General features: G+C 41.9%; 1 protein-coding gene across 2 annotated transcripts; it reads right to left on the bottom strand.

Annotated features, from left to right (window-relative positions):
* Window positions 1-31,208: 31,208 nt before the first annotated feature.
* Window positions 31,209-71,119, bottom strand: CMC2 (C-X9-C motif containing 2). Of its 2 annotated transcripts, XM_034788481.1 has the most exons (5): window positions 70,981-71,117; window positions 54,482-54,548; window positions 52,023-52,093; window positions 40,762-40,833; window positions 31,209-32,184 (listed from the first exon to the last, which is right to left on the bottom strand). In XM_034788481.1, the coding sequence occupies exons 2-5, from the start codon at window positions 54,516-54,518 to the stop codon at window positions 32,098-32,100; spliced, it is 267 nt and encodes an 88-aa protein (XP_034644372.1). In that variant the 5' UTR covers window positions 54,519-54,548; window positions 70,981-71,117; the 3' UTR covers window positions 31,209-32,097. The 2 variants fall into 2 exon arrangements, with proteins under 2 accessions (XP_034644372.1, XP_034644373.1); XM_034788482.1 differs by lacking the exon at window positions 54,482-54,548 and having other exon boundaries at window positions 52,023-52,159; window positions 70,981-71,119.
* Between the last annotated feature and the right edge of the window lie 970 nt (window positions 71,120-72,089).

The raw sequence follows: 72,089 nt of genomic DNA, 5'->3' as shown, positions 1-72,089 counted from the left end.
CAGGTTGGAGTGCAGGGGAGGGTAAGGGCTCTGGGGTGGGGCTGGGGATGAGTGGTTTAGGGTGCAGGAGGGGGATTCAAGCTGGGACTGAGGGGTTTGGAGGGCGGGGGGAGGATCAGGGCTGGGAGAGGGAGTTGGGGTGTGGGTGAGAGCTGTGGGCTGCGGGTGCTGGCTCTGGGGAGGGGCTGATGATGAGGGCTTGGGGTGCAGGAGGGGGCTCTGGGCTTGGGTGGGCTCAGGGCTGGGGCAAGGGGTTTGGAGCTCAGGTTGAGGCGTGGGCTTACCTCAGGCGGCTCCTGGTCAGTGGCGCAGCAAGGGGGCTAAGGCAGGCTGCCTGCCTGTCCTGGCACTGCTCTGCGCATGCCCCAGAAGCAGCCAGCAGGTCTGGGTCCTAGGTGGGCAGGGGGGGCAGGAGGCTCCACATGCCGCTCTCGCTCACAGGCACCGCCCTTCTCCCCAGCTTCCATTGCCTGATGCAGAGCTGGTGCTCGGGGCAGGGGCAGCGCGCGGATCCCTGTGCCCCCCTCCCATGCCTAGGAGCCAGACCTGCTGGCCGCTTCTGGGGTGCAATGCAGTGCCAGCCAGGACATGTAGGGCCTACCCTGCCTTAGCGCTGCAGCACCGCTGACCAGACTTTTAACAGCCCGGTGAGCAGTGCTGACCAGGTTTTCCGGTTGAAAACCAGATACCTGGTCACCCTAGCACCCACCCTACAAACTGTTCCATGCAGGCAAATCCCTCCCCTTTTGTGGGACCTCACTATCTTCTAACAACCCAAACACCCTAACAACCCATATATGTTAGAAGATATCTTCTATGGGGGCCTGAGTTTCTTTTGGGAAATATATTGCAGATGAAGCAGACTTTCTCAGGGGAGATTATAGCTCGTTACATGGGAACGTTAATTGGTAATGTAAACCCTATGGAAAACATCCACTTCATCTGCAGACACGAGATACCTGAATTATCCACAATAACCTAATTTTCCAGTTTTTAAAGAGAAGGAAAGCTATTGTACATTTAAAACATGAATTCAGCTGTGTCTTGTACATGTCTTTCAAGGCTTATTCCTGCGCACTGATGCCAATGGGAACTTTGCCATTGACTTCACTGAGTGCAGGGCTAGGCCCTGGCTGAATAAATATTGTTATGACCCCTGTCTTTCCTCCCCACCCCACCATTCTGTCATCCCTTGTTATGTAGACTGTAGACTTCTCTGAGGAGGGCCTTGCCTCTCTGTGTATGTGATCATGGAGCCAAGTACGCCTTGGGGTGCTCTGAATAAATTAATAACCATGAACAACTTGCACACATGGAAAAAAAATTACACTCACAAAATTGCAGTGGCCAAATTAGAGGCAAATTTTGCTCCTAACATCAATAAGGCTTTCTGTGTCATATGTGAGGGTAACATTTCATTTTTCTGAGCTGGAATCCCTCTCGCTGTATAAATATAGACCCAGTTTTCAACGTTTGGATGTTGCAAAGGGTACTGCCCACAGCTTGCTGGCTTCATAATTTTTTCTATCAATTAACTCAATTTTTAAACTAGTCAACAAATCTGGGTTTAAATTATTATTAAAATATCTGACTTAATCCCATGAAAACCAAGAAGTTCCAAGTTCCTAGTGCTTGTTCCATCCTTAAATCCCTCATTTGGCAGCTGCCCATGAAGAAGGCATGAGGCTTAGATACCACAAGTCCAAAGATGTCTGGGCACAAGAGGGTGTTGGTGGGAGAAGGAAATAGAATCAAGAAAGCACGACTGAACAAAGCAGTCACATGGATTATAGGACAGATCTGTTTTTTTGATAGTACAGTATTTGCAAACTGTTTCTTTCTGGCAAGAAGCACTTCTCGCTGTCTGAGTTTTCAAAGCCCTGTGATGAGTAGCATGGCAGCAATTCTCTTTGAACTCAGAATTTCCTGGTTTTTGTGGGTCTCAATTTAAGTCATATCTCTGATAACTTTTTGTGGTCAATTTATAAGAAGGGCAGGCAAAGGGAGAGAGAGACACTTAGTGGAGTGAAAATAATAATGCTTTGTACTTGTACAGTACATTTTGCACCAAGGACCTCAGAGCATTTTATAGATGGGTCATGTCCCCACTTTACAGATGGGGAAACAGACACACAAAGAAGTGAAGCATTTTGCCTTAGGTCATACTCCTAGTCGGTAGCAAGGCCAAGAGTATAATGTTTCTAGTCCCTTTTCTAAGCATTAGGCCACACTTCTTCTTGGTTAAAAAACCCAAACGCACACAGCAACACATCCACAGAGGGAGAGAATTATTTAATTGAAGTAAGTACTTGTTTTTGGAGATTACTGTCTTGCCAATGCCCTAGTGACCTGTCTGCACCCATAATGAGGGCAAACCCTTCTGTGGCTGCATGAGGTCATATTTTTCACTAAATTACCATAGTTGCTGTCATTTCCCCCACAACTCCCTCAAAATATTAGACTACCACAAGGGCATCCTTTATTTCCTCATTTTCAGTGCCATTCTTGATACGACAGAAAGAAAGGCTAACTTGACATACCTGCATTTGGGGGGTTGGGTAACAAAGATATTCAGTGTTAGGAACAGAAAATAGAGATCTTCCTGGAACTGCCAATTTTCTGGATCCTTTGAGGATTAGATCCAAGTTTACAATTTCAGCAAGCAATTATCTAAATAGAAATGCTCTAATTGCGCTAGGATTGTGTTTTCTCTGGAGTGTTATTTCTTTCACGTAGCCTGCTGTTTATTTATATCCAGCTAAATAAAAGGTGTACTGAGCTACTCAGTGATTTATGCTGAAGTAGGGATTCAGCCGCTGGTACACGTGAGATTGCAACTCTGGTGCACAAAACCCTCCAGGGCTGTTCTTATTTACTGAACCTGGACCCATTCCTCTCTTTGCCCCTCTAGATTCATAGTTTAATAGAAGACAAAACACAATTCTTCCTGGTGGATTGTCAGCAAACTGACTTGCTGCTTTTGAAACTGCTGCCAGCTTGGGAGGGAGAAGGGGACTTAGGCATCACTGAGACTGTTCAGATGATGTCAGCTTATTCTGCATATTACACGTGTCTGAAAGCAACAGGAGGGTGGAGGAGAGAGACTGCAAAGCGTGCACTGCATTGTGCCTCCACCGCTGATGACAGCTTACACTGATACAGTGGCTGTCATCTCAACACTCCTCAACAGCTTTGTGCAGTCAGTACTGCAGTCATTCTGCGATAGAGGTCAGCACTGAGGCAGACAACCAAAACACTGAAGACCAAACCCTACTCTGAAAAAAAAAAATGCCATTGAATCTTTAATTCCTAAAGAGAACAGCAGGTTTTCAAAGATGAGTCCCCTGGTATTTAGACCATCAAGTCATCTCCTTCACCTAAGAAAAGAAATCATATTACTTTACCCTATTGTTTAAAAAAACAATAACATTATATTCCAAACATCTATCCTGAAAATTGTAATGAGCTTGTGGAACGTGTGCGGGTATATGCACATACATAGTGAGGAGAGGCAGTAACCCCACCACAATTAAAACTACAACCTCTGGCTGCCAGGCAAACTGGGCTCATTGGGTCTAAAGGGTCCCCAATCTCCTTTGTCTTGAAGTATTGCAAAGGATGCGAGGGGGTGGGCAGGGCCAGCTCCAGGCACCAGCATTCCAAGCAGGTGCTTGGGGCGGCAATCTGCAAGGGGTAGCAGTCCGTGTGTTTTTGCTGCCCCAAGCAGCGCGCTGAATTGCCACCGCGGACAGCGGGGGCAGTCTGTATGCCGTTAGGGTGGCACGCGCGTTTCCATGGCAGCGGCAGCTTCTGTGTTCAGCTGCCCGCGGCGGCAATTCGGCGGCATCTGTCTTCCAGCTGAAGATAGAAACTGCCGCCGAATTGCCGCTGCCGCGGAAACGCGCATGCCGCCCTAACGGCACACGGACTGACCCCGCCGTCCGCGGTAACAATTCGGTGTGCTGCTTGGGGCGGCAAAAATAGTAGAGCCGGCCCTGGGGGTGGGGCAGGGGAAAGAATCCTCAACACCACAAGGATACAGACTGGCTCCTTAGAAAACAAAATGGGTGTCACAGGCCCAGAGATCCTCAATGGAAACCCATAACCATAAGTGGCATATGATTTTTAAAAACTGAATGTTTCAAACATCGAAGTAGCAGCAGGGGGAGACTTCCTATTATGCATCCCATGAGTAGCAGCCACTTCTTACCTTCATTTGACATTTCTAGAGGCTTATAAGTAGCAATAGAAGCACCTGTAAACCACACCTTAGATAATCTCTATGGAAACCTGCAGCTGACAGGCACAGTTTGATAAGCGGACCCCACAGGTAAGGAAAAGCAGAAGTAGAAGATATCCAGAGGAAGTGGAGACCTGGTGTAGCTAACGAACAGGGGACTGCAAACAGGGAAGTTTGAGAGGGGGAGAAGGAGATCCCCCTGCTGAACGAGCAAGGTGCAAGTACTAGTCTTGGGATAAGTGAGTTTGTTTGGCTGTTTGTGGTTTTTCTTTCTCTTTCAGGTTATTTCTGTTACAGGGTCAGTTGGGATTGTGTGTCTGGGGACTGTTTGCCTTTGTTCCCTGGATCATCCTTGATCATCTTTAATCAGCCTTTGATCACCCTCCCCTGGTGTGATTAATGAGGAGGGAGGGCTGACCTAGGAGAGAAGGCCTTAAAACCCAGAGGATAAGCAACCAATGGGAGCTAGCAAACAGGGGAGTTTGAGGGAGGGAGTCATAATATAATTGCTATGGTTAGGAAGGGCTGCATGGTCAGTGCCAGCACTGCTCCTGTCTCCTCCACCCGCGCCTGTATCCAGACAGACAATCTAACCATGGATGCCTTTACCCAGATCCTGGTGTGGACTTGCAGAGACTGTTGACTGCATTTCCCACTTACAGAAAGCCAGGCTGGGGGAATCTCTCAGGAAGCAGGTGAAAGAGCTACAGGAGGAGGTGGCTAGGCTGAGGCGCATCTGAGCCCACGAGGAATTCCTCAAGAGTATTCATATGGAGACATCCAAGGCTGAGGACGCTATCCAGCTAGAGAAGATTGCTGTCACACCACCCCGGGAGGAGGATATGTCTCTGTCACAGGGAGGACACTGGCTGCTGGTTACTTCTGGCAGCAGGCAGTGCTCCACCCCTACTTCCAACCCATCCACCATGGTGATGGAAAACCATTATGCTGCCCTGGCAATGAGCGATGAGGAATCACCCCCAAAGGTGGAGGAGGAGAAGCCATGTACCCCCAAGGCTGAGAGGATCACAGCCACCACTCCCAGGAAGAAACCTAGGGTTGTGGTGGTTGGTGCCCCTCTTCTGAGGGGGATGGAGGCACCCATCTGTCGCCCTGACATGACATCCCAAGAGGTATGCTGCCTGCCAGGGGCCCGTATCTGAGATGTTATAGAGGGATCATCAAGGGTCATCTGGCCCTCTGACTACTACCCCATGCTACTCATCCATGTGGGCACTAATGATACTGTGAGGTATGACCCTCAGCAGATCAGAAGTGACTACAGGCCTCTGGGAGTACCAGTGAAGGAGTTTGGAGCGCAGGTGGTGTTCTCTTCAGTCCTTCCAGTTAAGGGTAGGGGCCTAGGCAGAGACAGATGCATCCTGGAGGTGAATGCCTGGCTGCAAAGATGGTGTCATCAGGAGGGCTTCAGCTTCCTTGACCACAGGGTGCTGGAAGAAGGACTGTTAAGCAGAGATGGGGTCCACTTATCGAGGAAGGGGAAGAGCATATTTCGATACAGACTGACTAACCTAGTGAGGAGGGCTTTAAACTAGATTGAAGAGGGCAGGTGACCAAAGCCCACAGGTAAGTCAAAAACATGGAGACTTGAGAGAAGGGTCAAAATTTGGGGGGAGCATGGGCTATTCTAGCAGAGATAAGGGAGAGACAAGACAGAACTGGGGGAGGGGGAAATCAAATCAGTATCTTAGATGTCTGTATATTCATGTGAGAAGTTTGGGGAATCAGCAGAAAGAACTTGAAATGCTAGTAAATAAACACAACTATGACATAGTTGGCATCACAGAAACTTGGTGGGATAATACACATGACTAGAATATTGGTATAGAAGGATACAGCTTGGAAGGAGAGGCAGGGAAAAAAGAGAGAAGATGTTGCCTTATATATTTAAAATGTATACACTTGGACTGAGGTTGAGAGGGAAAAAGGAGACAGACTTGTTAAAAGTCTCTGGGTAAGAATAAAAGAGGTAAAAAACAAGGGTGATGTCATGGTAGGGGTCTACTATAGAGCACCTAACTAGGAAGAAGAGGTGGATGAGGCTTTTTTTTAAACAACTAACAAAATCATCCAAAGCACAGGACTTGGTGGTAATGAAGGACTTCAACTACCCAGACATCTTTTGGGAAATAACACAGCAGGGCACAGATTATCCAACAAGTTCTTGGGATGTATTGGAGACATTTTTTTTTATTTCAGAAGGTGGAGAAAGCTACTAGGAGAGAGGCTGTTCTAGATTTGATTTTGACAAATAGGGAGGGGCTGGTTGAGATTTTGAAAGTGGAAGGCAGATTGGGTGAAAGTGATCATGAAATGGTAGAGTTAATGATTTTAAGGAATGGTAGGAGGGAGAACAGCAAAATAAAGAAAATGGATTTCAAGAAGGCAGACTTTAGCCAACTCAGGGTAGGTAAGATCCCATGGGAAGCAAGTCTAAGGGGAAAAACAATTGAAGACAGTTGGCAGTTTTTCAAAGAGACATTATTAAGGGCACAAGAACAAACTATCCCACTGCGTAGGAAAGATGGGAAGTCTGGCAAGAGATCACTCTGGCTTAACCAGGAGATCTTCAATGACCTAAAAATCAAGAAAAGTGGAAACTAGGTCAAATTACAAAGGATGACTATAAACAAATAACACAAGTATGTTGAAACAAAATTAGGAAGGTCAAGGCACAAAACGAGATCAAACTAGCTAAAGACATAAAGGGTAACAAGAAAACATTCTACAAATACATTAGAAGCAAGAGGAAAACCAAGGACAGGATAGGCCCATTACACAATGAGGAGGGAAAAAACAACAGAAAATGTGGAAATGGCAGAGGTGCTTAATGACTTCTTTGTTTCTGTTTTCACCAAGAAGGTTGGTGGTGATTGGACTTCTAACATAGTGAATGCCAGTGAAAATCAGGTAGGATCAGAGGCTAAAATAGGAAAAGAACAAGCTAAAAATAACTTAGACAAGTTAGATGTCTTCAAGTCATCAGGGCCTGATGAAATGCATCCTAAAATACTCAAGGAGCTGACTGAGGAGATATCTGAGCCATTAGCGATTATCTTTGAAAAGTCATGGAAGACAGGAGAGACTGGAAAAGGCCAAATATAGTGCCAATCTATAAAAAGGGAAATAAGGACAACAAGGGGAATTACAGACCAGTCAGCTTAACTTCTGTACCCTGAAAGATAATGGAGCAAATAATAAAGCAATCATTCTGCACACATCTAGAAGATAATAAGGTGATAAGTAACAGTCCACATGAATTTGTCAAGAACAAATCAGGTCAAACCAACTTGATAGCTTTCTTTAACAGCCTTGTGGATGGGGGGACGCAGTACACATGGTATATCTTGACTTTAGTAAAGCTTTTGATACTGTCTCACATGAACTTCCCATAAACAAACTGGGAAATGCAGTCTAGATGGAGCTATTATAAGGTGGGTGCATAACTGGTTGGAAAACCGTTCCCAGAGAGTAGTAATCAGTGGCTCACAGTCATGCTGGAAGGGCAGAATGAGTGGGGTCCTGCAGGGATCAGTTCTGGGTCCGGTTCTGTTCACTATCTTCATCAATAATTTAGATAATGGCATAGAGAGTACACTTAATAAAGTTGTGGACAATACCAAACTGGGAGGGGTTGCTTCGGAGGATAGGATTATAATTCAAAATGATCTGGAAAAATGGTCTGAAGTAAATACGATGAAATTCAATAAGGACAAATGCAAAGTACTCCATTTAGGAAGGAACAATCAGTTGCACACATACAAAATGGGAAATGACTGCCTAGGAAGGAGGACTGCAGAAAGGGATCTGGGGGTTATAATGGACCACAAGCTAAATATGAGTCAATAGTGGAACACTGTTGCCAAAAAAAGGAACATAATTCTGGGATGTATTAGCAGGAGTGTTGTTGTAAGCAAGATACGAGAAGTAATTCTTCCACTCCACTCCGCACCGATTAGGCTTCAACTGGAGTATTGTGTCCAGTTCTGGGCGCCACATTTCAGGAAAGATGTGGACAAATGGGAGAAAGTCCAGAGAAGAGCAACAAAAATGATTAAAGGTCTGGAAAACATGACCTATGACGGAAGATCGAAAAAATTGGGTTTGTTTAGTCTGAAAAAGAGAAGACCAAGACGGGACATGATAACAGTTTTCAAGTACATAAAAGGTTTTTACAAGGAAGAGGGAGAAAAATTGTTCTTAACCTCTGAGGATAGGACAGGAAGCAATGGGTTTAAATTGCAGCAAGAGAGGCTTAGGTAGGACATTAGGAAAAACTTCCTAACTATCAGGATGATTAAGCATTAGAATAAATTGCCTAGGGAGGTTGCTCTTAAAAATCTCCAATGATAGAGATTCCACAAACACCTGTCCGAGATGGTCTAGATAATACTTAGTCCTACCATGAGTGCAGGGGACTGGATTAGATGACCTCTTGAGGTCCCTTCCATTCCTATGATTCCAGAAAAGGAATCAAGAATAAGGAGAGTAACTCTAGAGAATGCACAAAATTTAATGTCTCAGGGGGCTTATTGGCAGATACCTAAAAATCTACCTGAGCATCATTTTCATGGCTATAGGAATTCTTCACTGTTCCCCCCCCCCCCTTGTAATAGAAGGTTGTTCCTCATCATTATTGCTATACATATATAGTGTACACTGCATTTCCTTCCTTGTTGATGTATAGTAATCAGTTAAAATATCAGAAGCAATGTTTTTATTAGGTTTGCATGTGTTCGTTTTGATTATATTCCCATTTAGAAAAGACTGAAAAAGGTTAAACTGGAGTAGACACCAGAGCAGCAGCTTTTTGAATCATGTCTGGGTTCTCCTTTCAAGCTTCAAAATATATATAATACGGTAAGGAGTTTGTGCATAAGTCTGAACTTGTTTATGAATTATTTCTTATTTATATAGGTATAAAAAGGAGTGCCTATTTAAAACCCTAGGCACCTCTGGCACCAAATGCTAATTAGCTACTAACCCCAAGCTGACAAACTTGAAACCCCTCACACAAAACCGCAAGCATCTTTTGAAATGAGAAATAAGCTGTTTTAAAGTTGCCATGCAACATCACCATGAAGATTACTGGCACAGGCACCAATATCTAGTTACCTGCCTACGGAGGGGCAGTGCCCCATGCCAGTCAGGAAAGGGTTAAAGAGCTCCTTTGGGCACAATTAGCCCCATCCCAGCACACCTGTGAGACCTAGCAAGCCTGGCGATGGATGGGTGCTTAAAAGGGAGAATCCCTGCTCAGAGCAAAGTGGCACTCAGCTAGAGCTATTTACAGGCAGTACCAGGTTTACAATGACATCAGTGGTGCCACAGAGCCAGGCCCATGCTCAGAAGGGACCCCGGCCTGCTCCGCTTGCACTGCGCCCCGAGACCCAGCCAGCCCGTTCGCTCCCCCAACCACCACTTGCTCCTCTTGGTCTGCCCGCCAGCTGACTGAGGGCGCCTCTCCGCCTCCTGGCCCCACCCACTGGCTCCTCTTTGCCCCCTGGCTGGACCCCAGTGCACCTCCAGTTCCAGGCAGTCTCTGCTTCCCAGCACCTGTGGGACCCAGCCTGTCTCCTTGGAGCTGAGCCACCTGGGACTGGTGCAGAAGCCTTGCCAGTCTCAACCAGTCGGGGGGGGGGGGGCAGTGTGGGGGGCTTGGCTGGCCCCTCCAGGCAAGTGGGCATAGTGGCATGGGCCTGCCCCTGAAGGGAAGGGGCATGCTGGCAGCACAGGGCTAGGCAGGCCGCCCCTGCCATGCCATGCCCCATTGCCATTGGCTGACCCCTTGCTCCAGGGACCGATCTCTCCACGCCATGCTCCATTGCCTCTATGGAGGCCCACAAAAGGTTAATCCAGCCCTGCTTAGAAGCCTCTGCTGCCTGGACCCTATGGTGAGGTAGTGGGACTATCTTCTCCTTTTGAACCCTGGGTCCCTCAGCCTAGACCTCTCAGACCCCTACCCTTTCGCCTTGTGAGAAACACTGGGGTGAGCCAGGACTGCTTAGTAAACTGCAGGTAATTATTTTGTTTGCCTTTTTCAGTCATGCCTAGAAGCAAGGGAGCCACCTCCCTAAGACAAACAGCCAGAGGACCTCCCAACCAGTGCTATAGCAACATCTACAGCCAGGTAAGAACGTCCAGGACAAGAGAGATGCTCACCCTTTCTGCACAGGGATGCCTTACAGGTACCATCTCTGGCATTGCCTTTAATAGTGAGGAAGATTGGGGTAGGTGGATAATAAAAGATATTTTTCTTGGCCCCCATCAAGAGATGTTACCCCAGGTGAGAAAGCAAGTGGAATTTTGCATGGCTGAATTTAAAAAGTAGGTGCAGTTACTAGCTCCTTTTGCTGCACCTTGTGTGTGTTGCTGTGTTAGTGTCTTCTATAAATATCCCATTGAAACCAGTAAACTGTTTGCACCTGGTGCATTCAAACAGCTGAGCATGCAAATTCTGCCTAGGCACTGATGGAGTGTGAGGCAACAAACAAGCAGTAAAGGGTCAGTGTAACTAGACTGCACCACAACTATGAGTGATATAGAGAATAATCCTGTCCTGGCTACTGGGAAATGGACTAGGGGAGCATATAGGATTTTTGTGTCTGTAAACTTGTGTGCTGGATTATCCCCCTCCCCGCACCTTAGATCCATGTGCGGAGAATACCCTCTGTGTGTATATCTCCCTCTCGCCATGCAGAATGGGGAGATTGCTCCTTACCTCAAGTGAGCCTTCAACTGGGTTGGGGAGCTGGGTGTGGGAAAAGGAGCAAAGGAACAGTGTGTAAAATCATAGTTCCTTGGATCCAGCAGATTTTTTGCTGGAAAGTCATGACAGCCTGAGGCCATACTGCTTTCGCCATCCAGTCCCTCCCTGTTGTGAAACCCATTTGCAGAGATACTAGGGTTAACCCTGCCAGCATATCTCCACTGCAGGGGAGAAGAGAGGAAAAAAATGGGGGGGCAGGTCTTCTACATAGAGAGCCTTGGCAGATTGCCACAAGGTTTAGAGAAATCACAGAGCATCTTCCACACTAAAGTCCTTGCTCATTCTGCAGCGGGACAAGTCCCACCCCCTCAGTGGGAAGCTCTGAGAGGCAAACTTTGCAGCATTTTCTTTTCCCCATGTTTTCTTTTGTGGGTGATGCAGAATCTTAGGGCTAGATTGCCATTATCAGATACCATTCTTTACCCGGGTCTTTCTGATGACATTCTTGCTTGTTTGCCATTGGTCTTCCTCTTGATCTGTTTGGATGATGATAACCTGCTCAAAGCTGATGCTTTTTGTAGCATCTTTGACCTGGTGGTTTCTTGGTCGCCAATTCTGCAAAGAAAACCATGGCTCTGTTAACCCTCAGGGATTCAGGCATGCCATTCTCTTTGCAGGACTGGGATTGTAGCTCTTAATATACCAGCATCACCATGTTCAGAGATGGGAAAAGAAGGGACCCTTCTATAAACACCTGTGTGGATACTCTTCTCCCTGAGCCTGCCTCCCACAAAGATTGCCCTTCAGAACAGCAGGGCTCAGCCCTGAAAGCATGCACCAGAGTCTGTGGACTGCTGCTCTTGTCACTAGTCATTCGGTGTTAACTTCTTTTGTAACTCAAGTCCAGTCAAGAAAATCAGATTTAAAGATGAGAACCTAGAGAGTGCAAATTTCATTGGTCCCTCAACTCTAAATGGATTTGTGGCAACCCTACAAAATAACATTTCTTTGATCAGTTCTTCTCACGGTGAAGCAAGGATGATGGTTTATTATTACCTGGTTTGCAGCCCAAGAGGATAGGTGCCCAACTCTCTTAGATTTAAGTCAAACTCCTATTTGTGCCTTTTGAAAATCTTCCTCGAGTCCTTGCTATGTAGATAAACAACCTACACCTACTAACAAAAGCTATTTGAATAACTTTACAAGAGCTATATTATTTATTCTCCCTAAAGCATTCTTATATAGTCCTGGTCTGCATTTCTCTTGTTCTATCCAAGTGATTTCTATTTGATCCTAATAGCTGTCCAGGGTTTGTTTTTATATATTCTCCTATGTTAGTTCAATTATGTTCCTATCTCTGCCAATTTCTCTCTTTACTACATTCCTCAAGTTATCTGCATTTTGTTTCGGGTTCATTTTTTGTATAGTCAGGCTTTCATGACTCCTTTATCAACTATATCTGTGAATTTAAAGTGGTTCTACACTATCTGTATATGTGAACTCCTTCTGAGATCATCTTGATTAGCTAAAGTGAGTAATTTCATTTCAATCCTCACTATATTATTACTATCCTATTGTAAGCCTAATGCCTTTACACCAGTTTATTTCTGCAACATCCTTCAGGGTATACATCTTGAAAGATCTCACTTATACCAATATGAATCCAGAGTGACTCCACTATAATCAGAGGAATTCTTCTGAATTTACATTCCTCTCAATTCCATCTCCCTCTACTTTATGATACATAGACATACAGACCCAGTCACCATGCTTTTTGCCGCAAAGACTCAGTTAATTACGCTTTTAAGTGTTACCTCCTGAAATACTGGACTAGGCGCTACTCAGCATAAGTAAGGGTGGCAGAGTTGAGCCCTTTGTAACTTTGTAGCTATTGATTCTGGACCCAAGTTTTATCATTTTTAATGAAATGTGAAATATTATTCCTGTTTTACGTAATGGCACAGCAAGATTTTTTTTTTAAATTTCCTTATGTCAATACAAGACAGATACGTTTTAGAAACCTACAATACACTGACACTACAGATGAGCTTTCAGCTAATCTTTCTTCAACCTCCTCCAGGGGTCATCTGCAGGCAATGAAGTGTGTCTTGGTTTATTAGGGGCGGGGGGGGGGAGGTGTTTGGACTATTTATACTTCTTACACACTAAAGTACTACTCAGCATCAATAAGGATAGAATAATCAATTGCATGTCAAAAAGAGAGCTGAGTGGGGGTTAGGCTTCTCTTTCTTTCAAGCAAGATGGAACACTAGAAAGGTCTCTGTGTCCGCTTGCACCAATGTAAAATGTGTAATGAGGCCAGTGAGAACAGCTTTTCCAATGACTGACTGGCCCAGTTTCACCAGCATCAGTTTAGTCTACTTGAGGATTTAATCCACTTGAGATTGTTAGGTTTAAAATCTGATTTCCGGGTTAGAAACTTTTTTTTGCCTCAATCTGTTTAGGTTATCTCTCTGTCTCTTACCCTGTTGGCTTTTACGCTAAATGCTCCATTACGTCAAACTTCACCCAGAAAAGGAACAGTGCTCATTGAATTAATCCAGGTATTCATTCATTCCCAAAAGAATGTAAGAAGCCAGCTACATTTTCTCTCAGTCATTTGCTCTGACTTCTTCCAATCATCCCATACTAAAGAAAGAGTCAGCAAGACTCCCTGAGAAGCTGCAAAAGGTGTCTAAGTGGTTTGAAAACTCTTTGGTCAGGAACGAGGTTTTCTCTTGTGTTCATATAGGGCCTGGCACAATTACTTCTGGGGGAATTCTGTGCTAAAAAAATAAAAATTCTGAACACTATATTTTAAAATTCTGTATATTTTATTTGTCAAAATGACACCACATAATCACGCTCGTTTCAGTTATTTTTGGTAACTTCAAAATACCTGTCAGCAAGTTTGTCTGTAACAATTCAGACAAAAACTAGGATTTAGGAAAAAATTTTGACAAATAGATTCCTTACGAGACATATTAATACAGAACTTTGAGTAATATGTTTCTCTGTTGGAGTTTAAATGAATTTCCTGCATACCTCAGAAGCAATGCAAAGGCTTGGGGGAGTCAGAGCTAACAGAGGAGCTGAATTATGCTCATTTTATTGCTACAGATTATTGCCCTAGCACACTATAGTTGGCATAATGTATTTCCTCCATTGTGGCAGAATTAATCTCATCATCATTGTAACTGTTAAAAACCAGACTACCACACATGATCAAGGTCTCCAGGTCACTGGTATTATACTTGGCACCCCTACTCCAACAGCTCTATGTCAGTGGGTAGCATAACAGTATGGAACAGGGGGTTCTGGGGGGGAGAGGAAGGATTGTTAGGGAGTTGGGGAGCCTCCCCCATGCAGCCCCTGGTTGACTGCCTAGTCTCCCCTATTGTCAGGTATATCTGCCCCCTTTCCTATGTGGCCCTGCAGCCCCTGTCTCATTCAGCCCCTGTCTCAATGCTGTCACCCCACTAGCTCCTGAGCCTGCACCCCAGTTTGTCCTCCCTACTAGCCTTTCTGTGACTGTGACCCCCAGCAGCGCTGTGTCCTCTGTTCTGTCCGTCCTGTGCCGCCTCACCTGGCCCCACTGAGAGGAATGCAGCCTCTCCCCCTACCTCTCTGCTAGCTGGCTGCCCTCTCTTCTGGTGCCACTGCAGCCCCTGGTGGGAGAAAGGTGCAATTGCAGCACCTCTCCAGCAGAATCTATATTCTGCAAAGAAAAAAAATCTGCAGGAGATATGATTTCTGCATGTGCTCAGTGACATAGAATACCTTCAGGAGTACACAATGACACTCCAGTCCCGACTGGGGCTGCTGAATATTGCAGTAAGATGTATTATAAATAAAAATAGACACCCACTTTGTACTTTCATCACCTTGGTTGCTATGGCCGCTCTTTAAGTCAGGGGAGATGCGGGAAGCCATATTGTGATCTGACTTACACTTGGATTAAGCCAGATTCTATGTCATGTTCTAGGCTAAGAACCTATATAAACAAGCACTCCTTTATCCTCAGGTTTGTCTGAGCTTCCAGTTTTTGGATTAACAGCCTCCATTTATTTAATTACATTCTGATATCCAGATATGCAGTGCTGCCAACGCTTGCAAACTGATTGTGAGTCATGGGATCTTGCTCCCTGCAGGAAGAGCTCTTGCAATGACCCAAGAAGCTCCTTCATTCCTGTGATTTTTCTCCCCACCCCCACACCCTTGGGCTAGGCATACATGCAGCTCCGTATGACAGCTTTGGGTCTAAGAACCCAAAACCTGCCTTGCTACTGAGCCCTGCTTTTATGAATGTGCCTTGAGCAGAGTCAGGGTTGGGGCAGCAGAAGGCTGGGGAAAGGGGAGGCAGGGGGAAAAGTTGCTGTTGGGTCTGGGCCTCCTGCTGCACTGGGCTTCTCCTCTGCCCAGGGTCCATTGGCAGCTTTTCCTTGATCTCTGCACCACCACCTTCTACTGTCCTCGGAGGGACTTCTCTTCCTGAGACCTGGGGAGTCTGTGAAGTGGTGCTGCTGGGATCCAGGCAGAGGAGAAGCCTGAGCCAGCAGGAAGGAAGAATAACTTAAAGTTTAATTAGTTTGAGCTATTTAATTTGGACAAATAATTCTGAGATTTTTAAAAACTTCAATATCTTTGTTACCAAAATTATAAGCAGAATGACCTACAATTTTTGCAATGCTTTGTGAGTGAGATTCTTCTAGAAAAAATATCTGAGCATTATAAATACAATTGCTGCACTGAGGAATAGCCAGCCTTGCTTGGGTAAGGATTTTCCAGCCATTTGCAAGGTGGCTGATATTGTAAAGATGGTTGCAGCTCACAAATCTTTATTGGAAAACTAGTTACACAGGGAGAGTGCTTTGTGTTTTGTAGACAGTCATTGTTCATTTTCCAGCTCCATTTTATAGCCCTTGTACAGTATATTATAAAATAACAACATGACTCTTTTGTCTTATTTATGATGAAGGTGTAGGTGACTGGGCAGGAGACTGGGGGCGTAGTCAGAGCCCCACAAATTAGGGAGGAAGGTTGAGGAGGGTGATGGAGTGATGGGGAGGAAGTGGGAAACTAAGAAGGGAGAAAGTGAAGACTGTAATAGGAAACGGATGACCGCTCCCCATCTCAGGGGAAAGTGGAGTCACCCTCTGAGCAGCCAGGAAAAGACACATTTTTGCATGGCCTAAAGGTTGACTTTTCAACCTGAAACTATCAAACATACATTGGCAAATACGTAGAAGGGAATTAAAATCAAAACATACTAAAACCCATGATTTGATGGAGTGGCTTTTTTTTTAATCTCATGAATTTGGGGCTTTTATACACACACACACACACACACACACACACACACACACACACACACAAATGCAGGGCAATGGAGAATTAAGGCTCTTGGCATCTGAAGGGATTTTGTTACCATAGTTTGACAAAGGAGAAGCTAATGTGCCCTCCTGTTTTTAGCAATCCATGTTCCTGCTATGAAGCTCTCAACCAACACATCTCAATCCGTAAGTAGATGCCTTTAGTTAAAAGGTTCTCTTACTTAATCTAACAGTGGTTTAGCCACATTCTGCTCTGTATTGCACCAATCAATGTTGTTGACTTAAGCTGTCAAGTAAACTTGTACAACTTTCACTTATTTGGTGTGTTGCCTCTGAACTCAGGTTATCTGGAAAATGTCTTAAATCCATTTATTGGCCTAAATTCTCTTCCATGAAAGTGGTCCAAGGTAACAGAGCAGAATTTTGACTCATTGTGAACAACTACACTTGTTTCCTTGGGTCTTAAGACACAATAGGTAATTGCTATAAGCTTTTCTTCTTCCCTTCTCTGTTCTATTAGGTTGAACTTTGTAGGGAAGCGCTTTGTCTCAGATAAAGGATCCATTCTGGAAAGCTTACCTGACCCTTATGACTTTTTGGATTTTATCCATGTATCCAGATCAGTCATGTAATTTTGTTTATAAACTATTCCTTACTGCTTTTGAAGACTCCTATATTAAACACCACATATGCTATAATTTACATTAAAGTGTCTGCCTCGAGTTGTTGTCTGCACTTCTTGTGCACCTGCCTTCTGGTTCAGCTAGGGTTACCATATTTAAAAAATAAAAAAAAGAGGACACCCCACGGGGCCCTGGCCCCGCCCCTTTCCCCGGCCCCGCCCCTTCCCCATCCCAACTCCGCCCCTTCCCTATCCCTTCCCCAAAGTCCCCGCCCCAACCCCGCCCCCTCCCCTGAGTGCCCCGCATTCCCCCTCCTCCCTCCCAGCCACGCAAAAAGGGCTGCCCGAGCGCTACCAGCTTCACGGTTTGCCGGGCAGCCCTCAGACCCTGCACCCCCGGCCGGCGCTTCTCCAGCGCAGCTGGAGCCCGGGAAGGGAAGCACCCAGTCGGGGGCGCAGGGTCTGGGGGCTTCCCGGCAAACTGTGAAGCTGGTAGCGCTACCGGCTTCGGGCAGCCTCCATGCCTCCGGACCCTGCGCCCCCGGCCGGGGACTTCCCCTCCCGAGCTCCAGCGGCTGCTGTGCTCCCTGAACTCCTGGGCTCTGTAAGCGCCAAGCTGCCCGAGCGCTACCGGCTTCGGGCAGCCCCCATGCCTCTGGACCCTGCGCCCCTGGAGCCCGGGAGGGGAAGTGCCCGGCGGGGGGCGCCCGCTCTAAGGTAAGCCAGGGAGTATTTTTCCTGGACATGTTCGGCTTTTTGGAAATTCCCCCCGGACGGGGGTTTGATTACCAAAAAGCCGGACATGTCCGGGAAAAAACGGACGTATGGTAACCCTAGTTCAGCAGTTGGTATATCTGCACGATGATCCATGGGACAGACATTGCCTATCTAGCTATCTTTCTAAGAAGCTTCCTATTTTATACATGCAAGGTAAGTGCCTTTCATCCACATACCTGCTTTTTACAAAAGAAAAATAATCAAGAAAAAAGTGGCTAGCAACTATAACTAGGAGCTTGGAATTATATTATTTGTGGCTTTCAGATCAGCCCAATTTTGTTAAAATCTTAAGATCCAAAACAATTCTGTCTCCAGTTCATTTTATAATTGATCTTCCTTAATGGGATTAAAAGAAATGTCAGTATCCTGACTGCTAAATCTCAGATTGGATAATGTCTGCTTTAAATTCAGAAATGAAAGATCTTTGCATCCTGAAGCCACAACTTTTAATTTTATCCTGAGCTTAAATTTTTGCTTCAGCTCTATACTTCAGTGGCTCAGCTTCAATGTGAGGCACATAAGAATATTGCATCATGTTACTGAAAGTGGTAATGTTGTATTTATGCACAGTACATGCTCTGCAGGCTTTTGTCCAAGTAGTACAAATGCTACTGACTTGATCTAAATATGTTCTTTGAACTCTGCTCCTAATTTCCTGTGCAGTTGACTCACTAATAAAACAGACTTCTCTCTTTCTTACACATACTCAGACAATATATTTTACGTTAGTATAAAACCAACATTTTCAACATGAAAACCCTTTCAGTCTCATATTATAGCCTACTATACACTAGAAACATTGGGCCAAATGCATTCCTGGGGAATTTCAACTAGCAATTAATTTGACCCATTGGCTAATAAATCCAACAGTTAACCAACCTCTTTTCACAGGGAACACAGCCTTATTATTCAGTAGGTGTTCAAGACTACAGAAGCTTCCACATTCACATTCATATTACAATATGAGACGTTGGAGACAAAGTTGCTTACAATTGAGTCTTTCCACAGTGCTCAAGGAATTAAAAAAACAACAACATACAGATGGTAAATATCCAAGTGGAACATTAACTAAAAGAACCTAACATACTTTCCAACACTTCTGTTCCATTGTCTGTCATGTCCTTACATCCAGAGCTGGTCCAACACGTGTAAACAGTCAAGCAAATAAAATGTTGCAATGAAATGGGAAAGATTTTACTTTATCTAGAGCAGCAAACAAGATATTGCACGCACACATTTAGCATCACTGTTACCAGCAAACCATCTGGAGACGCATCCTCCATGCACACAAATTAAGGGTCTGATTTGTGCTGCCCTTGAACTCTGTGCCAAAACTTGTACTGACACCCTCCTCTTTCCCCTGCCTTAGTCTAGTCTTCAAGCCCAGGTGCCTTAAGATGGATGCTGATTAAGTTGTCTAAAACTGGGATATCAGAGCTTAAACCTGAATTTAGGCAAATAACAATTGCACCCAAATTTGAAAATTGAGCCTGTTGTGTTTGCAGTGTGGGGAAGGCACTAGCTTTTGTTGGTTTTGTCTACTGATGGTATTTAATCTTTGTCTTGGTCATTGTGGACCTAGCTTTGAAAACTGGTTGCCTAAAATTATGTGTTATTTAGGCACCCAGCTTTGAGAAATAGGCTGACAGTTGCTATTGTAACTATTGTTTAGTGATTTGCTACATGGGGGGCTATAAAAATAAGATAGAATGTAGTAGCAGTGCTGATGGGCTCTGAAGACATCCCACCATCTTCATCCATAGGAGGTTGCCATGATGTGGGAGAAATCCTTTGAGCATCAGGGTCTTAGTCTCACATTTTGGTTTTTGACATGTATCTGCATGTGCCAAACTCTTGTGTGATGGGATGAACGACCACAAAAATGGTAATTGAAATATTAGAAATGACACCAGAGTTGAATCCCAAATAGAGAGAATTGCCAAAGATGCAGAGAAAACTGGAGGGGAAAGGAAGAGAGAATTGTACATGGCATTTATAAAAATAACTTAAACATTCCAATATTTTACAAAATCAAGAAAAGGGAAATTGAAATTAAACATCCAAAAATGAATGGAATGCTACACAAATATTTATACAAATATTTATCAGAAAGCTGGGAAGATGTTATCAAATGGATTTGCATTAAACAAGAAAACAGCTTCAGGAAAAACAAAAGAACAGTGGCATAATTTAACAAATCTGTATTTGGGGTGTTGCCAGCTGTAGGTGCTTACAAAAGGATTTCTTAACGAATTATTTTTAAAACTAATTTTCTGGGAAAATGTAAAATGCTGGTAGTTTAGTATCTCACAGTAAATACTCCAAACATTGAGGGACATATTAATACTAGTAATTCTCCTAATTTTGTAATAAGTAATACATAAATGTAAGCTGTTTTACAAAGAAGGGTTGGAGCTCTGCCATTGAGGTTACATTTAATAAGTATTATTTATGACATTACAAAAATGTAAGGACTTGAGCGTGTGTCTTATGAGTGGAATAACTACCATCTCCTGTGTTAAATACCCACAGAGTATGGAGGCTGAGGAATTTCTTCATCCAGGGAATCATTATCACTGAGTTTAATGGCAAAAACCATCAAGCCACTCTATTGAAAGGTATCTTCCAATCCCCCTTGCAAACTATAGTGATTAGTCACTAACTAACATGCTCTTCTTTTGTATAACTAAATGTGTCTTCTCCATACTCATTCTCTGCGGCCTTTGACAGTATCAACCTGCCATTTCGCTTTCTCTGCCTAGTTTTTCTCTACACTACGTTCTGTAGATTCTCTTGGCATTTCCCAAGGAGCTGTTTGTGGCCCCCTCCTTTTTTACATTCTCTGCACTTGTCGTCCAGTTGCCCTCCTTCACTCCCAGAGTTTGTTTTTTTACCTACCAGATACCAAAACCCCTCAAATCTACTTTTCTCCCTCCCTGACCACAGCTCTGGTTCTCATTTCACCACTTTCTTAGACTAAATATGAAAATTGAACTGCTCATTTTTCCTATAAAAGCCTCTTCCAATCCTGCCTATTTCTCTAATAATTTAGCTTTCCATCATGTTGATGCAAAAAAAAAAAAAAAAAATAGGGGGCTACATTAATAATATCAACCAGTGTAGTGCATCTAAGGTATGTCTACCACCATGTGTAACTGATGGATTTTGCATGTTTATGCCTTGCTGCTATTTTTATCTTGTATCATCAATACAAACAAGTGATATTAGTAACAACAACTATATTAAAACAGAGAGAGAAAAGCATCAAGCTCACATGGGAGAGATTTTCCTTCTAAACTGCAATTCCCAAGAGAGAAGTTGGGTGAGGTAATATTGTTTATTGGACAAACTTCTGTTGGTGAAAGAGACAGGCTTTCAAACTACACAGCATGTGTCTTTCACCAACAGCAGTTGGTCCAACAAACAGTATTATCTCACCCAGCTTGTCTCTCTAAGATCCTGGGACTAACACAGCTCTAACACTGCAAAGGATATTCCAAAGGACAGATGAAATTAGATACCCAGAAAAAGCTATTTGGTTCATTTTTCAGAGAACACAATTTTCATTGGCTGCAACTGAGTTTGTCAGCATACAGCTGATTTACACAAAGGATCTGATTAGTTTAAATGGTTTCATTCTATCAGTAACCTCAGTGAAGTTTTTTGTTGGTGTTTTTTAAAGGTAGCTTCCTGATGCAGTACATGACTCTTTTCAGCCATTCATGAGCCAGGATTTTCTACCTGTACAATAAATTTACCAAGCCTGGCAAACTCCACCAAGATTTGCACTTTCCTACAGATTATTGCCCTAGCACACCATAGTTGGCATAATGTATTTCCTCCATTGTGGCAAAATTAATCTCATCATCATTGTAACTGTTAAAAACCAGACTGTCACACATGGTCAAGGTCTCCAGGTCACTGGTATTATACTTGCCACCCCTACTCCAACAGCTCTATGTCAGTGGGTAGCATAACTCAGCCCAGCTGAAAGCCAGTCCCATTCATTTCAGTACTTTCAAGCAATATATGTCATATGGATTAAAAAAAAATTTTTAATGTTACAGCTGTTATTTTTGGTGCCTGGTCCCTGGTGGGCTATAAAGGAAACTTATGAGACTAGATAGATCCCAGCTTGGAATTCTACTACATGAGTTTTACTGCGGGGAATTTTGGTCCAGCCAATCTGATTGTTCTGTTTTTGCAGCCCATTCTATTATGAAACAACAATGGCTGATAAGATTTCCTTGTAAATGCTCGAGTATTCCCAGCTGACTATTGTATTTTGGAACTGTTCGTATTGTTGCAATAAAATCCTTATCTTTGAAACCATGGACCTTAGTTATAACGGTCTCTTGGGCTAATGGACTTTTCCTAATATCCAAACAGTGTGAAACTTCCCCAAAGGACCTTTCACCTGTCCAAATTCTAGACTTTGCCTAGAACCTCAGGGTTTCAACACATTTCTCTAGCTATCTAGCCTCCCACCACAGTCCAATTTTCTGGTTCGCCACAAAATCTTCCTTTTTAAACTCTTTGCCTCTCTGCCATTGGAGGCACTTCCTGGTCTGTTGCTGTGTCATTGAGAAGCAGAAGGTCAGCACTACTGAAATTCACACAAAAATTGTAGGAAAAAAAGAAAACTACCTATATATATATGAGGGAAATGTTGCTAAAGTAAATGATGATGAATATTCTCAGCATGAGGAATCAAACACCAAAACAAACATCTATCTGACTGTTGGCTGCCCTGGATGCATTGTAACAACTCCAGTCTTCTCAATACACTCTTTGTTCTGTAACGTTGAACGGAGGAGCCTGATTGTGTCGTGTTCTGAGCACCTCCTTCCAGCTGCTTCATGCCTTCATTTGACAATGCATTGAGTGCACTCAGCTCTTGTCAAGGTGAGATCCGTAATAGTATCCCTTCTCCCCCCAGCACTTAAGAAATGCCCAAGGAAGTAGGAAGGCCAGGTGTTAAGAAAGGAACAGATAAGACAACAAATGAGAGATGGTTCAGTGACCCGAAAGAGGCCAGACCGAAGCTGAAACTTAAACATTATAAACAGGAGGTTATGTAACTGATCTAAAAATAATCATTCTATTTTTGTGTCTTAGCATTCCCAGCTGCTGCCTGCTGGCCCAGGAAGAGAGGGCCTACAATGGGGAAATCAAGCCCAGCTCCCCCTCAGCAATGCAAAACTCAATACCCTAGGCTGGTCCCAATGCCACTTTCTAAACCAATAGGAAAGCCGTTTGCAGACAGCTAAATGTCTTCTAATTGAATGAACTAACCCGGATATTAAATAAATACAACAAATCCTGCAGACAAATAATCAGCAGCTCTGGCTACAGCTTCCCTGCTGTCCACCTGGCTGTCAACACACAGCTACCAGTGCGATTTTATAACCGGAAATCTTTAGGGCATCTGACCCCATCCTTTACCTTCCCTTTCCTCCACTCCATTTTATGCACATCATCATAATTGTATGCCATCCAACAACTCAATATAATTGATAGTCTCTGAATGAGAAGATCCCAGAACTGGAATGATTGTTAATGTTGCACGTCAGGGTAAAACAGCAATGGCAGTTATCTGTGAAAAGCCTGGATAAACACGCCAGCACTATGACCACTTCTAACCAGCTCCAAGAGACCTTCACTTTCACGAGTACTAAATTTTCTCAAAAAGCAGAGTATCATATTCTGCTATAGTGGAATGGCTGCTGCCATGACCAACAGTTTCAAATGGTTTTCATACTTCGTTTCATGCAGACTGATAAAATTAAAGATGACTCCAAGCCAAAGAATTTAGATCTCATATCAAACCCACAGCCTCATCCCAAAGATGAGAGGTGCTTAGAACCAGGGGGTTGTTCCGGCTTACAACAGGCAGAAGGGGTAACCACAAAAAGCAAGATCCAGGACTTTGATTTGGGCCCAAACACCAGTTAACATTTTTTTCTCCACAATAAAAGTTTAAGTAGCCATGGGTTAGTTCTGTCTTTCCTGGCTGACTATTGGCTCAGTTTTAAGGTGCCATGCACACCAAGGAACCACATACAAATGTTGAACCATTACCATCATCAGAAGCAGAAAGAGCACCATTGATTCATTTTAGGGAGCAATCTGTAGTCTCTTGATCCGTTATCCTTATAGAAACATTAATATAATAAAAGAAAAATCTGTATATCACCATCCTCAAAATATCTGTTTTTAATACAGTATTGTATTGGTTATTTGTATTCAAGGAACACTTGGCATTTATACATAGTACTTTACTTACTTCAAATCACAAACATTAAGTAATGGATGCAACATCATGCTCAGTTTGTGTGGTAGTTTTTGTGAAGTGTGAAAACTGCAGATGAAGATAAGATTCAAACTCTTTTCTACTAGTGAGCCAAGGCTGGATTTGAACTCCAGTCTCTAAATGGCAATGGCCAGTGCATTTAGCCTAACAAACAGTGAAAGAATATTAAATAGTAAAGCTGGCTAACAAGGAGCCACCATCCCACAAGATGAAAGTGCGTCTTGTCTACATTATATGAAGCTGTCTCCTACACAGAGTTGGCTCTCAGAGACCTAAGGAGGCAGAAACACATTACCCGTAGAAATAATTTTCTATTTCAGCTTTGGGTTTTTTAATTCCACATATTAAAAGGAAAAGATCTATTAAGATTTAAAAATGTCAAAATACACTCATGTCGCTAATGCCAGTCTCCTTGAGAGACAGAAAGCAAGCATTGTGGCTCAAAACAGCCAACTCAACACTGACAATCAGAGAGGCTAAAATAATATAGGAGCAATAAGAAATGTGCTTTGAACTGTCAGCCCCTTCGCTTTGTTAACTTCACTTAGAATCTTATTTACAAATAGAGAAATATGTCCTGTTTCTTGACATTCCTAAAAAAAGCAGAAGTACCAACACTAATGAGTTGTGAAAAATATTATACCAGGGTGATCCTAGGCCAATAGGAGATCTAGTACCCTGCCCCATCCCTGCAAGTTCCTTTCCTCCCAGCAATTTACCATTAAGGAAGACAAGTGTAATTCCCATATATTCTCCAGACTCCTATCAGCTGCAATCCTGGTTCACTGGAAAGTGATTGACAGCCAATACAAAGGATTATGGGGCACATCTAAGACCAAGGGGCTGCCGGAACTGAGTTCCATCTGCAGCACCATTGTGCTAGCAGAGACTTGAACACCAGGATCAGTGTTTCAGGTTCCCTTGTTGCTACTACTCTAGCCTTTATGCCATCTATTCTTGGTCCTTCTGAAAAACAAAACCCACAGACCTTTCTGCAGCATGGATGTGTATCAGAAGAAGGGTGAAGAGCTGATTGGAGGTTTTCCAGGATAAAATAGTTCAAGACTTTTACCTGATTAAAAAAAAAAAGTCATCTCAGTAAAATCTAGTCACTTTGATCCATCAATATGATGGCAAATGGTAACATACTGTAAACTTCCAGGGGCCATATACTATACCTTTCTATTTCGTTTTATTAAACACACATCCCAGGCCAATTGTGGAAAAACCTGTAAGTCCGCTTGGAATTACCTTGTTTCTGTTTAGGATTTTTGTGTCTGTTCGTTTTAAACTAGAATCAAGACCCTTATCACCCCCCAGGTCATAACCCTTCTCTATTGCACAGCAAGTAGTAAATGCCAGCATGCTGATTTAACATGCTTATCCGGAGAGTATGTGATTATAGCCACTTTAAAATTAGCGCAGCTTGGGTATAAAATACTTTATGATGGGTATATTACCAGTGATACTAGAATTCAAAAGCAAATTCATAGCTTCCAAGGCCAGAAGGGACCATTGTGAACATCTAATCTCACCTCCTGTATAACATAGGCTCATAGAACTTCCCCAAAATACTCCTAGGGCAGGGGTCGGCAATGTTTGGCACGCGGCTCGCTTCCCGCCGCCCCCATTGGCCCGGGACAGCGAACCGCGGCGAGTGAGGGCCGCGATTGGCCGAACCTGCTGCATCAGCAGGTAAATAAACTGGCCCGGCCTGCCAGGGTGCTTACCCTGGCGAGCTGCGTGCCAAACGTTGCCGACCCCTGTCCTAGGGCATATCTTTTAAAAAAAAATCCAATCTCAATTTTAAAATTGTCAGTGATGAAGAATCCTTGGTCAATTGTTCCAATGGTTATATTAAAAATTTGTGCCTTATTTCCAGTCTGAATTTGTCTAGCCTCAACTTCCCAGCCATTGGATTGTGTTATACCTCACTCTGCTAGACTGAAGAGTCCATTATTAAATATTTGTTCCTCATGTGGATACTTATACACTGTAATCGTCACTCCTTAACCTTCTCTTTGTTAAACTAAATAGATTGAGCCCCTTGAGCCTATCACTGTAAGGTATGTTTTCTAATCCTTTAATCATTCTCATGGCTCTCCTCTGCACCCTCTCCAATTTATCAACATCCTTGAATCGTGGACATCAGAACTGGACACAATATTCCTGCAGTGGTCACACAAGTGCAAAATAGAGAAGTAAAATAACGGTCTACTCCTACTCGAGATTCCCATTTATGCATCCAGTATTTATGAAATACAGTAAAATATTCTATGAGCTTCAGCTGCAAGTGATGAAAAAAGTTATAATATCAAAAGGGACTTTGGATAGTTTTTCAATTCATAGCGCTAGGTTATATCACCAACCAAGAACACAATCTGAGGGGGTTTGAAAGTCTGAGATGTGCTGTATTTAAAACCAGATGCAATTATTTTTGCAATACACATTAGACTACAGTTTTATCCCAAATATAAAATCATAGATAAAAACAGGTGCAATGCAGATGAACTATAGAATGACCTTGTATGTCTGGATGAGCCTTACAACTAGCGCAACAAGTTCAAGCACCCTGTTAAAATACTCTTGAAAATATTGCAATCAGATAGGAGATCCTGTATTCTGTACATATAAGGACTATTTCCAAAATATCCTTATATAGTCGTATGATGCCTGTTCGTTTAAAAAAACATTTTTTTTAATAAATAAATCAGAAGTTAGGTCTTCTGTCCTTGCCAAACCAAAAGGAAAGGAGCATTTATAAAGTTAGGGTTGTTTATCAACAGTTATATTATTTGCATGGTGGTAGCACTTAGTGCCTCTAAGCCATGTATTACAGCACCATTGTGCTAAGTGCTGTAAAACAACACAGTTGCGGGACAAGAGCTGAGGATGACAAAGTTCAACTAAAGTTACTTATTCTACTGGTGTTACTTGGAGTGTCAAGTAGAATAAAAAGACAAGGAGGTAGAAAATAAAGCAGGATTATGTGAATGGGCTTGGGCATTATTAATCTCAACCAAGAACTTTATTTAACAAAAGCAGAATGCTTCAAGACACAGACAAATTTTAAAAATACACACTTTCAAATTACAAAGGAATACATGAGGGGGCAGCATCTATATTTAAATATTCAAGCATCACAGTTGAAAGGGATTCACCTGTGTTACCAACAGTGGTTAGAATGTACAAGCTTGATTTTCAACCTTTTTAAAACCTCACCCCAGCCTAAAAATAGGGAAAGGTTTCAGGCCCTCCAATCTAGCCATCAAAAGAAAGAGGGTGGGTGTGACACCCTTAGACCTAATTGTGACTCCTGAGTTGCGAGTCCATCATGATCAGTGCTTAGTACAACAGGACCCTAGGCCTGAGGCCTCCAAGCAGAACCGAGATATAAATTTTAGGTGGCTCAAAAGAAAAGCTGCTCTTGGCCTCTCCATCCCCCACGACTTCTCTTTGTGCTGAGGGGGCTGTGTGTCTCCTGAGTAGTTCATACCCCCTAAAGTGCCATTCTGGCTGGGGCCTGGGAACCCCATGAGGGCTTCTTCCCCCCAGCTCCTAGAGCAACTGCCAAGATTTCCACAAGTGATTTTGCGTGCCTGGTTTGTATGAAAAGGGCTGTACTTGCGGGGGTGTGGGAGAGGGGTGTTGAGCCCTTGCTTTAACAACAGGCCCCTTGGGGGGGGGTGTCATGTTGGGACTCCAAAACTGAGGCATCATAACTCACTCATCACTGCTGAAGGCCTTGGCCACTTGCTCTAGGTTCACTGGGGCTGGAGCAGTCACCTCCCCCTCCCCAGTTATTCTGGGTTGCTGCCTTCCCAACCAATTCATCCACCCCCAACCTCATTTTCCCCTTGCAGCGCCCTGACCTAGGCTGGGAGTCAGGAGGGGATGGGGTGCTCCTGCATTGTCTGATTAGGCTACAGGCTGTGGCTGCTGCTGGGCTCAAGGAGCTGCCCTCGCCCCCTTGGAGCCCGGGCTAGGCTACTGCTCTGGCTCCAGTCTGGCCTCACCTCTCCCACTTGCTGGTCCACAGCTGCTGTGGCCAGCTGGGCCGTACAATGTACTAGGGACCATGAAGCGACACTGTTGTGCAGCTCTCCAGCGCAGCTGCAGCCACACAGAACACAGGGGCTGGGCAGGGTAGGACAGGAGCAGCCAGCCCCGCAGGGCAGAGAAGTGAATGATCAAAATTAATCTCATTTGTTATGGCCCAGACTAGATTTTGACTGTTTCAATAGGTTTCCGTAGTTACAACTCTTGAGATGGGGGGTGAGTAATACTGTCCAAGGAGGGCAGTTTGGCATTTGCTTTCAAGTAGAGGGCCCTTAGTTCAGGCTGTGGTCAGTTATGCCCAAATAATGCCCCACCGTTAGGGACTGTTGGTTAAATAGTTATTAGACAGCAGGCTGTAGGGTTTTCTGAGTCCAAAACTTTATTTTTTTAATAGCCCTAGCACTGAACAAACAAGCCTCAGGTGAATGCAGTAGCAGGGGAAGTGCATGTAACTTCCAATTTGTGTCAGGATACCTAATGTTCCAATTCACTAAGTAACAATGCTTCAGCAGTGATAAAAAGGTCCAGCAAAAGACTCATGGCACCACTGAAAAGCACTGTAAGGAAAGAAGGTACATAGCTGCGGCTGAGTAGTCAGTATGCTAGAAATGTTATTTCTAGTGCAGTATATAACAGTTCCCCTGCTTTATCTTCCTTCATAGCCCATCACAGATATTGCTGTCAATTACCTCAGACACTAGCTGGAAGCACATGTAATAAAATAAGATTATATACCTACCTTAGGTGATCAGTCACTGTGACACTAAATGTTTTTAGTAAGTCGTGTCAATCAAAGCCTGTCTACAGATATATGTAAGGCAACTGGTTTAGACAGAAGCTGTTTTGTTTCTAAACAAAACTATTTTTGACATTTAAATGGCACACGCAAGTGCAATCCACACGACTGAAAGAGCTAAATTTTAAAGTCTACAAATCCAGCATGTTGCAGTTTAATAGATATGACTTGTCTTTTGCATACCTATTTCTCTGGAAGGATAATCTTTTCAGTTCCAAAGCATATTTCTAGCAGATTTCATTATAACAATAAAACAGTACAACAGCCTGGTAGCAAAGCCTCCATCACCATATTAAAATTCTAAATCAGATGTGGTGCTCTTCCTTGCAGTCTTTAAAACAAAGAGATGAACATCTGAAGGGACAGAGAGAATCATTTGCAAGTGGCAACGTACTAGTTGTGTTTGGAAAGTATTCCAATTACCATTTAAGGACTGCGTTTCAAAACACCAATTTAAAAGAAAATAACTGTATAATAAAAACAGAAGAGCATTGTTGATCAAAATGTGGAAAATAACCGTATCAAGATGGCTCTGAAGAAGTAATTAGTTCTGCGTTTTGCATATTTAATCAAAATCAACAAAATGATCTTCCCCATGTTGTCACGGGTGAAGGTCAAGCCTAGTTTTCATCATGTTTTTATACAAATGCAATAGTGTCTTCATGGCAAATAGATGGCTCATAATTTCAGGGATTAAAGGCAAACAGTTTAACTACCAATTTCACACAACCAAAAGAGCACTTCTGATCTTTCAGCATATTAGGCATATTAGTGTTATGTTGGGAACTAGACTGTTTTTTGTGAAGCGGGGGGGTGGGGGGGAATTTTATTCTGTTTCATAAACAGGAAATATTTCATAGTATTAATGCTTTGTTAGTGACTGTAATACATCAGCCCCTATGAGGGACACCTAGTTTCTCACAGTGTGAGCCAAAAAGCAAATCATCAGATTATAGGTGCTTAAGTACTGTACTGGGGATGAATTTTGTGAAGCCATCAGCGTGATCTTTTCTAGGTAATGAATCCTCCAAAAGATCCTTCTGCACAGTTACACCTTTGAAATGTAGCATGTTTTTATCTAGTGATTTAAAAACAAAAACAAAACAAAAAAAACCCACACCATCCTGCTGGTTAGAGCCACGGCTCTCTCTCAGGCTTTGAAGCTCTAGAAGTATTGTCGACTTTTTCAAAGAATAATTTTAAACCAAATGCAGTTTTCAGCCTAAATTTAGCAAAAAGTATTTCTTCAACCAATTATAATTTTGAGTCACAGCAACATGAATGGCTTTTGGGGGGCGGGTGAGTTTACAGACCCTTTCAGGTGTTAGCTTACAATCCATTTGCCACACAAGAGGTTCAGTTGGGCAACATTCCCTGCACTGTCCATTGAATACCTGATCGTGGTAACCTCCATGGAAGTGAGGCAATAGTTCAGTCTCCACGAACAGTCACACTTTTCTATATATTCAGTGGCTAGTAGCCTTTTTTTGCCTATCTCTACTGGGAACTCAACAGAGCAAAGAGCTATCTGATAATTTACTCTTAGCACCCTGAGTAGGATTTGAAATGCAACTTGCAGGTGAAATGCTCCATATTAGTTACAAATAATCAGCGATTCTAATGAGAAAAACTTCCAGAAATAATTGGTATGCATCTTATTTCCAGTGGATATCAATACAATTAAGTGCACAATTTAGATTTACAATTCTGAAATCCATTAACTGTCCAGACAGATAACACTTGTATTTAAATGAAGTGGGTTAAGTTTTTTCTTTAAATGAAGAGGAACACGTAGAGTCGGTCAGATTTTGCTATCCCATTTTCTCCCTCAATACTATCTATTCTATGTATTTCACACTATTTTGAACGAACACTGAATTTCATATTAGTCTACATCATATGTACTGGCAAATGTCCTTTTAAAATGCAGAGATGCCAGCGTTAAATAACACTAGACTATTGAAGGCATTTCATTAATGTGGCGCGGAGTTTTATCAGTTTATAAATAACACATCAGAAATACTTACATTACAGAGATTTACAATTATAATATGCATAATTTCTAACTTTCCAGCTGCATATTTTAGTATTTTTTCATATTTCTTTCATCATTCTTAGGGTGTGCACCAAATAATGCTGAATATTTTATGTACATCTTTTTCTCAAGAATGTCACCTGATTTTCATGAAGTCTGGCTCAGAATCAATGGGCCTAAAAATTCATGTCCAACTGTGCACCATGTCTGTGTGCGCTGTTACCATGATTGCCTGGAGAAAGAGGACATTGGTTGGATTTCAGGCACACTTAAGAGTGTAAGAAATTAAACCAAAAGCATTTGTAGGATTCATAAATTTTATTTACACATGGGCCAAAGCTTCTAGGGCCCCATACAGCAGGACCCATTGATTGGTATGCAACCTTAATCCTCCACAAACAGCCTACCAGCATGCAGTCACACCCTGAGTGTCTGTGTGTAGCTGCAGCCTGCCAGCCACACATCGGTCACACTGTGGTTTCCCCCAGCCTTAGTCACCACTTGCACACCCAACACATTCCCAGTTCCGGATTTCCCCAAAAACGTGTGTTCTGCACTGTCCACCCCTTTCCTGGGCAGTCCAGATATATTAGGTCCATTGCCCCTCTAAGGGGATCAATATACAACAGTTTGCTACCCCAAATGGAGTTATCTACACACAGTTCACAACACTGGATTAGTTCTGATTAAAGAATAAAACAATTGAACTACAAGAAGATCATTTTTTCTCCTGACTTTCTCAAGCTGGCTTGTTTTTTAAAAGGGAGAGAAAAAGAACTTGAGACATACACTGTAAATGAATAACATTAAAAGGAAGATGAAACCTCAGGTTAAGATTTTGTAGCCAATTTATTTTACTTAAAGGTCCCAGCTTACAGCTTATCTTGTTTTAGGAGTCCAACAACAGAACATGCTTATTATTTTTATTTAACCCTGTTTTCCTCTCAAATGTAGGTATTGTTTGCACTATGGCAACTCTAGAAAAATCAGTTATAGTCCATTAAATCTCTCGCCAAACAATTAAAGTATCTTGTCAGCAATAAGTGTAAACTTCAGCAATTTTTATTACAAACATTAGCAGTTGAGGAAACAGCATTTTATATCCAAGTGTATAGAAGACAAAACAAGATATGTTCCTTTAGCTTTCAGCCAAATGTCCATATGATGTATAGCTGTCCAGCTGCAACATAGCTCAGTTCTCTGAGTGTTTTGAAGCATTAATGAGCCTCTGACGCATCTCTTCAGCATGTGCCTGGCTCTTGGCTCGGTTTTCTTGGTACTGGAAGACAAGGAAATAAATGAATAATAGATAAATTATGTCACCGAATTTAAAATGCAGCAGAGGTTTATCACTTGGGAAGAAAACAAGTGTTTTTGCTTGACAAATTATTAGGGTTGTGAAGCGATTAAAAAAATTAATTGAGCGATTAATCGCACCGTTAAACAATAATAGAATACCATTTATTTAAATATTTTTGGGTGTTTTCTACATTTTCAAATATATTTATTTCAATTACAACACATAATACAAAGTGTAAAGTGCTCACTTTATATTTATTTTTGATTGCAAGTAAATAAAAAAAGAAATAGTATTTTTCAATTCACCTAATAAAGTACTGTAGTGCAATCTCTTTATCATGAACAATTATGTACAAAAAACTGCATTTGAAAATAAAACAATGTAAAACAATGTACAATTTTAGAGCCTGCAAGTCCACTCCGACCAACTTCTTGTTCAGCCAATTGCTCAAACAAGTTGCAGCAGATAATGTTGCCCACTTCTTGTTTACAATGTCACCTGCAAGTGAGAACAGGCTTTCGCATGGCACTGTCGTAGCCAGCGTCGCAAGATATTTACATGCCAGATGCGGTAAAGATTCATATGTCCCTTCATGCTTCAACCACCATTCCAGGTGGGGGCCTTCGTCCATGCTGATGACAGGTTCTGCTCAATAACAATCCAAAGCAGTGTGGACCGACGCATGTTCATTTCATTATCTGAGTCAGATGCCACCAGCTGAAGGTTGATTTTCTTTTTTGGTGGTTCGGGTTCTGTAGTTTCTGCATCGCAGTGTTGCTCTTTTAAAACTTCTGAAAGCATGCTCCACACCTTGTCCCTCTCAGATTTTGGAAGGCACTTCAGATTCTTAAATCTTGAGGTGAGTGCTGTAGCTATCTCACATTGGTACCTTCTTTGCATTTTGTCAAATCTGCAGGGAATGTTCTTAAAATGAACAACATGTGTTGGGTCACCATCCAAGACTGCTATAACATGAAATATATGACAGAACGCAGGTAAAACAGAGCAAGGGAATATACTATTCTCCCCCAAGGAATTCAGTCACATATTTAATTTACACATTTTTTTTTTTACAAACGTCATCAACATGGAAGCATATCCTCTAGAATGGTGGCTGAAGCATGAAGGGGCATACGAATGTTTATCATATCTGGTACATAAATACCTTGCAATGCCACTACAAAACTGCCATATAAAATGCCTGTTCTCACTTTCCAGTGACATTGTAAATAAGAAGAGGGAAGCTTTATCTCCAGTAAATGTAAACAAACTTGTTTGTCTTAGCGTTTGGCTGAACAAGAAGTAGGACAGTGGACTTGTAGGCCCTGAAGTTTTACGTCATTTTGTTTTTTTAGTGCAGTTATGGAACAAAAAAAAGATCTACATTTGCAAGCTGCACTTTCACAACAAAAATTGCACTACAGTACTTGTTTAAGTTGAATTGAAAAATACTATTTCTTTTATCATTTTTAGAGTGCAAATATTTGTAATAAAAATACACTTTGATTTCAATTACAACACAGAATACAATATATATGAAAATGTAGAAAACTTCCAAAATATTAAAACTGCGATTGTGATTATTTTTCATCGCGATCAATTTGGTTTAGTTCATTGCGCGAGTTAACTGCGATTAATCGAAAGCCCTACAAATTATGCTGCATTGACAACATTATTTTCGTTATTTCATGTTTTTATTGACTCAGTTTACTTTAAAATTAACAAAGGGTCAGTTTCATAATAAAGGGCATTTTTCTCAGTCTGAAACCAGTACAAAAACTGAATAACAATTCTAGTAAGAGTACAGCATACATACAGCAAGAGTACAGCAAGGAGGAAACTTATCTACCAAGCCATCTCGCGGATGAGAAATATAGCTATCTTTGGATCACGAAGATACTTAAAGAGGTGCACCTGTGTAGAATGTAAGCACCATGCCAAGGCACTGCTCCAGACAATTCCTCCCTAATGATAAGATGTAGATGCAGAAAGTAGAGGAGCCATCCTGGACATGAAGCTGTCCTCTTTGTAACTTAAGTATCTGTGATCCATACATATCTACATTTCTAAGCTAAAAAGATAAGACAGCTTTATGCTCCTGCTGGTATATTTTGTCAGACAGATGAGGGTTATAAATTAGGCTCAGAAGGATTAGATTTTTATTGGTAACTGTCGGAAAACATCGATTTCACTACACACACGGTTGACGAAAAAAATATTTTCACTGATAACTGAAATTTACAGATAGGCAAAGTAAAAAAAATACTGTTGGAGCACTTAGTCTGATTTTAAAATATTTACTTTGTATATCTGGACATGTGATGATGGCAATTTGTGTTTTGTTGTAAAGCTTTAACTTGTTGAATCTCAAAGTATATTGTCATTAAATAATTACTATCTGATCCCACCCTCAATTTCCTGCAACTGTGAAAATTTAAGTCGAATAGAAAAAAATGCTTAAAACAAACATCGCTATTATCTGCCAAAATTATAAAAAACAATCTAATTCTGCCTAGCCTAGTTATAACATTCCTTTAGCAGCCCAATGGCTGAGGAACACATTCCCTCACAGCATTCTGGACGTTAACAGGAGCCAGCCTGCTAGGACACGCCATATTAACAGAACCTCCCCACAATGACATCTAAAGCCTTGTTTTCAGCTTAAAGGATCCAATGATCATGATCAGATGCCTGACAATGTCCCATTTCAAAAATTCATCTCTCAAGTGTTACTGTTGATCTCAGCTGAGCCAGAAACAAATTGGAATAACCCCATGACGTTCATGCAGTCTGGAACAAATGCACAAGAGATCTGGCCATCTTCAGTGTCTGGTGACCACAACAGACAGTCTTGGTGACCAACATCAGAACTGGCAAGAGCTCAATAAGTTCAGGTAGGAACTTGTAGCCTACATAATTCAATTCGCAAGTTCATTTTATTCCAGGACATTCATTCACATTTAAATAAATTCCAGACATGTCTGATGATATGGCACAAGTAAGACCACACCTAGAACACGGTGTACATTTCTGGGTACCCCAGCGCACAAAGATTTGATACATTTCAGGAAAGAACAACAACAAAATCAAAAGACTGGGGGGGTTGGGACAGGAGTGGCGAGGCATTAGATATAATTTCTTCATAAATCAAAACAGCATGATTTGGCATAATTACAAAACCCAAAGTGATAGTTCTCTGAATATCTGAAAAGTATGAAGACCAAAAAGGGGGAAATTGATTAGGATGACTAAAGGAGCATAGTGGAAAGAAAGTGAACAAAGGAAACTTTCCCTTATCCAGCCCACACTTTCCTAACAGGTCCTCAAAGGTCTCAATAGAGAAAGACTCAACTGTGCAATAGTCTGCCAAAGAAGTGATGAAAACCCTTTAACTTGAGGAATTTCATACTAGACTAGACAATGTACTTACAAGTATACTTTTGGGGACAATCTTTAGCATTAACAGGAGTCTGGACAACTTGAGTTAGGTCTTTTCCATCACTGTTTTCTACAATTGGGCCCAAACTATTTTTATTTCCGTGTTAAATTTTGAAAAATGCAGTCTGTGTTAAGCAATTGCCTGCATCTGCAATGCTTTCCTAACTTTCAAAGAGCAACATATTGTTCACTGCTACAATAGCTTCCATACAGCTGTAAGTCTAAATATTGCCAGTTTAGTGATAGACATTTTAAAAGCAGATCCACGGGGGGTTACTGACTATGAAAACGTAACTAGAAAGTGCTTATAGTCAAATGTTTTTTATATTTCTTAAACTCAGCCCTGGTCTACACTAGACAATTAGGTCGTTCTAGCAACATTGATCAGGGCTGTGGAAAATCCACACCTTCCCGAACAGTGTAGTTAAGCTGACCTAAGTCCCTGTGTAGACGCACTAGGTCAACAGAGGAATTCTTCCAATTGTCCTAGCTACCGCTCTTGGGGAGGTGGATGTCCTACGCCAACGGGAGAATCCTTCCTGTTGGCATAGGTAGTGTCTGCATTGATGCGCTACAGCACCACAGCTGTGCCGCTGTAGTGTTTTAAATGTAGACAAGCCCTCAGACAACAGTGAAAATCAGTGCAGCTAAAAGCCACTATATAAGTTATTCAAGTGTGCATTTACTGAATATTTTTGTTTGTGAAAATAATCAATGTGCAAAGATCTTGTCTAAAGGCCCTATCTTAGGTACTCTGTACACCTCATAGCTCCTGCATGGCATGAGACATTAGATCTCTTCCCAATATTAAATCCCGATATCTTTAAAAAAAGACATTGATGACATATTTGCTATGGATTTCATATGAGAGGCAACAGCAACTCTTCACCTAAAGGAGAGCACGTGTGTAATTTAAACAAGTTTCTCTTCCAATATAAACACACATTGGGTGTCAAGGACCAATAAAAAATACATTTTTCTTTGGATGCTGTCCTTAGGAAGAAGGATCCTTCCAGAATTTGCCTCCACAACTAGTACTGCGGCAATAGGTCTTAACTACAAAAGCATTTTGGTTTGCCCCAAAATAAGATTTTGATTAAAGTGAAGTGCATTTATAACCACACAAAACGTCACACTGATTGAGATAATATTACATGCAAGTGATATTTGAACAGCTTCAAATCACTTTGTACATGATTTTTCCTTGTGTAAGATGTATATTCCCACTCACAAACGTCAAGGGACTAACACAGCTTCCTAAATGAACAAAGACTAGTACTAGAAGAGTTACATTTTAAAAAGCCAACACTGTTCGAGAAAATTTCAAAGATTTTGAAAATAGAAAAATGGGCCTACTTTATGACTGAACATGGCTCGCATTTACACCTGGCTACCACCTAAGAAATCATGGACCCAGATCTCATTTGAAATCAACAAAACTCCAACCCCTCTCCAATAACGAAGAAAACTATAGCAAATAGTATTCTCCCACCTCAAGTACATACTTCTTTATAGCATGTGGTTTATATTTAGCTTCCCATCATTATATGATATTTGTATTTTTGCTTAAGAAGAGAAGCTTTGTTCTTAAATTATACTATATGCTTATGATTCATCTGATAAGACACGAGAGAAAAAAGTAGTATTTTCTGGTGTAGTACTTAGATTCTGCTGGTTCTAAAGTACATACTAATTCACGGATGGGCTTTTTCCTGTTTTTTCCACCCATGTATATTCACTACAGTCATTTCAAATAAGATATTTTGAAATTGCTAACTATTACACCAACAAGCTTTTGACCCTTTCAGGAAGTTGCAGTTACACTATTATATCACTGTATCCATAATTTAAGGGAGCAGATACTTCACAGCCTTTTTTCTTTCAATGAAAAAAAAAATTAGAATTGTACTGGAAGATTGGTAAATTATATATCTCAGTCCACCTGTGTGTAACCTTTACATTGCAATGCCTCGACATGCCTTTAATCTGGCCAATTCAACTGTCTGTGAGTATCAAAGGGATGTTAAATTAGCTGGGAGACATAAGCTCATTCGCTGATGTTGATAAGAAATCAAGGAAAATGTTGTTTGTATGATTACATCTGTCTATATCTTACATTCAATTAGCCTTAAGATCAAAGATGTGTATAAACTGCATGGAACTAATGAATATTTCCTGTATTGTCCTCACTTATCTGTCCATGTTTTGATGAATGGCCAGTAATTGCCTAATGTAAATCGGTGTAACTGAACTATTTGTGTATGCCTGAGAAGAGGGTAGTTAACTTCAAAGCAAAGGTTGTTGATTTAACAATGGAGACTCAGAAACTGTTTGCATTACCTATTCTTCGTCAGAGAAAAACCCATGCTGTGGCAGTAACCCTCACTGAGGCCTTGGCTACACTTGGCAATTCACAGCACTGCCACGGCAGCGCTGTGAAGCGAGAGTGTAGTCACACCGCCAGAGCTGTGAGAGCTCTCTCGCAGCGCTGCAAGTACTCCACCTCTCTGAGGGGAGTAGCTTGCAGCGCTGCGAGCAAGCGTGCAGCGCTGCCGGCGCTGATTACACTGGCGCTTCACAGCGCTGCACTCGGGGGGGGGGGGCGGGCGTTTTCACACCCCTGAGCGCAGCAAGTTGCCGCGCTGTACAGCGCCAGTGTAGCCAAGGCCTGAGCTACTTTCAACTACAAATACTGGACCATGGGAACAATCCTGCTATCTCTGATTCATTTCTGGACTGCTTGAACTCTGGCAGGGAGCGTTCTAAGCATATGGACAGAGATTCCTAGAATTGATTTTTGGGAAGCCCTGAGGACTTATGAAAAGGATTCTAACAGACTCTGAATCTATGTTTTAATCTCTTTAATAACTCATTTCTTTTCTTAGACAATTAATCTTTGGTTAGTTTACTAAGGAGTGGCTAACAGCTGTTTTTGGTGAGACTGGGGGTGAGTGACTGGTCCTTTGGGACTAGAAGAATGTAATGTGTGGTGTTTTTTGCGTTTAATAACCTTACATCATACAGTCCAGGTTGTCTGGGTGATTATAAGGGGCTGGAATGCTAAGGAGCCTGTCTGTGACTCCTTGGTAAAACTAATATAGTAATCCAGGGGTACACATTTGTTACCGGCTTGGTAAAATCTAACTGTAGAATATACCACCAGTTTCGTTGTGTCTGTCCTGTTTTCTGACAGCTTGTCCTGAGTTTGGCATTCTTAGCTGTGACCCACTCTAGGCACCATGACAATAGCTATTCTTATTTTTCATAGTTTTATTTCACTGAGTTTGTATTATAGTTTGAGAAGGTTTTTTAAAGCATGCCATTAGAGTTCAAGCAGACAAAGTGGCATTCTCACAGATTTATAATGTAGGGCAAGCTATTCTGGCTGTTCAGTATTTGGCTTTTCAAAACCACATTTTCAGAACATGGCCACTACCTTAGCACATACAACTCTGCGTATGCACAATTCTGCATTCTATCATTTGACACACACAAATTCTGAATATACCAGTTCTCTCATCCTGGCATGACATTACAAGTGTAAAGGTCAGAGTGGATCCTGTTGTGATAACTGGGCCTACAAATTTACCCTAATTCTAAGCTCAACTGTAAAGAGTATATGAAAGTTCATAAATGTTACAATAACTTATAACAACAAATGTTAATAGAAAGTAAGTCAAGTAGCTTTCAATAATGAATGTTATAAACAGATGCAAGGGAACCAGACAAAGACTAAATTCATCTAAACAAAAAAATGACCCCAAATTTGGATCACAAGCCTACCCTGCATCTCCATGAGGATTGCTAAGTTTCAAAGCAAGCCGAGTAACCATGCAGATTTTGGAGCACTTAGACTCATCCTTTAAACAGAAAGGGCTTCTCAACTACAGGAGAGTTGGTGCTCCACTATGATTATTAACTAAACTTTTTCATTTTTCTTTTATCTGCAGTACAGTATTGTAACGAGCAGAGAACTGAGCAGGAATGTTATATCTATAGGAATCACTTAAGGCCCAATTCTGCGACTCACTGAATAGTTCACTGAAGCCAATAACTTGAGTAGTGCTCGACAGACAGAACTTAGTCATTCTGTTTCATGTTGTATAATGCACACATAGGTATCCTATGAAAAGAAAATACCAAAGAAATTTGCTTTATTTTTATTTTTTTAAGCAGGAACAATCTGTGAAATGTTAATCAGTTTCTGTTTGGAAGCATTTTACTTTGTTAGAGATGCATGGAGGGGGGGAAAGGGTATTACATATCTGCCTATTTTTGGATCTCTAGAAAAGGCTCCTGCCTTTGGTATAAAAAAATAAACAACATTGGAGTGGAAGAGGCACTATTTCTTTTGAACATGATCTCACAATGAGTTCTGTTTTCATGTGCACTAGAGCTGAATGAACATTTCTGCTGAAGAGGGACCAACATACTGTCAAGCTTAAAAACACTTACAAAGCAAGCAACTAACAGTGTAATTGCCAAACAAAGAGTGTTAATGAAAAAGACCTTTCTGGGTGATATACAGAATGGAAAAAAATACTATAATTATTTGTGAATCAAAAAGTACATAATGTACTTCTGGGCTATTTAACAGTGCTGCTAACCCAAAGTAAGGGTAGCAAGATAGAAAACAGATAATTACTGATTCAATTTTATGGAAGAATGAATAATATTCTAAACTTTACTCAATGGTTATTTTAACTAGTGCTTTATACAATATCAGAGTCTACATTTAACTGAAAAAGTATCAAAGTTAGGTCACTATCCTGCAACTGGATCCACAAAGGTGGAAATCTATGCCATTACGGCACTCTGTTGGCTTCAGCAGCGTTCTGCGTGAGCTCAGAGGTCTGTCCACAGGGATCCATTTTCAGGATTGAAGCCTACTACTGATTACAGAAATAAGACTGCTGACAGAGGGCTTTGATACTGTATCCTTGCATAGATGGGTCATAACCTGGTCTCTCACTTTGCACACAAAATTTTCCATGCACAGACCTTTCTCACAACAAATTGTATACTAGATAAAAGACACAACTGCACTGTTGCTATCCACATTAATATAACATTTGAAAACTTTAAGTGTTTCAGTTACATTTGAAGTTAGTACCTTACCTCCTTCTTTAAGCATTTCCGCATCTCACGGTCAAGGTCATTGCAGTGGCCAAAAAATCTCAAAAAGGTGTGCTAAGTAGTTATGGGAGAGAAAACACAATTTGCCATGTTATATAATTCAAAGTTTGAAAAGCATTACAGTGACTTAGAAATTTATTTGTAGCATATATTGTGTTCTATTCTTCCTTTCACTTCCTCTCTTGTAGAAGTGTGCTGAGTTTCAAGAGAATTGACTATCTAAAAATCAGAGCTACTTCTTTGGAAGCGTTGTTACTCAGTTAGGGCCCAAACTTTGATGGTGCTTATCCTTCTGTTTACTTTACTGGGAGTTGTTCAACATGTGTTAGGAGGCACTCAACACATTGCAGGATCAGACTCTTAAATAAGATATACAAATTGAAGTCAGCTGCATGGCTTATTGATAACATATTTAAAGCATGTACTTATTAACTTGAAGGCCAATTCTGTAACCTTTACTCACCAAACAGTATAGCTAGTTTCAGTGGAACTGCTCGTGTGTGTAAAAGTCTCTGGAACAGATTCTTCCGACTAGAGAGATTTGCAACCATTGTGGAGGGGATGTGCTCAATCCCCAGGATAAGGGACAGTGTACACTGCTTCTCCTTCACAGCTCTAACAGGTGTAAATCCAGAACTACAGTTTCAGATTAAACTGCATACCATCCCGGCCACATAAGAGTGTGCTGCTTGTCCAAAATATCTGAAGCTGCTATACAGTGGAAGACTGGTACTACCGAAGTGGACATAGCCCAAAAGAGAAGAGAAGGTAAGCCCCTCCAACCTACCGCTCAGATCAGCCCTAATTTCCCATTTCACCAAGCCCATGACTTGAGACTGCATTCACTCTGGTTAAGAGTCAAATCACGGCAATTTCTGGGGCTTCATATATATTTAAATCTTATCCCATTTCTAAGATACTGATGGGGAAACTGATTGGCTGTCTATAGCTATCTTCCCCCAAATAAGTCAAGTGTCTGCCATGAAAGTTTGGCATCTAAAGTCAAAACTTTTTGAAACAATGCCAAAGAGCATTGTCCAAAAATATGCCCGCACCTCCTAAAAGTGCCATTTTCACAGAATGATAATCAAGATGACAGTACCAAGTGGTTTGGCAGTAGAATGCTATATAAGGCCTTGGCTACACTTGCGAGTTACCGCACAACAAAGCAGCCCCGGGCGCCCTAGCTCATTCCCCGTCCACACTGGCAAGGCACGTAGAGCGCTCTGACTCCGCAGCTACAGCGCTGCTGGTCCTCCACCTCGGCGAGTGGAATAATGTTGCTGCGTCCCCGCTGGAGCACCGCGGCAGCAGTGTGAACAAGGTGTTGCATTATTGCGCTGTGATCAGCCTCCGGAAACATCCCATAATCCCCTTAAGTCAAGTGGCCACTCTTGTCATTGTGAAATCGGCTTCAGGAATGCGGAAATGCCCTTTCAAAGCTCCGTTTCGGAGAAGTCAGCTGCTTATCAGCGCCGAGAAAAAGCAAACATTTACTGTTTGCTTTGAGTGAGTGGGGGTGGGGGGTGGGGAGGTCTGAACTTACAAGACAGCATGCTGACACACTCTCAGCACCCCAAAAACCAATTCTCTTTTCCCCCACATACACACAACATACTCCCTGTCACACTCCACCACCCCATCCCATTTGAAAAGCACACTGCAGTCACTTGTATGCTGGGATAGCTGCCCATAATGCACCACTCCCAATGCCACTGCAAGTGCCGCAAATGTGGCCATGCCAGTGCGCTTGAAGCTGTCAGTGTGGACAGATTGCAGCGCTTTCCCTACTGTGCTCTACGAAGGCGGGTTTAACTCACAGCATTCTATATCTGCAAGTGTAGCCATGTCCTAAGACACCCAAATTACTCAAAAACCTACAAAAACTCAGATTCAAAAATACTTGCAACTATAGGCTAGACTGAGTCTACTTAGTCCATCTTGTGCAGAACACATCCGTAGCAAAACAGAAAGGGTTTGGTACACAGGGATGGCTCTAAAAGAGACTGGCCTTTACCATAACTCCCTTTATACCCCAGCTTGGTTACCCATGCCATTCAATATGGAGGTGCTGTAAGGAGCACAGAAACTGAAAAAGTATGGTGAAGTCCACAGTATTTTAATGAAGAGCAATACATCTCTGCTAAAGTTTAGTATGCATATATTAGCCTGTATGTGTGATATACAGAGACCATGTTAAATGTTGTTTTCAATAAATCAGGCTAGTAATTAGTTTTACAAAAATCAGCTTCTATGAAGAAAAAGTGTTGACTGTTGAACTCTAAGCTATTTAAAATAAAAACCAGACACTTGCTTCTCATTTAAATTGTAGCAAATACTTTTATTTGCATTCCTGTGACTTATAAGCAAACATTTGATTTATACATATGTGGAGTGGGATACCATTAATGGGCGTGTGAAGTTTCATCCAGAGTTACAAATTTCAGAGTTACAGACTCCTGGGAATAGGAAGGGGTTAATGAAGATGCTGATAGACACTTCACTGTAGCAGTGCTGTAATTAATTAGTTTATACCTCTCTGTACTTAATAGGAGGACATCAGATGATACCACACACAGCAATTGCCCGTGATAAGCCTTCACTCCCCCCAATTTGTACTCTACTACGAGCAAATCCTGTTTAAAAGAACATTTTCATTTTAACTAGTACAGACTTTGTTTAATTCTTAACAGAATATACCCTATATTTGCACTTCAATTTTTGTGTGAGCTCTCATGCTAGGCTTACTCTATTCTTCCCAAGGTGCACTGCTGCAGGCTATCTACTCAACATGAATATTCTGCAGAGCATTTAAGATGCTGTAGTTCACTCACACCGTCACCTAAAGTCTCTTCCTTACATATAAACATTTGGTTCATGGAGTTTCTAACTAAGAAATTTAGTTGACAGAATTAATTCAATAAATTTGGAATGATAAGATTTCCACACAGCCCTATTTAGGGAGAGGGAAGGAATTTGGAAATAAGTGTGTTATGTTACAATACCTCCCACCCTATATAGCCATAACATAATCCCTTTAGCAAAATGAGTTATCTTTATTGTGAATCACATGAACCCGTGAGGGCTCAGCCGAGTGCTAGTTCATCATTTAGCAGCAAGGCATTCCCTGGGAAATATCCCATCCTCTTACTCCACCACCTCAACCAAGCTTCACAATCATCATTGCTGTGTACAGTATTAAATTGTTTGTTTAAAACTTATTCTGTGTGTGTGTATGTATGTGTGTATATATATATATATATATATATATATATATGTCTTGCGAAAAAAATTTCCCTGGAACCTAATCCCCCATATTTACATTAATTTGTATGGGGAAGTTGGATTTGCTTAACATCTTTTCGCTTAAAGTAGCATTTTTTAGGAACATAACTACAACGTTAAGCGAGGAGTTACTGTATTAAAGGTAATCTCAGAATGTAGTAGTTGGACTATATATTCTCAGCCTTATTTAATTATAGCATGTAAGTGTGTGCTAGGTGCCTCACAACATAGATAAAGATTACATGGAGGTGCTTACTAATTTCAGACACAGAGCAACAAGGGGAGTTACAAGGCAGGGAAAAAAGAACAGGGGTAACCTCAATAAGATTATGGGCTTACTCAGTGAAGGCTAGTGTATAGCATGAAGGAATAACAAAGCGATTTTTAAACATATAACTAAAATATGGGATTTATTTTATTTCTTGTAGGCATCAGACAAGGATTGAGTCTTCAGGAGGGATTTTGTGGAAAAAGGGTAACGGCCTTATGGACCAGCTTGGGAAGGTAATTCTATTTGTTACTCCTGGGGGAATTCAAGGCAAAAAAAAATTAAAATTGTGCAAAATTCTACATATTTTATTTGTCAAAATAACACAATATAATCACTCCAGTTTCAATTATTTTGGTAATTTATTTCAAAATACCTGTCAACAAGTATGTCAACAATACAGACAACAGCAAAAAAGATTCCCCCAGGAGTAGAGAGTTAAAGAAACCCCTACAACAACTAATTTCTAGTTGTGGGGTGCTGGAGAGGGCTGTGTGGGGCCCCCAGAGCCCAGACACCTGCACTCCCATCCCCCTAGAGCCCAGCTGCGAGGCACCCCCTGGCCAGACACCCGCACCCCCTTCCCCTTCCCTCAGAGCCGAGCCACGTGGCACCCTCCAGCCCAGAAACGATCACCTCCCCACCACAAAGCCCAGCTATGGGGCAGCCCCCAGCCCAGACACCAACACTCCCAGAGCCTTTATTCCCCCAACTTCTTTACTATCTCTCCAGGGGAGACGTTGTGGTGCAGCCCTGCCCTTCCTCACCCTTTGCCAGAGCTGGCTGGGTCTCCCAGGCCCTCTCCCATCATCCCGGGAGAATGAGGATCAAAGAGTGTACAGCCCTCAGCCCCGCCATGCTGGGTGCTCCACTCACTGCAAGCTGCGTTCTGCAGAATCCAGAAGCCCCTAGTGGCGGCCAGAAATTCTGCAGGGAAAACAGGGAATTCTGCAACATTCTGCAGTGGCGCAGAATTCTACCAGGAGTAAAAATTTGTGTAGAAGAGCTGCAAGAAAGTATGGAGACAGCTGTGTGAGAGAAGTGGACAAAATGAGCCCCAAAGCTGACAACAGTGGCAGAACAGAGTGACAGCAGTATATGAAGGCTGCAGTAGCTGAATCTAGTGCCTATCTAGACAAAGGCAGAGTAATATCATAGAATCATAGATTTTAAGGCCAGAAGGGGGGAAACATTCGGAAAAAAAGGGATAAACCAAAGAATCTATGAAAGAAAGAAAGCCATCTCAGCAAAAAAATATTATTTTAATGGGAAAAATAAATAAAGCCAAAAAAAGATTAGAGGATGACTATTGTCAATCGTCCATGGGGAGCACAATGAAAAAGTGACCAGAAAAAGTGAAACCAGTGAAGAAGAAACTGCATGCACAAGATGTCCGGACATGTTCTCTCCTTAACAAACTTCATGCTCTTTCAGATTCATCTCCCCTAGTACATGTTTCCATAGATCTAGTATGAAATATTAATGGGGAGCAAGACATTGATAGGAAATTATACTCGGTCTGCTTCTGGATATTGCAAATAAAGAGGGGGGAAAATGAGTAACATAAAGCTAGGATAAGAAAAATGTTTCATATGAAACTTCAAAGGTTCTCTTTAAGACTGCTTGCCTAAATTATTCTTGTTTCACAAGTGAACCTTTTCAGGTAATGTACACCTCACTTCAGTTTGAAAGGTGTTATTGTACACCCACAGTATTATTTTATAACATATGTACGCTATATGCTCTGAAACTTAGGAGTGAGAGCAAGCTAAAAAAAGCAGAATTATCCTTTCCCCTCTCTTCCACAAGCAATCAAATTTATTTGTCAAATAAGACTGATCATAGAACATATTTTGTTAACTTCTAAATGTGTAACATTTCAGCTTCACTGTAATATGAACAGGCTGTAGTCATAAATGACTAACGGTTAATTCAAAGAAAAGGAAGGGTTCCATTACAGCTGCAAGAAAGAGCTGGATGTAAGTGTGTATGTATTCTACCAAATTAAAGCCAAGTTTGTTATCCATCTGCAGCATAATCAGAAGGAAGTGTCATGCTTCTCGCTGCAAAGGCAAAAAGAGATCAAACACTTGCACAAAGGGTGCGAGAGAGGCAACACCTCAACTCTCAGAAGTGAGACTATGCCTGCTGTATATGTGCACTTGAGATATTTTTCTGGTGCAGCATCCTGCCAGGGACTTCATTTGGACAAACAGTAATGAATCCTACTCTTAAGACTTATAAGTATACCATCTGCAAGCCCAGCTGAGACCCTGAACGGCAAAGGAAAGCTACAAAAAAGCAAGAATGATAGGATGACAGACCTGAAGATAATGTAAAGAAACTCCCCTGAAAGTATATTATTTCACTTGGAGCCAACCCTTTATGGAAAGTTAGAGGAAAATTTAGAATGTCTCAGACTGGGCATGAAATTGATGAGAACTGATGAGGTAACTAGGAAGACATCAGATATAGTCAGCAAGTATAAAGATTTTGAAATCAACTTATTTTTATAGATTCAGAGACTGATTGAGGTAAATCTGAAATCCTGGCTTCATATTATGGAGTTAAACAGTTTATCGGACCAAGCGTGTATCACCAAATTAATGGATATTGCTGAGGAAGACATGCAATAGAAAAGTAGGGTATATTCTTTAGTCATAGCTTGGCATGGAATTTGACTTACACCCATTTGAGACTTTCATCTTGGTCTCTCTCACAATTATTTATCGAATTTCAAGAAACATTCAAAAGAAATGCATTGTCATGATAAGCTGAGATGGCTCTCAACCAGACCTTTACATGATCTTCTTTCATATCCCATGGAGTCCTGTATTCGCGCTAGAGACTGATCGCATTCATGACAACTTCTTGAATTCTGAGATTTTCCTTACATTTTAAAGTATACTTTGTTGAGATGTTTTGGGATCCACTATCTATATAAAATCAGTGGATTTCAAGTTGAGTGAGAGCTATTATATTTAAACTCCTTGAAGCTAAAGCACAGCAATGGATGTTGTGTCAGTGAAATTAAATTCCAGCTTGAAAAGAAATGTTATTGCTTTAAATCTAGTTAACATGGAGTCTGCAATGAGAGTAAAATGCCAGCTTTTTTATGGGTCAACTTATAGAAATTCAGTTTTTCCAGGATAGGTGTCACTCTCATAATAGTGATGTGCTTGTAAAACCATATGTTCTATAGCTGACAGCTGCAAGAAATACAGGCCTTTTTAAAGCAACAGAGGGTCCTGTGGCACCTTTAAGACTAACAGATGTATTGGAGCATAAGCTTTCGTGGGTGAATGCCCACTTCGTTGGATGCCTTTTTAAAACTCTCACTTGGCACAACAATAGTTCACCTTTCAAAAGTGTCTAAGGTAACACTGCACAAATAGCATGCTTGACAGCTTCTATTCAACAAACATGAACTTAGTACAGTAGACATGTTTCAGGTCAGCAATGAAATGCATTAAACGGAGTTCTGTCGAGATGTTTTCCCACACTGCCCAATTCAAGTTATCACTTTTAAGAGTATTGAATTCAGCTACATAGAAGCTTACACTCATGGCAATTTAGTTAAGTATTGGCCAGAGTTTTCAGTGACTCAGTCACTGAGGGTGAAGTCAGTGAAATCTGAAATTCCAAAGTAAGATATTTCAATACATTATTTTAAAGTTTAGATAAAAAACATCATTTCCTTATGACTGAACTGTCTGTGATAGACATTTTCTCTTCATAGCGGAAATACTAGAGTGTGCAAATACCTCTCTTTTCATAATTATGCACAAAGCTGAAAGAACCAATTAAGTCCTTCTTCACCCAAGGAGAAATTGTCTTTCAATCAAACCGAGAACACATTCTGAAAAAAATATAATCCTTTGCATCAATTTATTACCACTACTCTTAGTCCTTTAGTAGCTTAAATAGGCAATGAACCTGTTCAAATCACTGTTGCCAAGGAGTTCAAGTAGAAGAGCATATTCAAATCAAGTCCTTTCTAAAGCTCATGGACAGTTTTATTAGACATATTGTGTCAACCTATACACAACATAAAATTATAAGAGGAAAGCAGATTAACAATAATTCCAACAATGAAAGGAATACAACAGGATTCTCTGGTCAAAGCTTATTAGCCAAATCAGTTTACACGCCACTAGGCAGAACAAACCGAACTCATTTTCTTCTCTCTCACCCCTTTCACCTGCATGCTATTTACAGTATTTTTTTAGGTGATTACAAAATCCAGACATTAGGATTCTGCAGTGTCTAAATAAAAATGTGCTTTGGTTTTACTTCTACTTTCCCATTAAATGTGAGCAGCTATCATTTTATTAGCAACCTCCTTTGATATTGCTGCAGTTGATATGGAGAGGAACTCCCTAACCTGGTTTTAGTTATTAGGAACCTGGTTAGAATCCTGCTTGCTTTTAATTAACTTGGCTGAGGAAAACTGTATGCCCATGCAACACCTCAGACTACCCCTAGATCATTTAAACTGCACAGACAAATGAGGCTGCAGAATTTGGAGGCAATGCAGAGAAGATACCCTGGACACTCCATTCCAATTTAAGAACTTGCAGCTATTCTAGGCAAGGCTCCCTCATGATAATTCAAGAGTTTAGAGAGAGCACAGGAGCCGAAGATTTAAAGAGAGCATACTGTGGTCAAGTAGTACTAAGTGACAACTTGAGTAACAGATTCCAGTGGACTAGGACTTTAAATTGATGAGCAGTGACACAAATGAAATGAAGTTGGGGCAAATGGCTGTCTTTAATAGCATCTGTTCCTACATACAATATAAGGGCAAAACTTGTATGGAAATTAATGAAGTGTGTCCTTTAATACTGGAAGTTATCCTCTAAAGGGCTGCTAGAGAAATTGGGCTATCTAGATTCTGAATGAAAACTAATCTCTTGCGTTTAATGAGCTAAATTATGGAGGACATGGGTCACATTACTTAATAAGTAGTTTGGGATGATATTGCCCACAGAATTTTTCAAGTTCCCATGAGAGCAGAGTTAGAGCTATGATAGTGTCAAAGAGTTTACTACACAATCGCCACTCATCGTTTGAAACAGCACAGTGCACATTTAGGCACCAATAGAAAATTTTCAGCACAAGTAAATTTCAGATTATCTCTATTTTAAAAGGCAGATTCAAGCAATAATCCAAAAAAGGAAAAGTTACCAATTTTTGTAGTTTAAGAGTGTATAGTTGCCACAACATTGTTTACAGAAACTCTACAGCCCGTTAACCTACTCCCAAAGGGCAAGATTCTAATCTCTTATTCATGGTGAGTAATACCTTTATTATGTGAGCAGTCCCATTGAACGCAAAGGAGCTATTTGTGGAGTAAAATACCTTGAATAAGGCTATTATCAGAAGGAAGTTATCAGAATCTGGCCCAAAATCCTTGAGTCAGACGTCTGTGTCATCACGAAGGAGGCCATTCCTTAGTTTATTTTCATAGTGGAGTGATATTACAATCTTATCTGTCCTCATTTTGGTGCAATTAAAACTTGTGCAAATTATGTACAGTGTATTAATATGAAAAATATTCCTGTCCATTTTGCTTAATCTTTGTGTGATTTATTTACAAGTAAACCAAGATACACCACCAAACAGGAGAATGGTTGAACAAACTTACAAAAAAAATTCCTATATACACTATATCCCAAAATACACTATAACAAAATTGCTTGCATTGGATAGTATGTATTGTTTATTGCAAACAAGGCCAAAGAACCTGCCTGGAGTAGCTGTTGTCCCCTCACTAAACCTCTGACAGTAAGGAAGGAGGAAATCCACATACGGATGGAACCAGATCTCACCAGGTTTCCTAGCTTGAACTCATTTTCTGGAGGAGATCACACTTTTTTATTAGCTTTAATTATATATATATAATTATATATAAACTAAAAGTTTGAAGTACTGGTGCCTTTTATTGTGAACTAGTGTTTTACTATTTTGAAACATGAGAATGAAATTAAATGAGCAGGGTTTTTAAAGTAACCACAAATTATATATGGTATGTACAGCTGAAACAGAGTAACCAAAAGTTCTTTCTATATTTTAACTTTCAGTACTATTATAATGATTTCACATAATTTATGGCATCTTAAAGACATATGAAGCCAAAAGAATGTCAATGGAAGAGTCCCACACTCATCTATTGCCAATGTATCATGAATTAAAACTATTCCACTAATATTTCATATCTGAAGGACTTCAAGACCCAATAGGATTGTCACATAAAGGCTCAGACCTTTCATTCTCAATTACAGTTCTACCGACACCACTTTACAGAAGTGGCCCTTGACCATTTAAATACAAATGGATATTTATTAGTTCTTAAATGGGAGTGCCTCTTCACATCTTAATGCAAGTGCTGACACATTAATTTTTGTCCAGCGGAACATCATGTTCTGACATGGCATTATACTCACCCTGCTAGTAAAAAACACTGAAAACTAAGTCTGTACTTAAGATATTTTGTTGCGATTTATAAATCACAGCCATTTTTAAAAATTTTCTGTTGATTAAATGATCAAATTGAAAATCAGATTTATCCAAATATTTTGCATGTACTAGAAATATAAGTAACATCTAGGGACTACAACTAAAACTAGTTGGACACAAAAAAAAACTAGCAGTTTGCTTTCTATACTTGATTAATTGCTTAGTCAATTTCACCATTTCCCTTCAGTGGTCTTTCAGAGTAGGTTAATGTTCTTATCAGCCTTAATTTTGATCCCAATACCTTCTATGTTACTAGTCCATTTCAAGTTTATGCAGTTTTAAATTTAACATTTTTATTTCTGAAGCTATTTAAAAATTCTAGTAGAAAGGAAATTCTATTAAAGGAAAGGAGATGAATGAATTTAGTTGTTTCAATGAATTCTAAAGCAACAGATTCCATGCAAAGATTCAAATGTGATGTTTCAACAACCTGAGATGAAGATATTTCATTCAATGTGTAATAGGGCAAGCCACTGTTTTGCTCATTAAGATCCAATATTTAAATTTATTCTTTGTCTCAGTGAAAACAATTGAAATTAAATTGACTTTTTATGTCTTGATATAGAAATACTTCTGCATGCAACACTGATTTAGAGTAAAACCACCAACTGGGAAAATAATTTAGCAATGATATAGCATACAGCAGATGCATTATTTAGTTTCTGAATATAGAGGATGACCCTTCTACATTTAAGATTTACTGCACAGCCAATGAAAATGTAAAGAGTTTTTCAAGTGGGTGATCTCAAGTTTCTACTTGCTTGGAAAAATGAAGGACCTCTGAGCCACTTCACAGAAATGTTCTAGATTATATATCTAGATGGTGTTGGTTGATCCATATTAAAAATATAGAAGTCTAACAGCAGATCTCATTGAAATCCCAGCAACTGTTTAAATTTTCAACTCTCCACTCAGTGGGTGTCAGGCACTCTGCATTTTCTTATCACTTTAAATATGCCTAGAGCACCTACTTTCAAACAGACTGAACCATCTGCCTTCTGGTTGGCCGGAATATGGTAAATTTAGTGCATGTGTGACAGATGGGAGGAAGAACAGCTCATGGTTGTTTTGCCTGAAGGGGAGATGTCACTCTATGACGAAATAATATTCTCGCTAATATACTGACACACAATTCCCACACACAACTTGTTTTATATTTCAAAACTCTTACTTCTTTGTGACACTCTTTGAGCAGACTGATAACTCGATTACATTCTTCACTGTGCAGGTGAGGAGACAAGTCTGGATGCATCTTGAGTTAAGGGTAGCTTGTGCAGTTCATGGACTACAATTTGAAAAATGTTCCACCTGCAAATATTAACATATGAAAGTACATCTTAAAGTCTAACACATCTCCATTTAGGAAGTCCTTGCAGTTCACTAATAGAAATAACTTAATTTTAATCAAAACCAGAACATAATGACATCCCAAATTGTTTATTTAGGTTATAATTTGATATAACAAAGTACGTAGTTAAAAATGAAAATGCAGCATATGCCTCTGCCTTTCTGTTATTCATTTATGGACTGCCTACATGATTAAAGTTAAGCACACACTTAAGAGCTTTGTGGGATCAAGGTCCTCTATGTGTTTCATGTATCAAAGGGGTAGCCATGTTAGTCTGGATCTGTAAAAGCAGCAAAGAGTCCTGTGGCACCTTATAGACTAACAGACATATAGGAGCATGAGCTTTCGTGGGTGAATACCCACTTCTTCACATGCACCCGAAGAAGTGGGTATTCACCCACAAAAGCTCATGCTCCTATACGTCTGTTAGTCTATAAGGTGCCACAGGACTCTTTGCTGCTTTTATGTGTTTCATGACATTTGGGAGTTGTTGAAGATGAAATCATCTTTCTCCTTGCTGCTGTCCGTTCCTCCTCCATTTTCTAGCTTCTTTAGTGGAAGGTAAAAACTAAAACTATGATCTATTTTCACTACACGTCCACTACCCATGTGGGTATAGGGCAGTATACATGTCACCTGGTATTCTGGTATTTCTACAGTACTTCGAATCACTGGCTTTTTTATTTGTGCCTAGGTATCTGAGTTAAAATGCAAAATTTAATTAACTGATCTTGACTGACTGGAGACGGTGGTGGAGAAAAGGGTCAAATTTCAAGTAGCTAAGTTACACTGATATGCTTTGGAAGCATGTCCCTGTACTTCACTCAGAATTTTGGCTATGCAACAACCACTGCTTTAAGAGGAATCACAAAATAAAGCCTTATGCAATATTTTTAAAATTTATCCCAAGGGGTTAACAAACCCACAAGCAGAAAAATTAAGGCTGAACAGTCATCCTTAATAACTATTGTATCTGGAAGTTTTGCAGTGCATATGGTATTTCAGATAGTAGTGTCCTTCAGAAAGCAAAATAGTCTTTGTCTTGATCCTGCAGAGAAGTCCATAATCCTGTTTCGATTACACTGGGTCCAGTCCTACATTGTGCTGAGCACCTTCAACTCCAATGAAATCACTAGTGGTGGGATATATTGGGATGCAGGAGGAAATCAGTGCATAATACTAGAGAATGGCACACAGCGAGACTGGGAGGGCATAAATGGGAGAAGAAAAGACAAAGAAACTGAAGAAGAGGTAACACAACGTGAGGAAAGAGAAAAAGCCAGTTATGGTAGTATCAATCCAGCACCTTTTAATCACTTCACAGATAGACTTTTATCTATTTTATTCAAAGATTTAAAAGTATCTGAAGAAAGATTAGTGAGCAAAACCACACACATCCAGAAGCGTGCTAGCATATCAAAATAGAAATGAGCTTTACCCTTTGGTGGACACAGACACATTCTGATTTTGTTTAGCAACTACAGTACTACAAAAATGTACTTGGTGATTAAGAAAAAAAATCACGTCCCAAAAATAAAATACTGTGTATACAATTTAAAATTTCTTGTTAATTATAAAATAGTTAAAGAAATCTTATTAAGACTAAACTTTAGGTTTTGTTTAAAGTGCTGTAACAAAATCTAATATTAATACAAAGGCTCAGTGATTAATTTTAATTTAATGAACAGTTTTGGGAAGGGGATTTAGATATTACCCCAAACCGTTTGCAATCCAGATGAACAGTGTCACGCTAACAAAAATAACAGTAACAATCAGCTTTTTTGTTTAGAGTTAGAGTGCAAACTAAATAGCAAAATGATTAACACAAATTATATTTGTAAGCTTTTCAGCTCAAACCATTCCCGTTAACATAGCTATCAGAGGTGGATTAACTATGCCAACGGGAGAAGTTCTCCTGTCAGCATAGCAGTGTCTTCTCTAAAGCGCTACAGTAGCACATAGTTTTAAGTGTAGACCTGTCCTAATAAACGGGTTGCTCTAAAATATTTATCATATCTTATTAGCTAAAAGTGGCTTCTCTATTAGTTACTAAAATTACAAAGAGAGTTAATATATTACATTTGACTACAAGTTATGTTTATAACTTGGCACTTAGCAGCACTTTTTTTCTTCAAATTGCTTTATATCAAAAAACCTCAATTTTTAGAGGCTAAAGTTTGCAGCAAGTAGTAAATATCAAGATCATAAGATCATATTTGCTACATAAATGTGTATAATAGGAAAAAATATAAGACTTTTAGAGAGGTTACATGAAAGGATACTAGCTCCACTCCAAGACATGTAATCATCTGAGTTCATCTTTGACAAATCCCCAAAACAACAGGGAAACTAAAAATAGAAACACACAGTGAATTAGCAGGTAGCAAGTGTCATTAAAGTGGTAACTAAGGGCTTGTCAACACTACGCAGCTTTTAAAGACAAGGCTGTGTCGACACAGCCTTGTTGCTAAAAGTCAGCATGTGTAAATACTCTTTGTCAGCACTTTTGCCAACAAAATACTTCTAGCCCCGCGAGCAGTGTTAAGCTATGTCGGCAGGAGAGCGCTCCTGCCGACAAAGCTGCGTTCACACTGCCACTTGCGTCGGCAAAACTTTTGTCTTTCGCCCGGAGGCTTTTTTAAGTACCTGTGAAGGACAAAAGTTGTCTCAACAATTTTGCAGTGTAGACATACCCTAAGCCTCATTATCATCTACCATATTTGCACAACACACTTTGATTAAAGGTGATCTAAATAGTTGACATACTGAATTCAAATACATAATCCACTGACTGAAGCTCTCTATTTAAAAAAATATTTCATTGCTTATTAGAATGATCTGGCCTGTAGAATGCTACAAGGAAATACAAATTAGATCAGGGGTCGGCAACCTTTCAGAAGTAGTGTGCCGAGTCTTCATTTATTCACTCTAATTTAAGGTTTTGCATGCCAGTAATACATTTTAATGTTTTTAGGAGGTCTCTTTCTATAAGTCTATAATATATAGCTAAACTATTGTTGTATGTAAAGTAAAAAAGGTTTTTAAAATGTTTAAGAAGCTTCATTTAAAATTAAATTAAAATGCAGAGCCCCCCCGACTGGTGGCCAGGACCCGGGCAGTGTGAGTGCCACTGAAAATCAGCTCGCGTGCCGCCTTCAGAACGCGTGCCATAGGTTGTCTACCCCTGAATTAGATCATCCCCATTCTAGAAAGAGGCTTTCATGTCACTTCACATCTTAAGTAATAAATGTTGAGATAACTGCTGTTCCTACTGCACACTATTCAACAGCCAGAAATGTGGCAAGGCACATGAAGCTAAACTAAACTTATGTCTACACTACAAACGTCTGCTGGCATAGTTACATCAATTGGGGATGTGAAGAGGTTTTGATCCCTGACATAGCTGTGCTGGCAGAAGGCCCTAGTGTAGACACAGTTATACTGGCAAAACTATACTTATACTAGTATAGCTTGTTTTGTTTGGGGATAACAATATAAGCTATACCAGTGAAAGTGCAGCTTTGCAAATACAATTGCGTCTGCACTAGGAGGGCTTTGCTGTATAGCATATCAGTATAGGTACACCATTGAACTGCTCCATGAAGAGACATGGCCTAACACTGAAGATAAATAATCTGTTATGAGAGGGGCCCTCTGTGACCCTAAGAGCATCCCAATGCCACAGGGCAAGGGGCTTCCTGGTATGTAGCAATGCGTCTCAGCTGGCCTGCCCACCTTTGTGTGCACCCCACACACTGTTGTCATGATATTTATTTAGAAGGTGTCTTGTATCACAAACTAGTAACTCACTAGTAACTAGAATATACTCAAACTAGTAACTCACTGATCATTAGTATTCTTGCATGGTGTATGTACAGTTGACATGTAAAAAGCTATACAGATGTGCTGGAAAATATGTCCCTCAAATGTATTTGGCAGACAGCGCCTAATCCCAGTGGGTCCTAGACAAAGCAATGTTGTTTTGCAGGCTTGACTACAGTCTCCAATGTAAATGAAGATATGACCTCAGACAATGAAAAGCACATTCACATGCAAGGTAAAAAAAAGCCATCAGGCAAGCAAGTGGGGGAAGATGACCACTTAATCTCAATAGGGTTGGTGATTGCACTCACAAGAAGCCTTCCTGCCTCGTGGAACAGAATCAGTAAACTCTGGGAAGATATAAGCAAAGGCAAAAGTCATTTTATCCTTCACCTTTCAGACAAAGTAACCAAGTGCTTTGGTCTCTGCATTGGATCCTGGCTAAAGACTGGTCAGCCAGGCTGGAAGAATGACTATGGTGAGAAAACTATTTTGAATGAAAGACTCAGGGCCGGTGCAACCCATTAGGCGACCTAGGCAGTCTCCTAGGGCACTACAATTTGGGGGCAGCGACCGTGGTGGTATTTCGGTTGTGGGACCTTCCGCCGCCTCTGTGGGGGGCAGCATTTCGGGGTGGGACCTTCCGCTGCCTAGGGCGGCAGAAAAGCTGGCGGCGCTCCTGGAAAGACTAATTTATTAAATCAGATTTTAGTCTAGTTATTTGTAACCATTTCTATCCTTACTCCTTCTTCTTAGTACCACTTAAATCTATGTTCTAGTGTTAATAAATTTGTTTTACTTTTACTATACACCAACTCAGTGCTGTGTATTTCAAATGGAGGCTGTGTTAATCTCAGTTAAGCTAACAGGCTGCTGTGTACTGTCACTTTAAAAGAGCAGCAAACTTGAGAAGGTTTTGTGAGTGCTACCATGAGAGGGAACTGAGCACAGCAGAGAAATGCTTTTGGGGACAATTCTGGGTTACAAGGGTTAGTGAGATCCCCCTGCAAAGAGTAATTGAGCAGTGGAAGCCAGAGTGAGACTTTCTTGCTTGTATGGTGGCTGTTGGTGACATGGCTGTGAGCTACAGCTGTACAGCATTTAAGGCACCCAGAGTTGCAAGACTGAACCCCTTACTGGCCTGGGTGAATCCCAAAGCATCACACCTTCCACATCAGGGTTAGATTTGCTGAGTAAGTGCCTGACCCTGCAATCAGTTCTTCAAAGAACTCCACATAGGAATAAACATATATACAAGAGTAACTGTTGACAACAGTTGAGACTGAAGGGAATATTGCAAGTTATCAGGGCTAGTCTACACTGGCAACGTTAAAGCGTTGCCGCAGCAGTGCTTTAATGTGGCTTCTGTAGTCGCAACAGAGTGCTTGGAGAGAGCTCTCCCAGCGCTCTAAAAAAAACCCACCTCCATAAGAGGCGTAGCTACAAGCGCTGATGCACTCTCTGCACTGGTGCTTTACAGCGCTGAAACTTGCTGCGCTCAGAGGGGTGTTTTTTCACACCCCTGAGCGCTGTAAATTGCCAGTGTAGACAAGCCCTCACTATAGTTAGAATAGCTACTTCAGAGTTACCTAAGAGCTTTGGCATCTGATGTTGTTACTAACCTTCCCTTCACAAGCAATTACTCAGAACAAAAACTTGTTAACTTGTCTTTAATGCAAGAGGCTGTGCTTAACTAAGGAGGCAACTTAATTGGGACATCTCCCGGAGAAACAGTACTGCCTAATGAAATAAATAGCAATGACTTCTGCCAGAAGCAAAAACTCCACTTAATGAGGATCCATTCAACCAATGGCAAGGAGTTAATATCTGGTGAATCACCCTTTAATAGAAATTCTAAAATCCAGTTCCTATTAGAAATTGTCATAAAAATAGAGGGACATGAGGTCAAAAGTCGTTTTTCAACATCGCCTTCCTTAGCTATGTCACTACCATTACCTTTGATTAAAACTGAAAGGATCTTCAAAAATCAAATACTATTAATCATTCATGTTTTGTTTATTTTTGGTACTTCACTCCCTTGGACAATGAAAACACAATGGTCAGTTTCACTGTAAGTTACTCACATTGCAATAGCCACATTTGGGGCACAAACAACTCATTTTTATGTTTAAAGCCAACCCCTTCCATCACTATAGAACAAAATATTTTAATTGAAATTCTCTTCATTCAAGTTTTTGAAATTTTCTTTTTGAAAGCCACACAGAAAAGCTGAATTTTGGGCCCAAAAGTATCTAGCAGTGTCCCTTTCAGGAGGAAGGAAAGAGTCAGTATTTTGTACAATGTGGTATTTTATTTAATTTTTAGTTGTCATTTTAAGAAATAATCTCTCCTCTCACAGAGGCCAGTCACTTAGATCTTGTTTAAAAACTAAGCTTTCCCCTGCTTGGAATGGCAGAGAATTCTACAACTTTTCAGCCCCAATAGGTATCATGAGTGAGAATGCTAGTATAAACCACGCTCCAGGCAACCACTGCTGTTCTAACCACTGTATCATCAACGCTGACATTTTAAGCACCATTAGATGACAGTTAGACTTTCAGGTTAAACAACAGTGCTTAAAATGATGATGTTCAGCTAAAGTCCTGTCTGCACTAGCGATCCCGCTATTTCTACCAACTGTGCAACTGAACTGGTGATGGGAAGTTTGGGGCCAGAAAGATTACACACTCTCAATCAAGCCAATACACTGCCCAGCAGGGACTCTAAGCCTTAAAGACATGTCTACACAGCAAAGAAAAATCCACCAACTGACTCAGGATCCGGGGGCTCAGGCTGCAGCGCTGTTTCACTGCTGTGTAAACTTCTAAGCTTGAGCGGGAGCCTGGGTCTCCCACCCCGCAGGGTCCTAGAGCCCAGAAGTTTACACAGCAATAAAACAGCCCCACAGCCCAACCCTCAGGAGCCCGAGTCAGCTAGCATGGGCCAGCCATGGGTGTCTCAGTGGTGTGTAGACATACCCTAACAGTCTATAATGCTCACAGAATAAATTTACACAAATCCAAGCAACATGGAAGCCTCTTAATTTTCCAGCCTCTGAAATAGTCTCCCTGTTGCCACAATGAGAAAAAAACCCAGTTACCTACCTTTCTTAACTGTTGTTCTTCTAGGTGTGCTGCTCATGTCCATTCCATGTTAGGTGTGTGCACGCTGCATGTACCACTGATGGAAATTTTTCCCCTAGTGGTATCCATAGGGTCGACTCTGGCGCCCTCTGGAGTGCTGTGCTCATGCGCCATTATATGAAGTGCCACCAGCCCTACACCTTCTCAGTTCCTTTTTGCTGTCAGCTCCAATGGCAAGTAGGAGATTGGATCATAGAATGAACATGAGCAACATATCTCAAAGAACAACAGTTACAAAAGGTAGGTAACCATTTTTTCCTCTTCGAGAGCTTGCTCATGTCGATTCCATGTTAGGTGACTCACAAGCAGTATCCCTGGAGGTGGGCTCGGAGTTCATGGTCTTGCGGCTTGCAGCACTGCTCTACCAAAACTTGAGTCATCCTGTGCCTGCTGTGTAATGGCATAATGGGACGCAAATGGAGGTGGGGCACACATACCTAACATGGAATCAACATGAGCAAGCACTTGAAGAATACACCTCTACCCCAATATAACGCGACCCGATATAACACGAATTCGGATATAACCGGTAAAGCAGTGCTCCCGGGGGGAAAAGGGGGAGGGCGGGGTTGCGCACTCCAGCGGATCAAACCAAATTCAATATATCGCGGTTTCACCTATAAGGCGGTAAGATTTTTTGGCTCCCGAGGACAGCGTTATATCGGGGTAAAGGTGTATTTACATTCTTTGAAGTGTTTTAAACAATCCTCTACATTAATATAATTGTGGTATTTTCTTTCAAGCCTCTCCTCCACATTATTGTGTGAAAATCTAATACTACGCTATACTCCTAATGCAGCAAAATTTGAACTAAACAAATTGCTAAATGTTCCTTTCAGAAAATTAACAAGTGAACCTAAAACTGCAGCTGACAGACCCAGTATCTGCATCCAACTAAGGCCAGGTCTACACTATAAATTTACAATGGTATAACTACAGTATAACGGTATGAAAAATCCACACCCCTGAGTGTCGTAGTTATACCAACCTAACCCCCTGTGTAGACAACTGAGTTGACAGGATGGCTTCTCCCATTGACATAGCTACCCGCCTCTCGCGGAAGTGGAGTACCTACACCAAAGAGAGAAGTCCTCCCGCCGGAGAAGGTATTGTCTTCATTGAAGCGCTGCACCAGTACAGCTGTTCCACTGCAACCTTTACGCGTAGACATGCCCTAAGTGATTCAAGTAAGAACTCTGCCATGCCACTACCAATTTTTGGTTGCACACCATAGTAAGTCAGTGTTTCTAATTTGTAGAGCCCTGCGTGGACATATATAAAGTGGATATTTGTGGATTTGCAAGGCTCCACTAATTTGTCCATGGATTTTCCTCATAGCATTAGCTAACATTTTGGAGTGCTCTTCAGTGATTATGTATTACTATAATAGGTGTAAGACTGACTGGTGGTGTGTGTCAGTGATTTGATAATCAGCTTGCAGTCTCAATCAGTCTTCTGCCAGTGGTGTCATCTTGATCAGTTCTCTCAGGTCTTGCCTACACTACAAAGTTTTGTCAGGAGGTGTACACACTACAAAGCTATTTTTGGCGGAAAAATCCTGCTGATTTGCTGACAAAATAAAACCACCTCAACCAGAGACATAAAGCCTTTTGCGACAAAGCATTGTTGTAATCCATCTGACAGAACTGGCTTCCGCCAGTATCCCACAATGCTGTGACCGCTCTGCTCACTGTTTTGATCTCTGCTGCCCTGCAGGAATGCACCCCTCCCCTTTCAAAGTTCCAGGAAGCATCTGACAGCTGAGTGTGCTGCTCCCTTTGTGGAACAAAGAACAAATCATTGGAATGCTCCTGTTCTGCCCTGCTCTAGGAACACAGTGGCAGGCAGACTGCTGCTGCGGGGGGGTGGGGAGAGGGACAGCTGTGCTGCTTTGACATTCCTCAACACGGAGAGCTCGCAGGGCTCCCGGCAGCTGAGGAGGCTGTGGGGAGGGAATCACAAACTGCTTCGGGAGACACTGCTGTGCAGAACAGAGCAGGGGGGCTGACTTGGGGGGGTGTCCCCCTCCTCCTTCCTCAGAATAGGTCAGTCAGCCTGCTGTCTCCCCCAACCTAGACACACCACTCTCCTCTCCCACTCCCCACCTCCTTCAGTTGAAAAAGCAGCTGATAATCTAGTAGGATGCCCCTGGAAGGATGGGATTGAGAAACCTGCATCATGTGACACTGTCCCTGCCTCAGGGAGGCATTGCAAACCCTTCCGAAAGCACCCTGCGGCCAGTTGCACAGTGGGATAGCTACCATAGCGCACTGCTCTCTGTGTCGATGCAAGAGCTGCTAGTGTGGATGCACTCTGCCGACACAAGGAACTAGTGTGGACATGCAACAGCGGTTTAATTAAAATGCTTTTATTAAAGCAGCATAACTTTTGCCAACAAAACTTTGCAGTGTAGACAAGGCCTCAGAAATAGAAAGCACTGACTAACACTCCAATGAAGTAAACAGCACAACAGAAGGGAGGGAAGCATGACAATAGAAAGGTCATTCCCATTCTTCATTTAGAATGGATTAGTAGTGTAATTCATATAAAGAAACTATTTTCATATGAAGTGAGAAAAGGCAGATAGCATAAACAGATGTCTGTTCAAAGCTACATTTCCCCAAGTAAGTCTTCTAGTGCCCAGATCTTATTCACGAGTTGTTCCATTGAGTTCACCTAGGATTTACAGAATACATAATCACTCAGCTTTGTAACATTAGTCCTCTTCAAATTATCTCTTATCAGATAATGTTCAGTCATTAACTTACCAAATAAAGTCGTGTTCAGCCAAAGTAAGAAAACTGTTAGATTAATCATTCCTGAAAAACATTTAGATAGCCCTGACACAATGAACTCTTTAAATGGGAGGAGACTAACCAGATACCCTCACTGTAACGTATCAGAGGGGTAGCCGTGTTAGTCTGAATCTGTAAAAAGCAACAGAGGGTCTTGTGGCACCTTTAAGACTAACAGAAGTATTGGGAGCATAAGCTTTCGTGGGTAAGAATCTCACTTCTTCACAAGACCCTCTGTTGCTCCTCACTGTAACGTATTTCATGATAGACACCTCGTACTTGTAGATCTCCTTCCACTTCCCGTATAGTGACATGGCGGGGCCGGGGGGCGCGGGCAGGGGCCACGGGCAGCCGGCGAGGGGCCAAGGGCCCAGGTGAGGCGCGCGCGGGGTGGGGTGGGGGTGTCTCGGTCCAAGTGAGGCCTGAGAGACGCCGAGCGGGGCCTACGGAAGCCGGGCCGAGCGGGGGGACGCAGGTGTAGGGCGCCGCCGGCTCCTGGCCCCGAGTCCCGGCTTCCAAACCCGGAGACACTGCAAGCCAAAACATGAACGAAGAAGTGGGCTGTAGTCCACGAAAGCTCATGCTCTAATAAATTTGTTAGTCTCTAAGGTGCCACAAGTACTCCTGTTCTTTTTGCGGATACAGACTAACACGGCTGCTACTCTGAAACATGAGTATGCTTGCAGTTCATCATTACATTCTTCAAAGCTTAGTCAGCAATCTCAAATTGCATTGTTGACTATGTGTACCAAGTTAACATATTTATAATATGGGTAAAATAAGCCACCTCAAATGATGGTTGGAAGACTTAATTAGCATCTGTTAAATGCTTTGAGATCCTTGAATGATTGGTGCTTTAAATGCTAAGTATTATTTATGTTCACGAGTAAGCCTATGAGAGATGAGGAGCTGATGATTTCAAGGTGGATGTGACAGACCTACATGTGAGAAAATGCACAACGACTGGTGGTCAGGAATACTATGTGACAGGAGAAATTTCAAGAGTAACAAAGGAAGCACTGGGGGAAGATTGCTAGTTTCCTTGTAAAAACCCTAAAAAATTATTCTAAGATAGTAAATAGCTTGTCAGTAGTGAACAAATCAATGTAGGTAGAATTTTAACACAGGTGAAAACTTACTAAGATATTAAGAATGGAGTGATGCTTGAAGAATTTTTAGCAGTGAATGTTTGGAAAGAACTTTTTTTATATGTATAAATTGCTCTGAGAGATCTATTAACAGAAATGCTGGATAAAGAATATCAAGGGAAACAAGCAATTGCTCTGAAAGAAATATTAGCAGTAAAGCACAAGGATAATATTAGGAAAGTAGAGCAATTGCTCTGGGAGAAAAATGGGTTTTAAAATGCTAGGCAAACACCATTAAGATCTGAAGTGATTATTTGGAGAGATGTATAAAAGATGAAGTCTGTGCATTTATTTAGAGATGCTAGTATATTTCATCATGGGGCAGCACTAACTGCTGAGACAGGACACAAATTGGTAAGCTCCTAGGATTTCTCTTTAAGAATCTTGCTAATCTTGTTAATTTTCCATATTTCTCTTTCCATATTTGGCAACCACAATACAGATAATAGTTGTATAATGAGTTTGGTGGAGAATGCCAAAAGGAGCTAAAGATAAACACTAACAGGTCAGTTTCCTCCTAACTTTCTGAACGAGCTTTTAATGGAACAGACTGAATCAAAAATGACCATGCAGGTAGCAATGCTTTTTACTGAATGCTCAGTTAGATAAGATGAGGGAGATGGGAAAAGAAGAGGTCATATTTGGGAATCTCAAAGCTAAGGCAGGTACTCTGAAAAGCTATCATCCTTGACGGGATGACATACTATCTCTAGCCTCAAAGATACAGCCCATGCTCCAAAAATCTGAATCACTCTTAAGGTCCACAATTTTCTTTGCCATAATTTAGCAATTCTGGGTATTACTTGCTCTAAGTAAATTGTCCCTACATAGGCCCACCAGAGGGAACCAAGTGGAAGGATGTAACCTGCTTTATGGAGATTTGGGTATCTGAGATGTTAAATTTTAACACAACACACTATCCAATATGCGCAGGAGGTATTCAAAATCCCAATGAGAAGCAAACTGAGAGAGGGGGAAGGTAAAATAAGGACATCTTTGTTTCAGTTAAGAGACAGGACTGACTGTGCAAGAGATCCATCTGATTTATCGGACTTCTCTTTTTAGACATCTTCCTATAACAACATGAGCCTGGCTACGTAAGTCAAAATACACTATTTAAAAAAAAAATTAAAAATCTAGTAAAAAATTGTGGTCCTATATTCCAGCAAATTCAGTATCATGTGACCAGAACTCCTTTTTTTAGGATGCTGGTTCTGCAGAAAAGCGCCTGAACAGAATAATGAAAAAAGCCAAGGCAAACAAGACTAATCAGAAATTGAAGTCTCAGGAGGATAATGACTGCTTCAAAAAATACATAGTGATTCAAGTTTAATTTTAAACTAGACAGAAAACTATTAGAAACAGACTATTTACAGAGAAAGACTATGAGAGGTATTAATTTTTAAAAATTAGTTGTACTGCAGTAGCATCGAGAATTCCCAGACAGGGTCTGGGCGCCATTGTGCTAGACACAAAGACACCCCCTGCCTTCAACGGCTTTTAAATCTTGGAGTCAAGAGGAGACCGACAGTTGAACTAAACAGAAACAGGGTGCGAATGAGTAGGAGGATGAGATAACAAAATTAACAGTTTATAAAACTAGAACTTTAAGTTCGCCACTTGCCCAACCAATGCAAGTAGTGATTTGCAGGCATCACGGCAGAGGTAGACTTTAAGTAAGGGTTTAGAACAGGGGTCGGCAACGTTCGGCACACGGCTCACCAGGGTAAGCACCCTAGCGGGCCGGGCCAGATTATTTACCTGCTGACGCGGCAGGTTCGGCCGATCGCGGCCCCCACTGGCCGCGGTTCACCATCCCGGGCCAATGGGGGCGGCGGGAAGCGGCGCGGGCCGAGGGATGTGCTGGCCGCGGCTTCCCACCGCCCCCATTGGCCCTGGACGGCGAACCATAAAGCATAAGCATAAGCTTTCATGGGCAAGAACCTCTTGCATCTGAAGAAGTGAGGTTCTTACCCACGAAAGCCTCTGCTCCCAATACTTCCGTTAGTCTTAAAGGTGCCACAGGACCCTCTGTTGCTTTTTACAGATTCAGACTAACACGGCTACCCCTCTGATTCTTTTAGTTACTGTTTTATTCGCCTCCACTTATGTCAACAGAGAACTTGAGCTTGACTGTTCCCTGAGCTTCAAGAAGAGATTTAAAATTGTGTCAAGATCAGATCTTCAACTTCAAGATATTCAAGAACACTACATAAATTTTACTCCTGACTTACTTGAGAAAGGGAGAAGTTTTATAATACAGCATTATTATTAAATGTGTCTTTGCCTCCTTACAGGAAAAATGGAGTAGTCTTCAACTCCTCTGGGACTGTCCATTAACCCTTTTTTGCCAAAGAAAACCCAAATTCAGAAATCCCTCTGAATATATTTTTTTCAAAATTCCAATTATTAACATCTTAATTTGAAGTCATAAGAGAAAAATAGAGACGAGCCCCTATAGCAACAATCCTGAAACATATAGGTATTTTAAGCTCATAAAGACCTCCCCATAAAAAGTTTTCTTGATTCTTCCAGGTTGCCAAGAAATGAATTATATCTATTCTTTGTATTCATAGACTCATAGACTCATAGACATTAAGGTCAGAAGGGACCATTATGATCATCTGGTCTGACCCCCTGCATGCCGCAGGCCGCTAGACCCTTCCCTGTACTCTACCGTTGAAGTCCCCAGTCCTGTGTTTTAGTGACTTCAATCGGCTGAGACCCTCCTGCTAGTGATCCCTGCCCCATGCTGCGGAGGAAGGCGAAAAACCTCCAGAGGCTCGGCCAATCTACCCTGGAGGAAAATTCCTTCCCGACCCCAAATATGGCGATCAGTAATACCCCGAGCATATAGGCAAGAGTCTCTAGCCTGACCCTTGTTGGCCATTATGTTGTTCATGTACCATTGCTTGGTTTTCCTTGACTACTATGTTTTATCATTAAACCATTCCCTCCATAAACTTATCCAACTTAATCTTAAAACCAGACAGGTCCGTCGCCCCCACCGTTTCCCTCGGAAGGCCGTTCCAATATTTCACCCCTCTGACGGTCAGAAACCTTCGTCTAATTTCTAGCCTAAACTTCCCCCCGGCCAGTTTGTATCCATTCGTTCTCGTGTCCACATTAGTACTAAACTGGAATAATTCCTCTCCCTCCCTTGTATTAACCCCTCTGATATATTTAAAGATAGCAATCATATCCCCCCTCAGCCTTCGCTTTGTCAGACTAAACAACCCAAGCTCCTCTAATCTCTTTTCATACGACAGGTTTTCCATTCCTCTGATCATCTTAGTCGCCCTTCTCTGCACCCGTTCCAGTTTGAGTTCATCTTTTTTAAACATTGGAGACCAGAACTGCACACAGTACTCCAAATGAGGTCTCACCAGTGCCTTATACAACAGTTCAACAAAACAAATATTGAAACAATGTTGTGTTAAAAAGAAACCTGCAAGTGTAGGGAAGTTCATGATAAGATACTAAATATCCAAAATATAGACAAAAAAACATAACATAAATAGGCAGATTTGTAGTCCCCAAATATTGGACCAAGTAACTGAGCATCCTGCCATCTGCTACACTCTCCCTGCTAGGGTAGAGGGCAAGAAACCAGGAAACTAGGTTGGATCAGCATTTCCATCTGGTCCCCATCCAGACCCCAACATGGAGCCAGAAGCAATCCGAGCCAGGTGTTAGGGGGAAGAAGACCAGGAGATCTGGTTCCTTCATTTTCCAGACCCAAATATGGGTTTGAGGAGCAACAGGAACCTAGAGAGCTCCTTCCCTCCCTCCCCAGACACCTTCATAAGACCAGACACAGCTACATAGGATGAAAGCAGAGGCGCCAACTTTCTAATTTCCCCGGGGATGCTCGACCTCTGCTCTACACTAGGCCCTGCCCCCACTCCATCCCTTCTCCCAAGACCTCACCCCCACCTTGCCTCTTCCCACCTCCAACCCACCCCCGCCCTTCTTCCTGCCCCACTCTTCCCCCTCCCCCCCAGCACGCCACTGAACAGCTGATCATGGCAGGCAACAGGCGCTGGGAGAGGGGAGGAGCTGATTGGCAGGACCACTATTTTTTTCCTGTGGATGCTCCAGCCCTGGAGTAATCACAGAGTCAGCGCCTATGGATGAAAGTTCCTTAATCACAGAGATTCCTCTGCAGTTCTCAACAAGTAGCTTAGAAGTTAGCAGGTCTTATTTCAGTACTGCCGCTGTTAGGCAGACATGCACCCAGAGGGAGATGGCCACAAGTGTGTTTGATATTGCTGCTCATGGGCCACCTATCTGCCCTTGCTGACCCTTATAACATCAGCAGGGAAACAGAAAAAAACTCTATGTGAATCGTAAAAAACAAACAACAACAAAAACAAAAATCTACTGAGGACATGCTGTTTAAAAGAATACCCTAAAAAACTTGCATTTAAAACAAAAATCTATTTAGAAAATTCAGGTTGACAGTATCCTTTAACCTTTAATCAAAAGGTAGAAAATGCCCTATGACACCTAAATAAAATGTTTATTATTCCCGCATAATAGGTAATTCCCATTAATACTTAAAAGGAAGCTCTCAGGTTAAAATATATTTTTAAAAAGCATTACTGTTAAAAACACTTAAATTTTAAGTAGCATTTTTAGTATCACTGACACTGTTTGTTCAGCTATTTTCCATTGATTAATCTATTTTAATTGTCCAACCTCAGCAAGTTTCACTTTGTTCTAGTGCATATTTGGATGGAAGGCACTGAAGAAGAATGTTCAAATCCAGATAAAACTGCTTTCCTTGATTCTCCTGCCACCCACACATACTTCATGAAAATATTTGTTAATAGTAGGCATCGTGATGCCTTTTCCCCTAAACTTTCTGACACTGTCTGTATAAACATGTTGCACACACATATTAAGGAAACAAAGGGTCCTTATGATATTCCTCAATTTTGGAGATAGAGGAAAGCCTAAGGGGTTTAATTCTGCACTTGATTTATTTTCACCTCAGGGAAACTCTTGCATTTATACAGATTCTACCTTAAAACCTGCCTCCATGTTTTTCATCTAGCATAACACAAAAATCAGCACCAAGTTTAAACATCTCAGCTGACTCATAGTACATTTTTATTATATCTGAGCTCCATGTGTCATTAGATTGTTTGATCATCAATCCTGCTTTTAAAGCATTTGCAATATACTTTACAAAAAGGATAAGGATGTCCACATGGTGGCGTAGTAGCCATGAAAAGTAAGAACTAATGATGACTCTAGAAAGAGAGTGTAGCTAACCAAATTAACTATGGAAGTGCAAAACAGATTGGTCAGGGTTTGTTTTTTGAGTTTTCACTAACAATACTGTTTGGCTTTCTAGCACTGTTTTTATTAACTTTAATTAACGTGTTCATTATGTTATACACAACTTTAAAGACAAAAAAAATAGATTTTGGACCTAAACTACTTGTTAGTATTACTTTAAAACACTTATCATGTCAAGGTTGCAAAGTTGTAGATGATAACTGTTAATTTTCATACAAATTACTAAAAAAAATATAACAATGGATATGTGCTTGAAAACTTCATAAATGCAGCCAGTAATTAAGTTTCCATTCAAGTAACATTGACTCATTTCCCAGAGAACTCAAAGTTAAGGACAATCTGCCCTTAGCACAGCATACCCACATCACTGAAAGTTATGTCAGAATATATAAACATCACACTATTCTATTATACCGAGACACCGTATTAGGCAAATTAAGAATAACCCCTACATTTTCCAGCAAATGCACTATATTACAGTTAATTTATGTGTTGTATTGGGATACATCTGTGAAAGCTGGGTTGCATACATCTTATACATTAGGCTAGGGTAGGGGTGGGCAAACTACGGCCCGTGGGCTAGATCCAGCCTGTCAGGGCTTTGGATCCGGCCTGCGGGATTGCCACCCCCATGGCGCCGCGGGGCTAAGGTAGGCTCCCTGGCCCCACGCCGCTCCCGGAAGTGGCCACCACCATGCCCCTGTGGCCCCTGGGGGAGGGGGAGGGGCAGAGGGCTCCGCGCGCAGCCCTCGCCTGAGGGTACCTCCCCTGCAGCTCCCATTGGCCGGGAACAGGGACACCACGGCCAATGGGAACTTCGGGGGAGGTACCCACAGGTGAGGGCTGCGCACAGAGCCCTCTGCCCCTCCACACACACACACACTCCCTCAGGGGCCGCAGGGGCGTGGTGGTGGCCGCTTCCGGGAGCAGCGCGGGGCCAGGGCAGGCAGGGAGCCTGCCTTAGCCCCACTGCCACCCCAAAGCCGCTCAAAGTAAGCAGCGCAGGGCCGGAGCCCACACCCCAAACCTCTCCTGCATCCCGCACCCCAACCTCCTGCCACATCCCTCCTTCACCCCAACCCCCTGCTCTGAGCTCCCTCCCGCACTCCCTCCTGTACCCCAACCCCTTGTCCTGAGCCCCTTCCTGCACACTGCACCCCCTCACACACCCGCTCCTGCACCCCAACCGTACATTCATGGCCCTGCATGCAATTTCCCCACCCAGATGTGTCCCTCGGGCCAAAAAGTTTGCCCACGCTGGACTAGGACATGCTAAGGACGTACTGTTTCTACTGAACACCATAAGTTTTAAACATACCGACAAATGTTTGCTGCTTTATTTACTACTATACTAGATTATCAAATCAAACTGCAAGGGTGTATTTTCATCAATTCTGCTGACAGGTGTTTTACCAGGCCATTCTCTACTTGTCAAGATGCATTCATTAGCTCAGAACCACAGAAAGATGACAGTTCATGTAATGGAATTTTTTTTCCTTGAATGCTTTCAACATTTTATTGCCACATTCAATGAATCATGCTTTGGAAATCAATGTTGTATAACACAAGTTTATTGCAGCTAGCTCTCTCTCGCTTTGTAATCACTCTTATGCACATTCTTTTGTGAGACTATTTTTTCCTCTAATTGTCAAGTAATCCTTGGAGACAGAAAGTGGTTTGTTAAATTTGTTGACACCCACATTGGTGACATACCATGCCCCAATAGGAATGCAAACCACTGTAGAATGAAGAGACCCCAGGGATGGGCTCGGCATAGGAACATAAACAGAAGAAAAGGGACACAGAGGAGGGGGCTGGCCAGTTTGGGTAGACTGCTCCCATATTTTAAGGCTTAAGCTGTATGATAAACCAGGATAGACAATAGATGGACAGTGGGCCAAAGCCGAACTGCCAGATGCTTTTGAACAGACCGCATTTTTTTATTTACTTATTAATTTAATTTAATGCTGGAGCGGGTGACATGGCAGTGAGGTGAAGCACAGTACAGATCAGGGATCATCAACTATTTTTTGTCAGCATCCAAATTTCTTGGTCAAGATATAGGCAAGGTCCAGACTCCAAGAGAAACCTTTTTCACACAGCAGATAAACCTGCAGCCTGCCTGTACCCCTAGCTAAAGAAGAAAGGAGGGTTTGTTTGTTTTGCGGCAGGGGCCCCCTTTTCTCCTGTGGGAGGGGCCTGGAGAGATTCAGTCTCCCCTCTTCGAGGGGTCAACCCTCTTTACTTGCGTGTGCCTGGGCACATGGGGGTGTCTATCCCCATCAGATGGGGGAGTGAGCCCCTTCTCCTCCCCGTGAGAGAATGGAAGGGGTTAGTGTGTGTCCCCCCCCCCCTCCAAGCCTCCCATGCTCTGACCGGTGCGCATGCAGGGGAGGGGCCACCCACGTCTCCCGTGTCTATGAAAGTAGAACTGGAGAGGAGTGAACACCTCGGGGGCGGGGGGGAGGAGAAGAGGAGCCAGCGCCCCTGAGTCAGAGGGGAAGGGGAGTTAACAGGCGGGAGTCAGGGCGGCTGGCCCCTCCCCTCTCAGCCTCGTTTCACTTACTCCAATCCCGGGGAGAAGAAAACTCCGTCAGGAGAAAAAGCCGGGCCCCAGCGACAGCCACTTTTCACCTCAGGACTGACAAGTACAACCCAGCTGGGGGCGGGGGAAGCGGTCATGACCCGGAAATAGATGGGACTTCGGAAGTGAAGGCCCTGCGAAGTAGCGGTCACTGGGGGCGGAGCCTACGGCAGGACGCAGCTCTCACAAAGCGCATGCCCCAAGGGGGGGGAAGAGAGACACGAAACAGCGCTTGTGATTGGACCATTCAAATGTAGGAAGCTGGATGATTGGGTGCTTCGAAGGTGTGGGCGTGGCTGGCGGGAAAGAGCGGGCAGTTTGGTGAGCCCGAAAAGCGCTGCTCTGTCGAGATGTCCGCGAGCGGCCGTCGCCGTCCCCTTGACAGGTAAGCGGGGGGGTGCCCGGGCCCTGAGGAGATGCTCTTGGGGCGTCAGGGGGGGTTCCCCTTTCCGTGCCTTGCCTGGGACTGACCCCCGTTTCCCGCGGGAGGGCTCCCCCAAACCTCGGGCGTCTCCCTCCCTCCCTCCCTCCGCTGACAGACACCCCGCAGCCTGTCCGTGACACGCACACACGGCCGCTCCCTTAGAGCCAGAGCCAGCCCCAGGGGACGGATCTTAGGCTATGGGCGGCGGGGAGAGCCCGGCGCTATGCCCCGCATGGAGCGGCCCTGCTCTGGTTGCAGCGTTGGGCTGTCTCGTAAAGCGGAGCAGCGGCTTGGAGGAATTTGCTGCGGGAACTCGGAGGTGTGCTTTGGCCAGTCTCAGAGCAGCCTGGGCGGTGACTCCCCGAGGCTAGAACAGGGGCATTTTCTGTCTGTCGGGATAGCGTTAAGGTGCAGCTGATGTGCAGTGCTTCTATAGCGTGATGCCAACTTTTCCCAACCTAGCGCTAAAAATTTCCCAAATCTGGTGGAAAATACCCAGATAAAGTCTTCTACAGTGCTTCTATATTCTGGGACATTTCCCAAAACCTGGGAATTTGTGAGTAAAATGTTTCAACTTGGGAAATTGGGAATGTTCATTCAAAACATTTTACTCAAAAATTCCCAGATTTCTGGGAAATGTCCCAGGATATAGAAGCACTGCTGATGT

The sequence above is a fragment of the Trachemys scripta genome, chromosome 13 (assembly GCF_013100865.1).
Source record: "Trachemys scripta elegans isolate TJP31775 chromosome 13, CAS_Tse_1.0, whole genome shotgun sequence".
In the NCBI taxonomy this organism is placed as follows: domain Eukaryota; kingdom Metazoa; phylum Chordata; order Testudines; family Emydidae; genus Trachemys; species Trachemys scripta.
The sequence above is the reverse complement of the archived record's forward strand: the minus strand, read 5'-3'. Positions and strand labels throughout refer to the sequence as shown.

Coding starts and splice junctions, on each gene's coding strand:
- CMC2 (XM_034788481.1), bottom strand. CDS start 54,518: ATGAACTCAGATGATTACATGTCTTGGAGTGGAGCTA. Junction 40,834..52,022: donor TCAAAGAGTGTCACAAAGAA/GTAAGAGTTTTG, acceptor ATAACTACTTAG/CACACCTTTTTGAGATTTTT. Junction 32,185..40,761: donor GGAAATGCTTAAAGAAGGAG/GTAAGGTACTAA, acceptor CTTGTCTTCCAG/TACCAAGAAAACCGAGCCAA.